The sequence below is a fragment of the Mastigoproctus giganteus genome, chromosome 6 (genome assembly GCF_048544385.1).
Source record: "Mastigoproctus giganteus isolate SK-2022 chromosome 6, ASM4854438v1, whole genome shotgun sequence".
Lineage (NCBI taxonomy): Eukaryota > Metazoa > Arthropoda > Arachnida > Uropygi > Thelyphonidae > Mastigoproctus > Mastigoproctus giganteus.
The window spans coordinates 221,183,419-221,255,507 of NC_143580.1; the positions used below are offsets into that span (position 1 = coordinate 221,183,419).

General features: G+C 37.8%; 1 protein-coding gene across 1 annotated transcript; it reads left to right on the forward strand.

Moving 5' to 3' along the window:
• The first annotated feature begins 6,005 nt into the window (after window positions 1-6,005).
• On the forward strand, window positions 6,006-36,763 carry LOC150085007 (homeobox protein six1-like). Its single transcript, XM_090376733.1, has 2 exons — window positions 6,006-6,951; window positions 36,150-36,763. The coding sequence occupies exons 1-2, from the start codon at window positions 6,287-6,289 to the stop codon at window positions 36,586-36,588; spliced, it is 1,104 nt and encodes a 367-aa protein (XP_090232859.1). The 5' UTR covers window positions 6,006-6,286; the 3' UTR covers window positions 36,589-36,763.
• Window positions 36,764-72,089: the final 35,326 nt, after the last annotated feature.

Below are 72,089 nucleotides of genomic sequence, written 5' to 3' on the forward strand. Positions count from 1 at the left end.
AGAAACTTATGGCTGCCAAGGCTGAAAGAGACGCGGAGGAGGAGGAGGAGGATTGCACGTGCTCCGTTATTGAGTAGCGGTTGCCACGACAACCACCGAAATAGACGTTAATTCCGAGTGGTCATCGTTTTCGGCGACAATGGGCGCTGAATGTACTTGCCCTCCCCTAAATACGCCCGAACTCCCACGAAATTGGCACCCACTTGAGGGGATGCCACCATCTTCTCAGTTTGATTTCCTCCTATGTTACAGCGTCCATTGGAAAGCGTGACCTTTCGCGATCTTAGCTTACAGAGTTGACCTTGATTTTGAAGATTTTGCCAGGGGGATCGGATGACCAAACAAGGGGTGTGTCTCTGTGGCATCGAGAAAAATAGCCACCCTCATTACAATCGCATCGTTCAATGCCGGGAACACGGGGGGAGGGAGTGTTAGAGGGGAAAGAAAAGCTCGAATCTTCCGGCGGCCATAACTTTCTCTCTTAATTGGTTGATAAACAAGATAAGTTGCCGAAGGTGGCGCAAGCAACCACTTCCCATGTGACCTATGGACCATCTGTCATCTGGTCTTCAGCAGCCCGACTCTGCAACTTCGAGATTAGTAAACACAACACGAAAAATGGGACGATCTTCTTAATTCGATGTCAACGCATTAATTCATTACGGCGCATTCGCCAATCACTCAATTCTGAGCGCCGATTGTTGTGAGGACGCCACCTGGCGACGTAATAAGTTGAGAGGACTCCACTTTTGAGCAACTGCCCGCACCGAGGAGGAGGAGGAGGAGGAGACTAATATCGCGGTAATTAGCGTTAAAATCGATTGCTCGTCCAGGTGGTAGGGCGACATAATTCGGTGGAAGCAGTGTCAGACTCCTTCGGCAGCGGTGCACACGAGGGGGGGTTGTTTTAGGAGATGTGCCAAGTGGGGTAAACAAGTAGATGGCTGAAGAGTGCTGCTCATTACTCAGAGTACTTGCTTTGACACAGTGAAGGTCACACGTTGAGATTGAAGACACACTGGGTTATTTGAAGATGTCACAGTATCATTTGAATTCCTCTCTCGTCCCCTTTTCTCTCTCTCTCTCTCTCTCTCTCTCTCTCTCTCTTGCTCTCCTCTGTTTCCTTCCTTTTGTTACTCTTTCTCTTCCTCTTCATTCCTTCTTTTTCCATTCTCTCTCTCAAATCAATCTATCTCGTTTTCTGTTTATTATTATTATCTTTCTTTTCTCCTCTGTTTGTCTGCCTCTCTTTCTTTCTCTTCTGTCTCTTTATATTTTCTCTTTATTCCACCCGTCTCTCGTCTCCACATATCTGTCTCTACCTATAATCTCTCGCTTTCTGTGTTCCCCCCCTCTCTCTCTCATCTTGCTCTTTTCTCGCTTCTTCTCACTCTCTCTGTTATACACTCTTTCTACCCTGTTTTCTCCCTCTATGTTATTCTCTTTTTCCTCCTCTTCTTCTTTCTCTCCTTTTCCACCCTCTCTCTCTCTCTCTCTCTTCCCCCCAGATCAATCTGTCTCTATCCATCTCTCGTTTTCTGTTCCTCCACCTATCTATTTGTTTCTCGCTTTCTGAATCCCTCTCTCTATATATCTATCAATTTCTATGTCTATCTCTCTCTCTCTCTCTCTCTCTCTTTTTCTCTCTTTCTCTCTCTCTCCACTTTTCCCCATCGATCTGGCTCCACCTATCCATATCTCTGTCCTCCTTTCTCTTTCATTTTTCCCCCTTCTGTTACTTTATAAATAAATAAATAAATAAATTTTCTGTTTATACTCCGGGACGACCAAACTGTCAGAGGAGTTCACAAGATAGACAGAATACAAGAAACAGCACCGTATTCAGTGGTCACGGGCTTGAACCCCGGTCACTCAAGGCACGTGTACTTATGCACCCGCGCGCCTAACCACTAGGCTACGGCGGCCTTATTTCTCTTTATCCCTCTTCACATCTATCTATCTACGTTTCCCCATCTGTGTCTCTTTTCTTTCATCTTCTCTCTCACTCTCGTGTTTCTCCCTCTCTCTTTCACTTTCTCTCCTCTTCTCTTTCCTTCTCTCCGTCACTCTTTCTCTTTCTTCCTATTCTGTTTTCCCCGCTTTACTTTCTCCTCTATACCGTTCTCTTTCCTTCCTCTTCTTTCTCTCCTTTTTCGCTCCCTCTTTCTCTCCCTTCCTGAATCTAATTCCTGTCCCTCATCTCCACTTTTTCTTTTCTCTGTTTCACCCCCCTCCCTCCCTCCCTCCCTCTCTCTCTCTCTCTCTTCCTCCCTCCCTCTCTCTCTCCATATCCTCATCGAACTCTCTCTGCCCATCTATGCTTTCTCTTTCATTTTCTTTCCCTTCTGTTTCTTTATATTTTCCTTTATCCCCTTTTCTATAACTATTCTCTTCCTCTACCTATCTATCTCTCTCTTTTTGTCTACCTATCCATCTATCTCACGCTTTCTGTGTCTTTACCTATCCCTATCTCTTTCATTTTCTTTCTCTCTTCTGTCTCCTCATATTTTCCCTTTCTCTCTCTCTCATTTGTTATACTTTCATTTTCCACGAGCCTTCCTCTCTTCCCCTTTAACTCTTCCCTCTTTCTCCCCCACAAGATATCCAACATCAACACCAAAGTTAAATCATTTTTAACCATCGCTGAGAGTATTCCACAGGTACATCCCCTTTTTCCCTCCCTCCCTTCCCCCTCCCCCTCACCCTCCCGGTGGGTCCCATTCCCTCGAAACCCAAAGAAGGAGGCAGCAACGCGGGGGCGATGGGTTAAGCGAAAGACTTATCTCAACAGCAAATTTCGTCCAGCCCGATTAGAAAAACTTGTGGGGAGATAGAATAACAGGTCGTTATTGTTATAGGAAAGAGGAAATACGATCCGAGTGTGGTCCGTGCTTCCTTTCACGGCGTCTGACGATTTCGCAACCTCGTACTGCCCTCCGCACTCGCACACGCAGAAGAAATCTCATTTTCACATGCTGCGTACGTTACCAACCCACCAACAGTGGCTATTTTGATCCGAGCATTTCGATTTAACAAATATAAAATTTATGGAGACTGATGACCCTTTAGGAAACTGGCTACTTGCAGCAGACGATAAATGAGAAATATTGGTGGAAGCCATCCTAGAAGCCACTTAGCATCTTCTCAATAAAGAATTGTTGTTCTTTAAGATAAACCAAAGTGGATGACAAAAGAACTGATGAGAGAGCTGAGAAAAAAGGTGCATGAGCTGGCGAATTGGTAGGGAGCCTTCAGTCTTGTATGTACATTCGTGTGCAGAAGTTTGGCAGCTACTTGTTTTGCACAAATTGTAAAACTGGAAGTGGAAAAGCGAAAAAGACACAGGGAGTTGATGGAATCTATTCACTTAGAGACAAATTGCTACAACGGATGAAGAGCTGCTTAAGTGGAGAGTGATTAAGAATAGTTAAGACAGAAATGGAGAATGTTTAAGCATAGTTAAGATAGAGAATGATTAAGTGGAGTCGGACAATAGTTATTAATGGCCACCGCTCTCCATGGATTAATGTCTTTAGTGGAGTCCCTCATGGTTCAGTGTTGGGACCCTTATTATTTTCAATTATTAAAATAGTGCGAAGTCATATCAATTTTAATATCTGACAAGGTGGTTAAGTACTAACCAGAATGTCCTACTCCAACAAGCCTCGGAAATCGCTAAGTTGGTGCTTCATCGCCTTAATTGCCTTTGCGTGCATTCTAAGCAAGACAGTTTGGCTTGCCATAGCAGTGTTCCAACGCGATGATACAGTAGCAAACGCATTTAGAGCCATCTGCACAGCATAATTGCTGTGTAACTTTCATCCCATTCCCTGGGGGTTCCCAGGAGAGAACCCGCGTGGTCGCTGTCTTGAAACTCAGACGACCAGTCAGAGAAGCAATCTCTGCTGCCTAGTACGGGCAACGTGAGGTACCACCAAGGGCCCAGCGGTTAAGCAGCCAGAAGAACAACAAGCAGAACATGACCCAAATCTGGCATTTACAGAGTGCTGTTTTCCTCACAAGAGTACTAAAGGCGCAGTTGTGGGGACCACCTCTGGCGCCTCATTCCACTGTTTCAACCCCGCGCGACTGCTAAGTACGATGATGTTATTCTGAAAATAAATGGATGAACTGTGTTCTTCTCGATAAACAACTGAGGAATGAAAAGTTTCCCTTTTTTCTGTGACTGTTTATTATGCATTTATTATTTGGCATGCCTCAATACATTTTGTCTTTCCATATTTCTCACCTATCTAATTTTTTTTTTCTATTTGTCTTTAACTTTCTTCGTGCCCATTAATGTGTCTACTTTCTTCAATCATTCTGTTTTTCAGCTGTCCCTCTATCTCTCGTTCCATCTTCGAGAATTGTGTGCTAGTAGGACGATATGTTCAACTCCTCAGAGCTCTCAAGTTTCTGCATTTTTGTTTTTCTTATATCTTCATAGTCTGTAAAACCTCCGAGAGTTTGTAGTGCCAAGAAAAAGAGGGCAGTTTTGTAGGATGAGAGAAGAGGGGCGTTGACAGTTTACAGCCGAACGCTTGGGTTCCTCATCCTTAATGTAAACATGCGATGATCTGCTGTCGAGGTTACTCGCAAAGAACTAAAAACATCTTTCATGGCCTGGCTGAGCAAAAACATCTGCTTTCTCTAGTCAGAGGTCACAGAAGCGGAAGTGATTTTTGGATGAACCGGAAGTTGATTAGCTGTGAACAATACCGGTGGAAAAGGTTACTGAAATCAATTATTTTACGTAATACTTTAAAGTAACTTCGACCTAAGGCCCTCATCTACCAGCAGTTCCTGTTCATTGACCATTGAGTGAGAATCTTTTTTTGCAATCGGAACTCAATTGGTTTTATCTGTAAATGTCCTTGATCTTAGGACTTCTTTTTACCAGAAGATGGTGATCTTAAGAGATAATTATATATTTTCTTTCTTTCTATCATAACCAAGTTGCCATATTTAAAAGTGGAAGGGTTATTTTAGATGATCGAGGAAACAGACACGGATATGTCCAGTTAATGTCTTGAATTCATATATGAATCCCATTGAGATGGATGCATTTTAATTTTCCATCATGCCCTCTTTGATTTCTGGCTGTGCAGGGGCAAAACCATATCAAATGCGAAATCGTAAAAAGCAAATACAGCTAGTAGCGCAATGCCCCTACGTCTGGCCCCTTGGGTCTTAACCCACACCTTAACCTAAGTACAAATATTTTGGACACAGAGGTCCAACTCAAAACACCCGTTTATTGAATCTACCAACCCACCTGATTAATTAGGTTTATACTTACATGGGTGGTTACGTCATGTTCTGTACGGGATAGTCCCCTGGAGGTGGTACTCGGCCTAAGGGGATGTGATGATCCTCCCCATGGTAGTCGCTAATTTACCTCACTTTATGCACTCCATGAATGGATTGTGGTCTCTGCTACAGCGACACAGTGTGAAGTCCACATGCACGTGTTCCAAACGGAAGACGGATGAAGGAAGAGGAGGAGGAGGAAGAGGTGGAGGGCATCGTTGTGATTCTCCGAGGCGGTACACAAACGCCGAACGCTTTGCGCACACTCGGGGAGTTCCATCCTCCCGGCAAGAAATCCAGAGATTTGTTGACGCAGTCTTTGAGGTTGATTTGGTTGTCGTTTCGTCGGGGTGTCTTCTGTCAAGACCCTTAGGGGGGAGGAGGTGTACTACTACCCATCCCCCCTTTTGAATTAGCCGTCAAGTGTAATTCAATTTGCCTCGTTGGCCACCTTTCCGCTCGCTTCCCGTTCAGGTGAAAGTTGGGGCCAGGCAGTCGCGCGTGTTCGGCGAAGTGGGTGGAGCCAGCGCACGTGACTGACGGCTTCGCCATGGCAACGTTATTCGCCACAAGCAGCGTTGTTGATTTTAGCGGCGCGCCTGACAGCGGCAGCCAATCGGGTTCGCCACATTCGCCATTTGTAGCGCCTAGAAAAAGATAACATCAAATGAATCAGAGCACTCACTGTCCTGTACGTTGCCAGCAGGGTCGGCCCGCCAAGAGCGGAACGCTCACCAACGCGGGAGTTCAGTAGGGAAGTAGAAGACGAGCAAAGTGGCCGTCTAGTACGTACGGTCCTCGTGACCATCCCCCCCTCCGGTTTTTTGTTTGTGTGTGATCGGTAAAAACGGGACTCCTCAAGCTGGCCTCTCCTTTCCTCCTGCGTCCAGTTTGCACACTGGAACGAGACTGGTGCATCTCGGACCGCCTGAGCAGCCTGTCCCACCTGTCGCGAGACGGCGACAAGACTGACCTGATGATCATCGGGCATATGAATGACAGCACCGGCACTTCGCAGCTACCGTCGGTCAACAGCATCGTCCCGCCCGCCAGTTGTCCCAGCGTCAGTCCCACATCTCCCAGTCCGATGTTGCCCTCCTTTGGTTTTACCCAAGAACAGGTCGCGTGTGTCTGCGAAGTCCTCCAACAGTCGGGCAACATCGAGCGCCTGGGACGATTCCTGTGGTCCCTCCCGGCGTGCGAGCATCTCCAGAAGAATGAGAGCGTCCTCAAGGCCAAGGCCCTGGTCGCCTTCCACCGGGGCAACTTCAAGGAACTGTATCGAATCCTGGAAAGCCACAACTTCACCCCGGCGTCGCACCCGAAGCTGCAGGCCCTGTGGCTCAAAGCTCACTACATCGAAGCGGAACGGCTCCGTGGCCGGCCGCTAGGGGCAGTCGGCAAGTACCGCATACGAAGAAAGTTCCCACTTCCGCGCACCATCTGGGACGGCGAAGAGACGAGTTACTGCTTCAAGGAGAAGTCGAGGAACATTTTGCGCGAGTGGTACGCTCACAACCCGTACCCGTCCCCTCGCGAAAAGAGGGAGCTGGCAGAAGCCACCGGACTCACCACCACGCAGGTCAGCAACTGGTTTAAAAACAGACGACAGAGGGACCGAGCAGCCGAAGCAAAGGACAGGTGAGTGCAGAAGTCCATTTTGTAATTTGCTGTTTGTTTGTAGACTTTAGGCTTAGCTCAATTACACTTGTTAGGCCTACAGAACGCTTTTCATCCCGGTTTTGTTTTTCAATATCGCTGTGGGACACAACCCTCCCCCCCCCCTATGAAGGAATCTTACGGTACAACTCTTTGGCGTCCCCGGGAAGACAATCTGATCGCCCTCACCGTCCCTCCCACTTAGAAAGTCTTCTCTGTATCATTAACCTACATCAGCGGATAAGGGGCTCACCGACCCTTGCCGCCGACCTCCCGTCAATCTCTCTGGGCTCCGTGAATGGCATCCGCTCCCCTCTGTCATCGGCACGTCACTCCCGTAACTGACTTAGCAGCCCGACTAGTACGGCGGTAATTATCCGCGCTGAAACAGTTAAACTGTGCAACATCCAGGAAGAGTATGGACCAAAAAGATACCTCGGATCAGTGGAGAAGGCAAAGAGATGCTGGCTGGAATGTGCAGATGCATGTAGGAGAGACAAAAATTAATTTCTCTCTCTCTCTCTCTCTCTCTCTCTCACTTTCTCTCTCTCTGTCACTCTGTCTATTTGTAATAAGGAATCGAAATTTTGGAGCATCCGTTGATTATGAATTGCAACATTGATGGAAACATTTTTTAACTAAGCAACTGACTATTATGAATACTCAGTGTAAAGAGAGAAAGAGAGTGGGAGAGAAAGAAAGATCGAAAGATAGAGAAATATATATATAGACTGACGCAGAAAGAGATAGTAAAGCGCGTGGAGAGAGAGATGAGCGAGTGGAAGACTTAGGAGGAGCGAAAGACAGAGAGAAAAATAGAAAAATATAGACACAGGGGGGGAGATATAAAGAGAGCGAGAGTGAGAGCGGAAGAGATAGACGAATAGAGAAAGAGAGATAAAGAAAGTGCAGAGAGAAGAGCGAACAGAAGGCTTACGAAGAGAAAAACATAGAGAGAAAGAAAGAAAGAAAAATACATAGACAGGAAGAGAAATACAACGAGAATGGAGAGAGAAAAGGAAGAGAAAGAGAATGAAGAGACGGTGGTAGAGCGAAAGATAGAGAGAACAAAAAGAAAGAAAGAAAATTATATATACAGGGACAGAGATGAAGAGAGAGAGGGAATAGAAGACGTAGAGAAAGCGAAAGATAGAGAAAATGGAAGAAAGAAAAAGGAAATGTAGAGAGAGAGAGAGTGAGAGAAATGATGAGAAAAAGAAAGAAAGAGGGAGAGAAAAAATTCACACAGACGCAGGGAGAAAAAAGAAGAGAAATATAACAAGAATAGAGAAAGAAAGAAAGAGGGAGAGAAAGAGAGAGTGCAGAGAAGTTGGTCAAGTGAAAGAAAGAAATATATATATAGAAAGACGCACAAAAAGAGAGAGAGAGAGAGATAAGAGCGAATTGAAGATCTGGGAAGAGCGAAAGATAGGGAGAAAAAATATAGACACGTGGAGAAAGATGAAGAGAGTGAAAAGAGAGGGCGTGAGAGAGAATTGAAGATGGAGAGAAAGTGAAAGATAGAAAGAATGAAAGAAAGAAAAATACAGACAGACACAGGGAGAGAGATAAAGATAAAGAGAAAGAAAGAGGGCGAGAAAGAGAGAGAGCGAAGGAGATAGAGAGAAAAAATAAAACTATAGACAGACGCAGAGAGAAAGAGAGAGAGAGAGAGGGGGGGTAAAGAGAGTGCAGAGAGAGAAAGAGAGAACAGAGAATAGAAGACTCGAAGAGAAAACTATAGAGAGAAAGAAAGAAAAATACAGACACAGGAAGAGAAATATAAGGATAATGGAAATAAATAAATAAATAATATATAGATAGACACAGAAACAAACATAAACAGAAGAGAGAGAGAGAGAGAGAGAGAGAGATAACGGGAGTATAGAGACAGAGAAATCAGATCAATATTAAGAGAAAGAGAGAAGGAGAAAGACAAAAATTGAGAGAGGTTGAAAAGGATGAGAGTTAAAGAGAACTTAAAAGAGTTCGGAGAACAGGCGGAAAGAGAGAAAGATACATACAGAAGTATATACAGAGAAAAACACATACTGAAAGAGAGAAAGATACAGAGAGAGAAAGAGAGAAGAATCACAGCCGGAAGGAGAGAAAGACAGGTTTTCAGAGAGACAGACTGACAGAAAGACAGAGAGACGTCTACAGACAGAAAAACACAAAGAAACTGAGAAATTGTGAGAGACAGAGAGAGAGAGGGGGGTAGAAAAGACACAGCTAGACAAATGAAATAAGAGAAGGATAAAGACACAAATAGGCATACAGACAGAGAAAGAATGACACGCAAAGAAAGAAAGAAAGAGACAAACAGAATGCTCAAGGTGAAAGAGAAAACCGAAACATCGAGACAGGTTAAAAAACAATAGAGAGAACGAGAGAGAGGGAGAAAGAGAAAAAGAGAAGAACGATAAAGACAGCGTGTGAGAGAGAAAAGAGAGACAGAAATAGAAAGAAAGACATAGAACGAATGTGAAAGAGAAAGATAGAAGAATGTGAAAGAGAAAGACATCGAAGAACGGAGAGGAACAGATACTGAGAAAGATTGAGAGAGAAAGAGGAGCAAGGAAAGGATGATACCTAAAGATGCACGCACAGACACAGTGGTAGGAGGGGAAGCTTCCCCCTCCCTTTCATTCCTCCCTCATTATTTGAAATACGTGATAGTAAGTTCACGAATTTTAATACCGCTGTCACAATAATCCTGATAGATGGCGCTTTAATTGGGCATTGTTGTTCTCGCAAATGAATTGGAATCTTCGCAATCTGACAAATGAGATCACGTGTGCGCCATGTTTGGAGCTTTTTGTAACGCGTAAACATCGTCGCAAGAATTATAATTATTTCGTTCGTTAACAAACCGCTCGCTGTCATAAACAATCCCTCACCAACTGTTTACCACCACTTGTAAACACAACCGGAAACTGCTGCAATTTCCAAGTTAAGGAGAATAAGGCGTTTCTTATTTTATTCATTTTTTCTTCTTCCCGAAGGCACTTTTTTCACCTCGCATAGATGGCGCCCTAATTAGCTTTCTTAATTAATGCTAAATGAGATGGAGCGTTGTCTGAAGAGGGAACATTAAAAATCCAATTAAGATCCGGATTTTGCTTTTTCTGTGTGGGAAGAAAGTCCCCCCCTCTACTACACCACCCCATTAGGGGGGTTGTTCCCCCCTCTCGTACTCGAACAGCGCAGCGAGAGAAATGGAGAGCAATCCTTGTGGTAGCATTCTCCGATTTCACCCTTACGGTATACGAACGAAGTATATGAAAGACACTTCGTACGAATACGATCTGCTGCCCCCCCACCCCTTCCCCTCCACGCCCCTCCGCAGCATCCTTGAAGATTTCCGTTCTCTTTATTTAATCCCACAGAAACTTCTGTTTCCACCGATGCCTTCTTGCAGACGAGTGCGGCAATTAAAAGTATTCTTAGCAACCACCCCATGTGTGTGTGTGCGTGCGTGTGTGTGTGTGTGTGTGTGTGTGTGTGTGTGTGTGTGTGTGTGTGTGTGTGTGTGTGTGTGTGTGTGTGTGTGTGTGCGTGAGCAATCACTTAAGTTTCCGGTAAAAGCGTGTTCGGTAGGAGCCCGACTTGTAAGACGGCCAAGGGGGTGCTGTAATTATTTGCGCCATAAAAGCTGCTTCGGAGACATCTGTATCGTTGTTAATGGGCTAAAGAGAGTGGTGGGTGGGGGGTGCGTGGGTGGGGTGGGTGTGAGGGTGTTTATTCTGGGATCCACAAACGGATCTGCCAAAGTGTGTCTGTAGGGAAAGGGGTAAACTTAGAATTTCCTTATTCTGAATGCACTTTCCCTTCGGACATCAAACCAAATTTCTGGAAACCCATCTCTCTCTCTTTCTCTTTCTCTTTCTCTCTCCGATCTCTCTGTCTCTGTTTCTCTCTCTCTTTCACCCACTTATCGTTTTCCATCTGTTCCCCTCTCTCTCTCTCTTTTTCTCTCTCTATCTCTACGATCTTTATTCTTGTATCTCACTTTCTCTTTCGTCTTCAGTCTCTCTCATCTCTATCTGTTTTTGTCTCTATCACTTTCGATGTACCTCTCTCCATGCCTCTCCTTTTCTCCATCTCTCTTTCTCTTTCTATACGATCTTTATTCACATTTTCGCTTACTCTTTCTCCTTCTATTTTTCATCCCTCTCTTTCTCTCTCTCTCTCTCTATCTATTCTTTTTCCTCTCTATCTCCCTATCCCTATATCTTTTTCTCTCTTCTTTTCTCTCTCATCTGTCCCTCTTTTCTCTATCTCTCTTTCTCTTGCTTTATGATCTTTATTCATGTATCTTGCTTTCTCTTTCTTCTATTTCTCTCTCTCTCTCTCTCTCTCTCTCTCTCTCTCTCTCTCTTTCTCTCTCTCTCTCTCTCTCTCTCTCTCTTTCTCTCTCTCTCTCTCTCGTTCTCTCTAGTTTTCTCTTTTTCTCTCGTCTCATCTATGTCTCTCTTTATCTTTATCTCTCTTACTCTACGATCTTCATTCAAGTGTTTCGCTTTCTCCTTCTATTTCTCTCTTTCCCTTTCTGTTTTTTTTTTCGTTTCTATCTCACTCATTTTTCTCTTACTGTACGATCTTTATTCATGTCTTGCTTTCTCTTTATACGTGTTCTTCTCATCTCTCTTTCTCTCTCTCTCTCTCTATTACCTTCTATATCTCCCTCTCTCTATCTCTGTCTTTTTTTTCTGTCGCTCTTTTTCTCCCTCTCTTTTCTCTTTTTCTCACTATCTCTTTCTCTCACTTTTTATCTGTCACTCTTTATCTTGCTCTACGATTTCTATTCAAGTTTCGCTTTCTCTCTCTCTTCTCTTCTATCTCTCACTCTCCCTTTCATCTCTCTATCTTTCTATTTTTCTTTTTCTTTCTCTCATCTCGATTGCTATTTTTCTATCTCTCCTTTTATCTCTATCGCTCTTTATTCTCTCTATCTTCTTTTTTTCTCTTTCTCTTTCTCTACTATTTGTCTTGCTTTCTCTTTCTTCTTCTATGACTCTTTTTTTCTCTCTACCTCTGTCTCTCTCTCTTTTAATCTCTTTCTCCATATCTCTGTTTTCTCTCGCTTTCTCTCTCTCTCTCTCACTCTCTCTCTCTCTCTCTCTCTCTCTCTCTCTCTCTCTCTCTCTCATTTTCTTTCTCCATCCACCATTCTCTCCCGTTTATCTGTCTGTCTCTTTTTCTCTTTTCTACTTACTTTTATCCATGTTACGCTATCTCTCTCTGTCACACACAGACAGTACTGACGAACTACGAACACACACGAGATCAATGCACTTATTGTTTTTGATCTACAAAGAGTTTAATCCTTCAGAGGAAAATTCATCAGGATGGACATCAAACCACGGCTGCTTAAAGTTCTTCGTCACCTTTAAAATAAGTTCCACGATGACGAGACTCGAGGTTTCTAACCAAATAAGAGTAATTTGGGGTCTGAACAGGACTATACCCACACTGGTTTAATTCTTCATCTCCACACTGATGAACTTTAACGTGCGAAACAGTGCGCGTGCATTGTCATAGAGCAGCAAAACCCGGTAATCCAACTACTACAAAAGATTGACACGATGCTCCCCGTTACTATGGATTTAGGTGCAAGGCAATCAATTGACAACAATCCTTTTGAACTCTGCCAACCATTTATAACAGTAACATATCTGGGTGCTCCTCCCCCTAACACTCTACTCGTTCTTTCACGGATTTCTTTAGAATTTCTACCCTCTTTGGTCAAAACTTTGATCACCGAGCGTTGGATATCTATTGGATGAAGACAAGGGGTGGTCAAAGACTACCTCAGAAGTCTTTGACCTGACCACCCCTTATCTTCAAGTGCGTGATTTGTGGTCAATTTTCATGATTTGCACCAAGAACTCTCTTGAGAAAATTGTACCCTTCCACCTGAGACCGGCTACCTACAGTCTAGAAGGAAAGGGCATTATTAAAGCTCCTTTATTAGAGCAAGTTAACTGGGCAGTGACTGGATGTTAATTGGTTTGGAAGAGAGTGGTAGAATTGCAGATGCCAATTTAGAACAGTGTCCATGGAAATGATTTTCGAAAAGGCATGTAGCAGAAACTGAAAGTGCCTGTGATAGAGAGTGGACAAAGTTTGTAATCTGCTTCCATAAGAATCTTCATTTTTCGTATGGTTGATCACACTTGAGTTTTGATCTTCGATAAACAGCCCTCATCAAAACGGATGTGTTGAAATGTGTTCAAATTTCCAACCGTGTTCAGACTCACTGATAATGTTTCCAAATGCCCGGAAGTAGCGTGTCCACAAATAAAGATCCCAATCTTTGAGGTATCCCCTCTCCAAGATGTTTTATTTATGAGGTCGAAAAGAATTATTATCTCTCTAACTAAAGTCATTAGAGCCACTTCTTTCCCGGGCCCTAAGATCCCCCTCTTTCTGCACTCGTCCCTTCCCACTTTCGTTGTAGCTTCAAACACGTCTTCTGCACGACGCATACAAACTGTCTTCGCCAAACGACAGGATGTAAATTTGCTAGAACAAATGTAGGAACAGATGCGCCACCTACAGCCACGACATTTAAAGTTGTCAGTACAGGAGAAAGAGAATGAAAAATGCTCTTTCTGTCAGCAATTTGCTTTTTGTTTCTGTCGAGAATTTAATGGGAAAGGAATCTTGAGAGAAGGAAAGGTGCAGTTCAATTATAAGACACTTTTTTTGTCGAAAATATAATCCACTCTTTGTCTTTTGGCTGAAAACAAAATAAATAAAACGACAAAATGTCATATTTTGTTAAAAAAATAAAACATTTCCATGCAAAACAAATTTTCAAGTTTAAATTCTAATAATTTAAAGAATATACTCAAAATAATATATTACAAGAGGACTTGTATTCTTATAACAAGGATCCAGTCATTGCCATATTTAGTAGTCAGGTGATTTCGACTTCAGCATCATGCCTTCACTTCAAACACCATGAATAGATAGTTTAATCCACAGTAGAATTAACTCAACCCTTGTCCACTATGTACATTTGTACACAGTGGGCAAGGGCAAAACACCATGAAAATTGGTTTTAATTTCTAAATAGTTTAATCCACAGTAGAATTAACTCAACCCTTGTCCACTATGGACACAGTGGGCAAGGGCAAATCTATGATCATCAACTTGATCAACACCTTTCTGCGAATTCAGCATTCACTCCACAGCAGGACATTGTTCCTTGGTATAAAAGCAGCTTATGATAAGTTGGGATTAACTGTTCTGAAATACATTCTCAGAAGATACTTTAAAGTGGATATGATGGTAAATATTGGCATCATTGGATCATTAGACCTGGTCACCCTCTTATTCATCCACGATTACAATCCCAACCCTGGTGAAAAAGGCGCGAGAAACATTTACAGGCGTTTATAAACGTAGTCTCAAGCGAGCAAGGATTTTTCTCCCGGCTGGTAAAACAATCAAACTGACCTGAGAATACAATCGATTTATGATCATAATACTTATAGAAAAGGGCAAATCACTAAATACAAATGCTCAAAAATTACTTAACTTCAATTGATCTTAAGTTCAACTCAATCAAACCATCCCAATTGCTAGTAACTGTACAAAAAGAAAACAATAGCATCCTATTGAAGAAAGTTTCCTTTAACATGGACCTGGCCATCACGTGAGATAAGGGGTCTAAGCCCATAAAAAATACAGATTAAAACTATAAAACTGCAAATATCCACCATCTCGTAAAACTCATCACAGGGATGATAGTTACCCCATTTAAAATATCACTTGGTGTCCAAATTTAGCGAACTGAGAGCAACGTTGTAGGAGATTTCCACTCCAGACTACCATCAATGATTTAGTATGTCTCAAGAACATGTTCCCATTCAACACAATTTCTCCATAATGCTCTCTCTCTCTCCACAGATCTCTACAAATTTTTGCTATGATAACAGCTACAAGAAAACACTCCTCAAGAATGAATGAATGTGGAAATCTCGCAAAGATGGATGCATTTTAGCTTGTATTAAACCCTCGTGGGTAGCACACTTGGTATAATCACAGTCCTCCCCATCCTGAGTAGAAAATATCTCAGTTCGAATATCGTCAATAAAGCGAGGAATTTTTATAGGTCTTTTTCAAATCGTGGCCGAGTTAGTCGGTCTCAGGTGATGGTAGCCTGATTTCTTCTTCTGGAAATTTTGGATTTTCGTTCAGCAAACCAACCACAAAACACAGCATATTTACAAACATTCGGGGGAATATGGCCTCAGCTACTGATGCACCTAAAATGGCTCAGATAAATTATAAATGGCTCAGAACTTTCCTTCCAAATTAGAACTTCATTTTAATACCTGTTGCAATCTTAATCTATCAGCATGGTGTGTTTTAACTTGTCTAACATCACTGAAGTACAATGTCCTCATATTTGGATGCTAAGAAAGAGTGAGTAGCAGACACAGTTCATACCATAAATTTAGGCCTAATGCGAGGCCTAACTTTAATTTTCTAAATCCGGTTAAGCGAACATACAGATTATCGAGATTTCATAATTTCTGCATTTGAACCCAAAGGCTTTTGTTTGTTATGCCTCAGTGTCTCAGAGATCTCTTAACAGACAGAGATTGGTCTACAGTGTGAAAGAAAACTTTCTGACGTCTGGCAAAAATTGAGCTTGACAAAAATGGACAAAGCGCATGTCCACAAAATCAATAGTTGACGATAAATACAGATGACGTGAGTTTAGCTGTGTGGGGTCATTTTTCTTTTACCAAACCTCGGGTGTTCGTTTTTCGCTGTCCACTGTGAGTGTTCTGAAATAGAAGGAGAACTGGGAACGAAACTTTAGAAGTGCTTTTCTGCTTAAGGATTTCTCTTTTTATTCCTTAGAGAGCCGCTTATATATATAAAAAAAGAAAGCTTAGCCTTGTTTATGGTCTTACTTACAACGAGTAATCAATGGACACCTAGAAAATATTCTTTACTACGAATAGAACGATAAAAGAAAACGTTTCAGACAATGAGTGACGAAATAGACGAATAACAAAAATTTTCCAATGATTAATAAGGAAATTTATCTACAAATACATTAAAATTCGCTGCAAACAATGTGTGGAAATCGTTCCTCGTGAAATTTTACATAAAAAAATCGTTCCAAACGATTAATGAGGAAATTTTACATTAAAAATTCGTTCCAAACGATTAATGAGGAAATTTTACATTAAAAATTCGTTCCAAACGACAAATGAGGAAATTTTACATAAAAAATCATACGAAACGATTAATGAGGAAATATTACATAAAAAAATCATACCAAACGATTAATGAGGAAATTTACATAAAATTGTTCAAAACGATTAATGAGAAAATCTACACTAAAATTCTCTATGAACACTGAGGAAAGAAATCTACAACATAAATAAATAAATAATCGTTCCAAACGATTAATGAGGAAATTTTACATAAAAAAAATCATACCAAACGACTAATGATGAAATTTACATAAAAAATCGCACCAAACTATTGATGCAGAAATTTACATACACAATTGTTCAGAATGATTATTGAGAAAATCTACGTTAAAATTCTTTCTAGACAATGAGGAAGGAAATCTACAACACAAATAAATAAATAATTGCTCCAAACGATTAAGAAGGAAATTCGATCCAAAAGAACAATGAGGAAATATTTTAAAATTCATTCCAAACAATGAGAGAGGAAAAAATAATAATAATGATAATAACTGCAGCAACAATTAAGGTGGACATTTACATAAAAATTCTCTCTAAACAATCAGTGAAATGAATGAGGAAATCGTTCCAAACGATTAATGAGGAAATTTTCATAAAATCGTCCTAAACTATTAATGGAAATTTACATAATTGTTCAAAACCAGAACCTTCCTGAACAATGAGGAAGGCAATCTTTAACACGAGTAAATAAACAATAATTTCTCCAAGTGATTAAAAAGGAAATTCGTTCCAAACGAATGAAGACACATACATTAAAATTTATTCCAAACAATGAGAGAGGAAATAATAATAATAACTGCTACAAACAATTAAGGTGGAAACTTACATTAAAAATCTCTCTCTCTCTCTCTCTCTCTCTCTCTCTCTAAACAATAAATGAAATTTATGAGGAAATCGTTCCAAACGATTAATGAGAAAATTTACATAAAAAATCGCACAAACTTAACGGAAATTTATATAATTACTCAAAACGATTAATGAGAAAATCTATATTAAAATTCTTTTTGAACAATGAGGAAAGAAATCTACAACATAAATAATAATTGTTCCAAACGATTGAAGGAATTAGTTCCAAACGAATAATGAGGAAACATACATTAAAAATCATTCCAAACAATGAAAGAAGAAATCTACAAAAAAAAAAAAAAATAATAACTGCTACAAAAAATTAAGGAGAAAAATTTACATTAAAATTCTCTCTAAACAAAGAATGAAATGAATGAGGAAATCGTTCCAAACGATTAATGAGGAAATTTGCATAAAAATGCATTTCAAGCTCTCCCAAACTAAGGAGAAAATTTGCATAAATCGTTCAAAACGATTCATGAGAAAATCTACATTAAAATTCATTCCGAACAATGAGGGAAGTTTGCAACACAAATAAAAAATTAATTTCTCCAAACGATTAAGAAGGAATTCATTCCAAAGGAACAATGCAGAAACGAATTATGCATCTCCAACAATGAAAGACGATATCTACAAATTAAAAATAATTTCTACAATCAATTAAGGACGAAATTTACATTAAAATTCTTTTTAAACGATGAATAAAGAAATCGTTCCACACGATTAATGAGGAAATTTAAATAAAAATTTTTCCAAACGATTAATGAAATTTACGTAAAAAATAGTTACAAACGATTAATGAGGAAAGCTACATAAAAAAAAATCGTTGCAAACGATTAATGAGGAAATTTATATAAAAAATCGTTGCAAACGATTAATGAGGAAATTGACATGACATCAAAATCGTTCCAAATTATTAATGAGGAAATTTACATAAAAAATCGTTGCAAACGATTAATGGGAAAATTTTATTTAAAATATTATTCCAAACGATTAATGAGAATTTTACATAAAAAATCGTTCCAAACAATGGAAAAATCTACAATTAAATAAAACAAATTAAAATTAAAAGCAAAGAGCAGGGAAATCTGTGAAATTCCTTAAAATATAGGGACATGCAAACATATTTGAAACACGAGACAAATACCTAAAAAAAAAATAAAAATAAACAATCTAAAATTACTAGAGAACCACCCAGTGTTTACAACATCTCAAACATTCCAGGATATTGAATATTTCACTGAACAGCGCCATCTTTTCCATCACTTCTCCTTTTCATTTTGCGATGCGTGGGAAGAGACAGGCTCGTGCCCACGGAGACTTAACTAAACAGGAACATGATCGATGACGTTGACCAACTTGTTTATTAGTGAGGTGTGCTCGTCATATTTTCACTTTCGTACGTCACATTCCCTTTGCTGGCCTCACCAGACGAGATGTGACTTTGTTCAATTGGCCGAAATTTTGATACGTTTTGGATTAAAGAGCCCACTTTCTCTCATTCTCTTTATCTCTCTTTCCATCTTATTTTTATCACACCATAAAGCGGGCTCACAGCCACCCTCCCACTTCAAACAGATACGCCACCATCATCGACTATTCCTCACCCGCTGCATCCTCAAACATTAAACGCCAACCGAATATTTTATCCACCTATTATAGAACATTAGACGATCACCAGAGGTCGTTAGAAACGCTTTAAGAAAAGTTAAAAGACATTATTTGCATCGAGAATGTGTGCTTATAAGGCTAATGTATAGCGTTCGGATAATCAGGAGGTGGAATATCGAAGAGTGGCACGAATGGATAACGTACACCAATGCGTAATGATTCGGATGTACAAAAGAGCATTTGATGTAAAAGCATCCAGATTAATATGATTCTAAAAGGAGATTTTGAACATATTAGCAATTTTCAGAATTTTTGATTTATTCTTCGCAGACAGAATACATAAATCACATCTGAAGGCACCTAAAGACTTCTGGTTATCATTCATAAACATGCTTGACTTGGTAATTGATAGTTTGCTTGTTAAAAAAGAACGTTCCCAGTCTGAAATCATTAATGATTTCGATTCGCTTTGGTGTTTCTAAATGTGGGGTAAATATGGAATCTCGGGAGCATCCTATGATCTGGATTGCCTGTTATACTATCCAAAATTATTTCTTTAATAGAGACTGGCCATTCCAGATGAGATTTTCCAACCTCATCTCAAAAGAAGTTCTTTTGAAATGAGGTTGCAAACTTCATCTACAATAGCCACCGATCTTTTGAAATACGAGTCCAGGTGAGCAATATTTTTAACCATGGGTCGCACACAATGAAGCCAACATTTAGAGTTGTTGTTGGGCGAATTTTAATTTTATGCATTTCTTCCTTTAAAATTGCAATTTTTGGAAGCACATCCAAGAGATTTTAAGAATTTTTAAAAAAATTCTTAAAAATTCTCTTCGATTAAATATTTTCTGAGCATTTCATTTTATCATTAGCCTCAATATGAGTCCAAGCTGACCAAGTTCAATATGAGTCCAAGCTGACCAAGTTCAATATGAGACCAAGCTCAATATGAGTCCAATTTTAGGTGAAAGGATAACGAAATACCTTTGGTGGCGCTTTTTAAAATGCTCGAATCCTGCCTAAAATTTCTTCTCCAACAATTGTGACTTCGGAATAAGTTATAAAAAATTGCTTATGATGCTCATTCGTTGCAAAAGAGGAAATCTTTGCAATATCTTTTGTTTTTAAAGTGCCGATTGAGTAAATCCTCTTAACCTTTTCAGTGAATCTATTCCTTCCTGAAATACCCCTTCTTATACAAATCCGGGTTTGAATCACGTGAGAACCTGTTATGCTTTTTATTCACAGTGGCCGAGGTAACCGGTGTCAGAAGAGAATTCCATAATTCCTTTAGAAATTTATATTTCTTTTGGTTTTTGACCAACAAGTTGATCAATTCACAAACGATATTAAAGACACAATACATAGACAACATGAGGCATCTAAGGCAAGCCAAAAGATGGGAAAACTGCCTCTGACGAGGACCTGGATGGAGAAACAGGAACTAAAGAAAACAGTCAGATTTCGAGGTCTGCCTCGTTATGGCAATTATGGCTCTCTTTCTTTACAAACTCTTTTTCTGTCATCCTTTTCCGTTTTCTCCCTACTCCTACTTTTTTTCTCAGAGGTCTATTTTTCTGTCTTTTTCTATCTGTCTCCGAACCATCTTCGCTTCTATGTCTTACCTGTATCCAAAGAGGTCACGTGAGGCGGTAATTATGTGCTAATAGATGGAGTTGGCTGATACTAATTACGCATACAGCTGATAATTATGTGTAAAAGAGAGAAAGAAAGAGGCAAAACTGCTCACAACCCGCTAATGAAATAACAAAGGTCTTTTAAGAATCTCTAAGAACTGCGCTTTTATTTCTTTCCTGTTTTTCTTATTTTTTTTTTGCGTGTGTGCGCCTTCACTAATTCTTTTCCTATTTTCCTTTTACCATAACTTCTTTTCTACTGATTGCAAATTATTTGCTTGGCAAGTAGAATTACAGCTTTTATTAACTCAAGTGTCACGATTAACAACAAACTTTGATAAGGCGAGCACGCGTAATAAGCTTGTTACTAATTCCAGTGATAATTAGGGGTCAGATGTAGTTGAAATGGATGTCCCTAAAATGCTTTAACGCCCCAAGGATGCTTTCTTGGAGATTTACGCCATCCATTTGCGTCTACGTTAACAGAATTAGCTATTTCGCTGTACTGTGACTTAGAAATCATCACTTATGAGAACTTATTAGGGTACTTACTCAGGCGATTCACTACCACCTTCTAGCTCCCAATTGGTTATTTCATCTCTTTAACGCCATTTCTACATTCAGCAATCTTTTCATGAGGAAATGTCCTCGTGGGTAGTACAGTTTGTAGAATCGTCCTCTCCACATCAGGTGAAGAAGACAGTTCAAATCCCGTCGATGAGGAAGTTTTGTGGGCCTTTTCCTCAATGTGGTTGAATTAGTTGGTCTCAGGCGGATGCAGCATGGTCTTTCCTCCCTGAAACTCAAGTTCTTCGTCCAGCTATCCGATCGAAGAATACACACAATTATAGACACAGTATACTGAAGTTCTGTCCATCTGGAATGAACTTTTAAGGCATTCTCCAACTGTGGCCAAGTTAACCAGTCCCGGAGTGCCTGTTTTACTTACTGTGAATTATGGTTTTTTATCCAAAGAAGAAATGCGAAAACTGACCATACAATACGCACAGAACATATTGACACCTCACAGCCTTAGGTACTGTCCATCCGTTCAGAATGAACAGCAAGAGTGCGTAAAAACATGGAGAAAAAAAAAGATTAAAATGAACCAAAAGCGTAGAATGAAAAGGATAGAGTACAAATGCAAAAAGACATGCAGAAGTTGCAGAAAGTAGTTTGGCGTAACGCTCTAGTGCTGTATTTTAGCGGAACAAGGCAGGGGGAGCCTGGGGCAACGCTTATGCTGGTGCTACGAAGAGGAAACAATCCCTCTGCCAGGCACTTATCAAAACGTACATCGTGTGATGAGGTGCCATAGCCTTGTCAGCCAATTTGCTCATTACAAATCATAAAAAAAAAAACACTCATTTGCTGCCATTTCACGTTTTTCGAGTCATTGTTGCAACAACAGGGGCAGTCTTGAATGCTGAGGGGGCTTTCAGCGCGATGATGTCTATTACCGTTAATTACGTATGACAGTTTCCTGTTGTGGAGGTCTCCCGAATCGCCAAGCAAATTCTTGGAACATTACTGGCAAATATTTGTAAATAGTGAAGGTAGACATGACCGGGATTGGCCTGAAAAATAGAATTAGTCAACACCAAGAAGACCCGGAAACAAATACACAGGTAGTTCGAGGATTAGAGGATTTTGAACACAAAATCTTCTCCCTCTCCTGAAAACTATCCTGGAATTATTATTATCTCGTAAAATAAAATTATAATCGCCAAAAGATATTTCATTTTATCATGAAATTAACATTTTATAAATTGAAATATACAACTTCTGAAGAAATTTTATTTTTTAAGCATTTTTTAAGATATCGTCTGCGTCGTACGAGCTTCCAGTCGCGCAACAAATACTGTTTTCGTAAACTGTACCGTTCTTTAATGGGATTGCATTGGGCAAATCAATATGTGCTAATACTTATTAGAACTCCCAGGTGGCAGTCCTTGTAAGAGTTCTTTGGCAATTAGAATGCCACAAAAACCCATTAAGATTAATGGAAATTTTAATCGTTGTTCTAATAATTAAATATCTTACATTTACGCACCTTCGATGCGCCTGCACGAAATGAAAGGTATTGCAAAGGGCCCTCTGTTCATTAATAACAATAATAATATGTCGTCTGTAATGATGTGTGCGTTGCAAGACACCTTTTCGTTCCCATTGATTCCATTCTTTCTACCACAGTCCGCCATCTTCTATTAGCTATCCTATCCTTTTTATGCCTAGGATGACGTAACACTATACGTCACTGCTTCTGTCATCAGGTAGAGAAATTAATTTTTGGGTTACTAAGGGCTGCTAATCAATGTCTGCATCTTTGTTTAATTATCTGTGTTTTCTTCCCTCTATCTAATCATTTTTTGTATTCATTTCTCTCTCTGTCTCTTTCTATCTATCTACCTATTTGTGTCAATTTTTCCTTTCTTATCTGTCAGTCCTCTTTGTAATGCTATCCACTTTCCACCTCTGAAGGTCCACAGACAATGGACATTGGAATCGAACCCGAGCTCTCACGTTGTGTGAAAACGGCTCGGGTTCGGTTCAATTCACATGTCCTCTTTTGGAAAGCAAATTCAGATTTATCCTGTAGAAATAAAACACTAGCGCGAATACTCATTTCTTTTCTTAAACTTAAGATCATGGGTTGTATCTGCGCAAAGTACCACCCAAGTATCATATCGAATCATTGCACAACCCATTGGTAGCTAAGCGCTGTTATATCGGTTGCAATAAAAGAGCTAAGTTGAAAACGCAATTCCATTAACGAAGTCTCAAGTAATATTTAAATGTTATTCGAGATTTCGCTTCTTATTAAGAAACTTTACAACCATCTTACGTTATCCTTGTGTGGGTTCATTCGTTGCTAGGCAACTATTTGCCATCATCCCACTCAATGAGCTGAGATTTCAATGTAAAATCTTAACTACATAAGTGACGTGAAACAAGAGCTTTTTTTTTGTTTGTTTGAGTTGATAAAAGGAAGGAGACCTGATTTATAAAAAGAATGTGCAATTGTATGATTACCATCTACGAATATACACTACCGCCAAAAATTTGGAATCACAGCGCAGGACATTTTAGGAATTTTATAATAGTGTTTTGGCTAACATCATTCCAAGCGATCTGCAAGGTCTCCCATTAATTTTGTGAAGATGGGCAGACTTCAGGGACTTGACAGTCCAGATTGATCCCAAAAGAGGTCTATTGAGAGTCCCTGCATAGCTTGTGCTTCGGGTCTTTGTCCTGTTGTAATTTAAAAATTCTTACACAAAGTCGAAGTCCAGCGGATGCTCAAGAAGTTATTTATAACGTTCTTTTCTTAATGCCTTCAATTCTGACGATGTCCCGCACTCCAGAAGCAACCCCAGATCATAATGGAACCGCCACCGTGCTGACTGTAGGCACTAAACAATGTTCAACCATTTTTACTTCAGTGGATCGTCTCACATAAACTCTACGCTTGGATCCAAAATTTCAAATTTGGATTCAACCGTCCACAGTACGTACTTTCTCTCTAAAATTGACCAATGTTGATGGCTCATAGCTCAATCCAACCGTTTTCCTGCATGACCATGAAGTCCTAGTTTAAGACAAGGTTTTACAGTGGATGTGGGGAGTTTCTCTGTTCCTATTGAACTCAGCTCGGATTTCATACAGTAAGTCATCGGTTGCGTTTAGAAATCACTGTTATGGTCTTATCTTATGCTTCAGTTGTTATGCGTGCTGATCCTGATAGTGATTTGTCCAAGGCACATCTCTTAGTCCTCAATTTACATTATTGCAAATCACTCTAGAATCATCTACAATCTTCTATATTATTGAAATAACACTTCCACTTTCTAGAATATTCTAAAATCATCCCCAACGTTTTGCCAGATTCATGGACTCTTCTACAATGTTCTACACTACTAGAAAGTCTCCTACACCTTTTTGGAATCTTCTCAATATTCTAGAAATTTCTTAAATCTTTTTTAAAAATATTATATCATTTTTTTGAATTTTATACATAATAGAAAATATTTTAAATTGCTAAACAAGTTGGTCCAAATGAAAAAGGTGATTCCAAACTTTTTAGGCAGGAGTGTACATGGTTATCCTCAACCACTAATCTTCCAAAGATTCAATACTATTTTGACATTTCAATACAGGCACAGATCGGCCAAGAGAAATACCCCCCCCCCCAGCAAACAATCCCCCTGGTATAATTGCCCTCACGTGATCTCAATTCTTCTTTGCTAGGCACTAAACAGGAGGGCATCTTGAAGTGGACCTCTCCGATGTACGAGTATTGCTGTTTTTTTCTTTCTATTAATCAGAAGCGACTCGTTTTAATTCTCTCTGAAGTGTTCCGCTCACCTCACTTGATCTTTCTGTGAAAAGGTACGCGTTCCATCAGCACATGCGAGATATTTCTCGCCAGATCACGCACAAGTAACGAAGTTGGGTGTGTAGGAAAAGCACGATCTCACCTGGGAGTGTATTGCCAAATACCTCCTATGTACCCTGTATATTAATTCACTTAGGAAGTGAATCACACGGCCAGATGACAGCTACGATTTAGTCCTGTCATCGACACCTCATAACGGACCTTTGAAACTTCCAAAGTTCAACGCTGAAATAAGAAAAGGTGGAAATGCGTTTGGTTTAAACCTTGGCCGCTTTAAACAGTAAGAAAATAGCAAAAAAAAACGAAGAAACTAATTTTAAAATTCCTAAATGTAATGTAGAAAACACTAACCATCAATTTAAGAGATACACAAACTTTTGAAGAGGCAGTGTACGTAGTGATCACACGGAAATTAATTGTTCGAACTCTGCCTATCAAAGTATGTATATTCATACACTCTTAAAGATGCAGACCAAATATTTTGTACCTTAATTAACTTTTAAAGTTGAAGGTCTGGTGCTGCCACCTAGAATCTTCCAAGAACCTGTTTTAAATCAATAATAGTGAAATATGATCATATATCTTCTTGCAAATCAATAGAGAAACATGGCTACTTTTGTATTTCTTTTTTAAGTGTGTAATCTTGGAGAAAATAATTTCCCTGATTGTTTTACAAGCGCTATCTGGATCAGTTTGGGTATTATAGCGTTTGAATGATTGAAAAGACCTTGCTTTTGAAGTGTCCACCCACATTACGAATTTGTGGCCTTGCAGGAGCTGCGAACAAAAATAAAATCGACTGTCAATAGAAGCAGGTCTTCAGAAAACGCTTGGCCTGTTTGCCCTACTTTTGCAGTCCAGGGTTGGTCTACTAGACCGAGTATAGAATGTACACAAACTCGAAATCCTAAGGGTTTATCTGTAATTTCAAATCAAGATGGAATCTGCCAACCAGAAAGAGACCTATACCCTCCCTTTTATCCGTTCCAAAATCTACGTTTCGATTTTACTGCATTACGTAAACTTAAAGGCTAATATTTTACGTAAAGGCTAATATTTTCAATATTAGCCTTTATATAGTTGCTTTTTTTCTGCATTGGCATTTTTAAATTAAAAATTTTTCTATGCTAGACTTTCTATATATACATATTTTATCTTTTAATATTTAGGTATTTGCGATTAGCCTTTATATTTAGGTATTTGATATTATCCCTTACATTAGATTTTATCTTTTAGCCTTTTTATATCTAGGCTTCTGCTGGTAGCCATCTTACATTTAGAATTTTCTAATTTTCTACATTAATCTTTTTATAGTTGGTTGTTTCTGTAATTAGCCTTTTTGTTTTCTATTTTAACCTTTTTATATTTGTTTTCTCTGCTAGCCTTTTTATGTTGCGATATTTTGTAGATAGATCAAATAAATTTAGTAAAAAGATCTAATCCAAAAATAGAAGATCTAATAAATTTAGTTAGAAGTCTAATCCAAAGATAGAAGATCTAATAAATTTAGTTAAAAGTCTAATCCAAAGATAGAAGATCTAATAAATTTTGATAAAAGATCTAATCAAAAGATCAAAATAACTATTTTGGATTAGATCTTTTATATTTAAGTTTTCTATATTAGTTTTATATTTAGGTTTTCTCTATTAACCTTTTTATATTTCGCTTTTTTCTGATTTAGCCTTTTTATATTTTAGTAAAAAGATCTAATCCAAAATAGAAGATCTGATAAATTTAGCTAAAAGATCTAATCCAAAGACAGAAGATCTAATAAATTTATAATATATTAGATTATAAATTTATTATAAATAATAAATTTATAATCTAATAAATAAATAGCAAAAAGACCTAATCCAAAAATACAAGATCTAATAAATTTAGTTAAAATTCTAATCGAAAGATAGAAGGTCTAATAAATTTAGCAAAAATATCTATCCAAAAATAGAAGATCTAATAAATTTAGTTAAAAGTCTAATCCAAAGATAGAATATCTAATAGATTTTGATAAAAGATCTAATCAAAATAGTTATTTTTGGATTAGATCTTTTATATTTAAGTTTTCTATATTAGTTTTATATTTAAGTTTTCTCTATTAACCTTTTTATATTTCGTTTTTTTTTCTGATTTAGCCTTTTATATTTAGCTTTTTCTGATTTCGCCTTTTTTTTGTTTCATTTTTTACATTTAGCTTTTTCTGATTTAGCCTTTTTATATTTTAGTTAAACGATCTAATCCAAAGATAGAAGATCTAATAAATTTAGCAAAAAGACCTAATCCAAAAATAGAAGATCTAATAAATTTAGTTAAAAGTCTAATCCAAAGACAGAAGATCTAATAAATTTAGTTAAAAGTCTAATCCAAAGATAGAAGATCTAATAAATTTAGCAAAAATATCTAATCCAAAAATAGAAGATCTAATAAATTTAGTTAAAAGTCTAATCCAAAGATAGAAGATCTAATAAATTTAGCAAAAATATCTAATCCAAAAATAGAAGGATCTAATAAATTTAGTTAAAAGTCTAATCCAAAGATAGAAGATCTAATAAATTTAGTTAAAAGTCTAATCCAATGATAAATCTAATAAATTTTGATAAAAGATCTAATCCAAAATAGTTATTTTGGATTAGATCTTTTATATTTAGGTTTTCTCTATTATCTTTTTTTATATTTAGATTTTCTCTATTATCTTTTTTTATATTTAGGTTGTTTTCTCTATTAGCCTTTTTTATATTTAGGTTTTCTCGGTTAGTCTTTCATATCTAGATGTATCTGTTAGCTTTTTTTTGTTTAGATTTTTCGGAATTTTATTTTTGCAAGTAAATTTCCTTTACCAGATTTTTTTACTAAAGTTTTTCAATAACAGGTTTTCCATATCAGAAAAATCTGAGCAGTCTGTCCAATATTTGCATATTGTTTGTAGTAATATGAGATTATTAAGCAAAGTCGAACGCGGGCAAGATTAATAATGGTGTCTGCAGTTGATGGACGTGTACACAAGTGTGAATGAAAACAGTTTCTACAGTCATTGTGCATCCAGATGAATGATAAGGCCACATGACACCACCGGCCATTCTCTCATTTGCATCGTTGATTGCCATTGCTTGTGTGGTGTGTACAGAATTCAGATTAATGCGAGACAAAAAAGAAACAGATGGATGTTGCTCAATAAATTTAGCCAAACAATAGCAGGAACTTTCAACGTGACAGATCTTTATTTATGTCAGTTAACTAGTTGGGAGCCTTTCGTGGCAGTTCCCCTGAGCCCTCACCTGACCTTAAACAACAACGTGTTGGGAAAGTTACAGAAGGAACGATAGAAAACAGTCTTATAACCTCCTATTAATCGAAGGAAATTTGTAATAGAAAAGTATCTTCAAGACAGTACCAAATAAAATACAAATTCTCTATTCTAGATTTTTTAACATTTTTTTATTAGGACGACTCTATTATATATCAGGTTTTTCTAACAGTTTTTCTGTTTTTCCATCATTTTTTTCCTATGAATTTTTTTCTGTTTTTTTTTTAATTTATCCGCTTTATTATATATTTAGTTTTATTTTATTAAATACTATATTAAATTTTTCACTTTTTTTATCTATATTATATTTTTCAATTCTTTTTATCTATATTATATTTTTCAATTCTTTTTATCTATATTAAAATTTAAAATTTTTTTTCTATCTCTTATCTATATTTTGTTCTTATATTAGTTTTTCTACCAGTTTTTCTATTTTTTTTTCTATACTAGATTTTTCTGAATTTTCATTTAAGTTTTATTATATATTTTAGGCGTTATTTTATACATAGTATATTAAATTTTTCTAATAATTTTTCTATCAATTTTTTCTACTTATCTATATCAGGTTTTTCTATTAATTTTTCTGTATTATGTTTTCCTATTAGTTTTTCTGTATTAGGTTTCCTATTAGTTTTTGTAACATTTTTTCTGGTTTCTTTCATTTTTTCTGTTTTTAAATTTTTTTCTGTATTAGATTTCTCTGCTTTTTTCTATTTTTAAATTTTATTATATACTTTAGGCTTTATTTTATTACATGTAATATTAAATTTTTCTAATAATTTTTACGTGTTTATCTGTATTTAAATTTTCTATTAGTTTTTTTTTTTTACATTTAAGATTTTCTATGCTGGGGGATGATAATAATACAAATTACCATTTTGAATTTACCAAGGCCAGTATCCCGAGCAGAAAGATTATTTGGGGCTCCTTTTCATATCCAAAAATCTGCGTTGGGTTTTGTAAAAAAAATCGCTCCTTTGCTGTTCAGCTTCTGGCGCCCCTATGAGGATAGCGCCTCGGGTTGCTGCCCACATAATTAAATGTGTGGGCAGCCCACCATTCTCACAGGTAGGCTGCCCACACATTTAATTAGGACAGCTGATGCGTTCGTATCTCCTGTGTAAGTTCGGAACATCCAGAGGAGGACTCGTTTGCAGTGATGTGACCTTAGTCCCTGATGATCCCTAAAACCCTGCTAAAAGAACGTCAACCCTTAATTGCTAGGGTTCATGTACTAATTGTATCTTTACTGTTCAGTAAAGATTTCTTCTTCTTATAATTTAACAATAGTTGTTCGAAGTGCCGTGTATCGTCTTGTTTAGGGAGGAATATATTCAACCAATCGCAAAATCTTTCTAGAAGTGTCCTTAAGCTGGTTGGTGGTCGCCAAAGAATAATATATGATCCGATTAATCGTTGTCTGTTATAGCAAACACCACTAAGACCAAGTGATGGTTTGGTATTAGAAAAATGTGAAATGGGATGATCTGAATGATTTCCACTGCACTTTTTCTTGGATTACTGTTCTAAATCTCCTGATATTAGCTGAGCCCAGAGTGCCAGTGAAATCATTTTGGTAGAGAAGAAAACCTTTATTCCTCGTTCCCTAAAATGTCGTCCTTTACAAGTCTAACCTTCTGGTCCTTTATGCGGACCAACCAGCCTAACCATTTTGCTCCTTATCCGTGTTCTGTGGTCGATTTGCTGTTTGCTGGAGGAAATGTCCGAATTTCCGAGAAGTAAAACCATGCTACCCTCGCCTGGAACCAATTAACTCAGCCACGTTGTGAAAAAGCCCATAAAAATTTGTCGTGTCATTGATGGGATTCGAACTGCGGTCTTTCCACACGGCGTGGGGAGGACAACAATTGTGCAACCGACGAGGGCCTGACTTACTAGCATCTTACTTTTCTTCTAACTCTTCATCGAAAATCTTGGTAAATCAGTTCCCATCGTTCCTAGTATGATCCATTGAATGCTTCCTGTGGTCTTCGGACAGAAGGATATTAGAAGAATTCTGAGCGATCTTGGTAACAAGAAAACTTTATGTCCTTATGGCATTTCTTCACTTGTTTTCAAACCCTCACTCCTAAGATTGTCTTTCCTTACACTTCTTTTTTATTCCATTAGTGTGTTTCTTTCTGCTTGGAAAGTTGCTCACATCTAGCCAGTTCCTAAAAAGGATGACAGATCCCTCCCTCCCTATTATGGCGCCTTACTCTTTTCAAAGTAATGGAGAAACACACCAAACTCCAGCTGCGAAACTATCTCGAAACCTTCATCCCGATCAATAATCTCCAAAATGGATTGCATCTAGTGACACATTGGTTTATGTTACTGGTCTTTGGAAAAATCCGATGAAAAGTTCTATGAAACTCAGTAGTTGTTCCCAGTAGCCATTTTGACAACTGCAAGTGACAGTCAATGACTGTATGTTTTCTAACTTCTCAACCGCTATTGCTGTTTCAAGGTTTCTGTTTTTTCATCCATTCGTCCTCTCTGTGTGTTAATTATCCTCTCCTATTGACCAGAAATTCTATTCATAGAGCCGAGTGGTCAATGCAGTAGTACAATAGTGAAGTTTAGTTCCCCTAGATGTTTCAGTTGACCGTGTTTCGAATCCATGTAACCACATAAAACGTCCATGGTAATATTCTTATCATAATTACTATTTGTAAACTCCTCTGACTTATGTGATCGTATGGAATCCACAAGGCCGACTTATAGCTCTCTTGGCATAAGCCTATTGCAAATATCGGTTTCAGACCCACATATTAAAGATCTGCCCTACACTGAAATACTGTTTCCACATTTGGAGAAGAGTGTTCCAATGTGGTGCCCCCAAAACTCTCTGAAACTTCTGGATTCCATCTCCTACAATGATCCATGTCCTACAATGTCTCCTCCCTCACTGTCTCATAGACGTTCTGTTTCTGCTGTACGCCTTTTCTATAGATACTTCCATGAGCACAGTTCTTCAGAATTGCGTCTTTGAATCCCAAACCCTCTTCAAAACCAATGCGAATCTATGTGACCACTCAGTATCCATTAAGAAGACCTAGGTGACCAAAGTCAATGCGATATTATCGATCCCCCAAAAAGGTTTTGCAACATTTTAGTGGTTGTACGTGTCATATTTCAGGTTATCTCACCATGTTGGAGCCAGGACTGTTATTTGGTTTGTTGTTATAGGGTTTTAAACGCATCAGCAACTTAGGTCATATTGCCTAAGTTGCTGATGCGTATATAATGTTTGTAATTTCGTGTGTTCTGTGGTCGACTTGCCGTTTGCTGGAATAAAAACCCGTGTTTCTGGGAGAAAAAAACCACGCTTCCCTCACCTGCGACTGACTAACTCAGCCACGTTGAAAAAGGTACTAAAAATTCCTCGCGTAATTGACGAGATTCGAACTCTGGTCTTTCCAGCTGGTGTGGAAAGGACTGTGATTATACTAACTCTCTGTGATGTCTCATTTTTCTCCAGCAATGCAAATTGATTTGCGATACCTTGGTGAACATCAGAGATGACTGTTCAAAAAATAAGGGCCCAACAATCCTTCTTCGAAATATTCCACCAAACACGGATAGTTTGGACTTGTAAGGGGGATTCGCAAAAATTGTGCGGTTTTCAGAGATTCATATTTTGACTGTTGAACCACACTGGAACCAAGGTGGAACTAAGCCCAGGCTGTCTGTTATTGTTACCTTTGTTATTACACTCGCTGGCCAAAAAATTAGAAATCTTTTGCAATTGGCGTCAACGTAAAGTATTAAACTTAAGGTTATGCAAATGTAAGTTGACATATGGTATGATCGCAAGTTCCGTGATATCAGATTGAATATTGTTTTGCTTTCCTGGGGCTTCTTTGTTGATTTGGTCTTGGGGAAGGCAGGTGATCTTTCTGATTTTCAGAAAGGCGTTGCTGTTGGAGTGCATTTAGCAGAAGACACAGTTGAGAAAGCAAAGGAAGTTATTGGTGTACCGAAAGCAACCATCTCAGGGATATACAATGAGTGGAACATGAGAGAATGGAGCTCTTGAAGGAAGCATGGTTCGAGGAACATGGTAGATATTTCCAATATCTACCATGGCTGCCTAACTGTTGATTTGAATCCCATTGGGAATGTCGGAGATATGTTAGAAAGGGCAGACTATCTTTATAGATCTCTACGACCACAATATAACAGTTTGACAAATATCTTGAGCAAAGAAGGGTCAAATCTGCAGCTAGATTCCGTCAGACACCTAGTGGAAATCATGCCATGACGTGTAAGGAGTGTTATTCAGGCAAGAGACATCACAGTTGGTAGGATCGTCGTCCTCCCTAAACCGGGTGGAAAAGACCTGAGTTGAAGTCTCATCAATGATGTGGGGAATTTTTATGGGACTTTTTCACAACGTGGCCAAGTTATTCGGTCTCAGGCGAGTTTAGCATGATTTTTCTCGTAAAAATTTAATTTTTTTTCCATCGAACAGAAAATCGACCACAGAACCAAACAATTTGCAGATAGTATACACCAAGCAACATGTCTTTAGTCGCTAATAATGCTCCTAAAACTCTACTACAACTGTGATGGTAGTAACCAGATCAAGGAAATATCATATTAAACATCACATCAGCAAAAAGGTTCTTTTAAACAAGCAGGTCCCTGATTTTTGGCAATACAGTGCACATTGGATTCTTATACATACTGTATTGCCACTGTGGTGTATATAGCACTTTCATACCCCAGGCACGCCAATTCCTTCAATCTGTATTCCGTTTGCCACTGATGTTCGTTCCTGTCTACATGAACACCTGCGCCTTCTCTACGCCTATTTTCAACAGGGATGTACTAACACGTCCCTTCTGGAGTCGTTAATGTCTGCTTCCCTTCTCATCGTAATGAACACAAACGCTACCACCCACTGAGTTGCTTCCCTTCCCGTGTAGATCGCCAGATATCGTGTGACATAATCGTGTGATTCCTCATCTTATAAGACAGTGGATGGTCATATGAATAAACATTATCAGTTGGTGCAGCTGATAATTCTTATTCTCTATTGTTTTGATGAATCAGAAATCGTGACACAAATCAGGTATTAATCGTCCATCAGTAATGTAATGTATATGTGCTAACTACCTTTTGTTGTCGTTGTTGTTGTTGTTGTTGTTGTTGTTGTTGTTGTTGTAGGGTTTTAGGAGCATCAGCGACTAAGACCATATTGGTTCTTATATACTGTAAATTACGTGTCTCTGTGGTTGATTTTCTGTTTGCTGGACGAAAACCCCAGTTTCAGGGATGAAAAACCGTGTTTCCTGAGACCGACTAACTCGGCCACTTGATAAAATTTTGAAGTTAGAGTGTTATAACTGATCAACTTCAGTCCCGATTAATGGCATTAGCGGGCTGTCCCATAAAATGGATCACTGGAAGATCCCACTCTTTCCTTCCTACCCACCCTACTAGAAATTTGCGATCGGAATTTTAAAAATCTGAAGCAAAAAATGCATGAAACTGAAAACCAGAATTTTAATCGATATATGTTAATAATTTCATTAAATTCGAATGAAAATAACTACTATCGATATATTATTAACAGATTGGTGCTTAAAGTAAAATCACACTTCCAAGGAATTGATTGTTTTTTTAATAATTAAAAAACAGCATTCGGACCACTTTGGTCATGGCAACTCCACTTTCCAACAGTATTCTCAAGGAATGAAGGGATTTGGATGATTGATGTCTTTATACCCACAGCTTATCGCATTATGAGCTCGTTCCGAAATGAGTCCAATGAGAGTTCCAAATAAACAGTACCATGCCAAAATATTAGGGATGCGATCTAACTGAAATACTTTGTCAATGTATGGAAATTCGCTTTATTTTAAGCAAATTTTCAAAGGCTTTGTGACGTCTATTGTTTGAAATACTTTACCTTTGAAGGGTCAGATGGAATCCAGGTGCTCGTGCAGGGATGCACCCGGTCAAGTATCTATAATCATCGAGTGGTAAAACCCACAACAAAAACTTCAATCAACCATATCCATCATGTAGGCTTCAGCATAGTTACAACAATCCGACTGAAATATAATATATTCATAATGTGGACTTCATCCACAGTTTTTCATACCCACAAGATAATCTTCCTATATCAAAAATGGTAAAGGTCTTTGACAAATCAAATAAGGCGTCTACCCAAACTAAAACTCGAAACCCAGAATCTAAAGATTCTACAAGTTGTACTTATTTACCTTAATAGGCCGAGTGGTCAGGAGCAGGAGTGCATTAGCACACGCTCTTTGAGCAAACCGGGGTTCAAGCCCCCTGACTGCTAAATAAGCTCGATCTTCCAACCCGCACTAGACCAGCGTGGCAGATTATGGTTCATTTCCCTCAACATGAATCGTTGAGGAGGCTTCCATCCTGCAGTGGGTTGATAATGGCTGCATTTTACCTTTTTACCTATTCGCCATAGTATCCCTCTTTCTTAAATACATATTCCATGTAATTGCTGAACAGATATGGTAAACAACCTTTGGTGAATAATCAGATAATGATACTCTCACTTGCCAAAAAATTAGAGAACCTTTATTGAGTATACAGTAGGACTCGAATTAGAGCCCGTACACGTAATGGTACGTTTGCATTAGGTGTCTGAGGAAGTCTAGCTCTAGATTTAACCATTCTTCCCTCAAGATATTTCTCAGCTGCTGGTTGCTAGAAAACTGCAACGCCAAAACTGCCTTTTCCAACATATGTCAAATATTCTTAATTGGATTCAGTTACAAAGAATTAAACGTACAGAGTATACGCTGGAAATTTTAAGAATGTTCCTCAAACCATTCAGATACAAAACTTTTGCATGGTGGATAGTTGCGTTGTCGTCCTGAAAGAATCTATCCAGGTAAAACTGAAGCTCTGCAGAGTGAAGTTGGTCCGATACAACAAAAAGATATTCACTGGAAGTAGCCTTCAAAGGTTTGATCGAACCAGTCTGCCAACGGAACATATTCCATACTATGATAGCTTTAGTGGTTGACACGAAACAGTCTTAATCGGGTTCACGCTACACTTTTAGCCTACCATTGGTGCAAAAAGAGTGCAAATCGAGACTAATCAGACATGATCGTTTTCCATCGTTCCACAGTCCACCCTTGAAGTTAATGAAACCGCTCCGAGCCGAATCTTTCGAATTTTACAGGATATGTCTTTCGTATCGACTACCAATTCCCAGATTCTTGAGCTTCCTCCGCATACTTCTATTGGAAATGGGTCTTTCTTTGTCTAAAATGAATCTTTCAATCATTTGCTGCACACTGGATCTTCTATTCTGATGCACAATTCGCTCTAAATTCTTGCGATCTCATTCTTGGAGTATTCCTTTGTTTTACCAATTGCAGCTCTTGCTAAACATGTTCCAGCAATAACACCTTTCTGAAAATCAGAAATATCACCTGTCATCCCCATTGTCCGACCGACTTAGAAGCCCAAAGAAAGGGTTCAGTACTCATCTGATAGCAAGGAACTTGAGATGATACCACGGGACAACAATTTTTTGGTTAGTGAGTGTATGTAGTATATTCCAAGTCGAACTCAGGACGTGCAGAATGTGTGGAAAGTACAAGAAACCATACGTGCATGTCAGATCTATCTTGATTTGCCAGCAGAGAGAGGTCTCAATTCCACGAGAATTGATCTGTGGTTAACAATGTGGTTAACAAAGGTAACATCCACCATGAGGTTAAAATTGTCTGTATGGGACACAGATGATCTCTCCTAAGGATTTCTTAGAAATGTATCGATGTGGGATGCGGTTGTTGCCATCGAAAATCCGCAATCCGCAAAGGCTCTGATGAAAATATTCTGTCTTTCAATAAAAGCAGGAAGATAAAAATGCTCCCTTGTTCTCCAGGTGGTGGGAAAGCTGGCCGATCGTGTTCAATCCATTAAAGTTCGAATAAGGTCGATAAATGGTCTGCTTTCCATGTATCGCATTATGATTGCGGTTGGATTATTAATCAGATGGGTGGGAGGGTGGGTCAGTTTAAGGGATGCTTTTTTTGTCTATTACTACTCGGGGAGGATTCTATTAAGGGCTAGGGGATGTTTTTTGTGTATTTAATGACCTCTCTAAATTCCATTTTCTTTGTTTCCAGGGACACCATCGACAAACCAAAATCCTCCAGCAATTCCAGCCTCTCCAAAAGCGACTCTAGCGGCACCGAGCGAACGGAGCGGAAGACATCGGTCGACCAGTCGATCCCACCCACCTCCCTGTCGGGGTCACACCACGATTCCGACCACCCAGGACACGGCGCAACCAGTAGTGACAGTTCAAACGGCATCTTCGGCAGCACGGACTTGAAGCCGCCGATCGTCAACGGTCCCGCCATGAGCAGCGGTGCGTCGGTGGGTGCAGCGGCCAGTAACACGTCGTCTGCCGCGGCCGCAGCTGCCGTAGCTGCCGCCGCAGCTGTTTCCGCTGGGTTTCGGCTGAACCACGTTCCCGATGTATCGAGCGTTCCCGGTTCCCTGGTCCCGCACCACCTCGCCGATCTCGGCCTCGGCTTGACCTCCGACTACCAGACCTTATGACAGTCACGGAGGGGGACAGTCGCCGCTGTGGACGGAATGTGCGTGGCCAGTGTCCGCCGTCACTTCCTGCAGCAGACTGACCCTTGGACTGGCCACCCCCTTGGGTGCAGCGAGACGTCTTTTGTACCCACTTGCTATTTATGAACGCTTCTGTGGAGTTTCGTCGAGGCGACCGAGCCGAGCTGCCGATTGTTACGAAAGAACGTCGATCCCAACCGATTCCACTCCCCCTTCCCGTCCAGGGGGAGGTTTGTGATGTCGCGGACATCAATCGCATTCCGGACTCTCTGACTGATTCGTTAATGCTCACGACACGCTAATGGGGGAAGAGCTGAACACGAACGAACCCCCCGAAAAAACCCCCACTCTTTGACCCCTTGCTGACGATCCGACTGACGAAGACTTCGCTCTGATATTTTCAAGACGCTAACTGTGAATCGCAAACTGGACTCGATGCTGTGTACATTGAAGTGAAACTCGATTCTATTAGATCTCGATGTGGACTGAACCCGGGATATTTATTTATTTATGTAGTTGAGGTAGAGAATATTTTGAAAAATAAACCACCAACTGTGTGCAAGCTCTGACTATCGATTGAAATAACAGTTCCGAACTGCTCGTGACTCCACTGACATTAAGGGTTAAATTATCGCTTCAACTCCAAGTTTAAGGGAGAAATGTTTCAAATCCCCTCCCCCCCACCACTAAAGGTCGAACTACTTGTGCTGTGATCAACAGAATTTCAAAAATTTAATGACTTTTGGGTCAATCCCTATTTCAGTATGTGATCATCATCAAGTACTCTGTTACCATAGTAACAATTCCCATTTCCCCCTCCTTTTTGATTCTTTTTGATCATTTTCAAATCTACAACCAAAAAAATAATAATCGACGTTCTTTTGTGACTCATCTCTGCCTTAATGAACGCGAGCAAGTGCATTGTGGGATTGTATATGAGCTATGTATGTATTTAATGTAAGTATTGTACTGTTTATGAATTGTATTTCAACTAGTGGTTTTGAACTTGAATTTTCAAAGAGAAAAAAAATAAGAAAAAAAAAGAAATTTATGTACATAAAATTAATTTCTATCATGTCAATTGTAATTCTCTTGGATGTGTAAAGTAGACTTTTGGGGGGGCATGACAGTGGGAGGGAAGGGGGGCAGATGTTCGATGATAGAAATCAATAGGTTTACTTCCATGCTAACATGGTATTCCTAAATAGCCTAGATTTGTATAAACAATCAAAATACTAGGTGAGAAATAAGAAATAAATCTTATCTATATATTATATATATATATTATATATATAATACCTGCAAAAAAAAAGGTTGTCTTTAGTCAGATTACGATTGTATAAATAAGCTTTCCTCTAGTCTCTAGTAAAACTTGAAATATTCATGAAAACATTTTATTGTAAATGTAAAAAAAAAAAAAAAAATCATAAAAAATGCAATCCCAAGTGTAAAAATCCGAATAAATTAAGAATTACTCATTTTTCACTCTTAGACGTTTTTTGCTCACATAAAGACTGTGTAGAGACAACGGATCTATTAAAATTTTTTCCACTAAGATTTGCTCAATGTGTTTGTCTGTATATTCACAGATTTACAAAGATCAGGAGTACCCGGGTTAAAATGAGCAACTCTGCATAAAGACGTTAACGTATCACTTACAATTTATATTTGATAATTTCTTATGGAAAGTGTCAACAATCAATCCCTGTTTAAAATTCGCATTTTATTTTATTAAATCTTAAAACATGAGGTGAAATCCTAAAGCAGAAGATCCAATCCTGATATTCAATTCGTAAAGCAAAAAAGGCGAATCCTGATATTCAAATCCTAAAACATCCTGATATTCAAATCCTAAAATATCCTGATATTCAAATCTGAAAGCAGAGGGGGTGCATCCTGCTATTCAAATCTTAAAACAGAGGTGCATCCTGATATTCAATTTCTAAAGCAAAAAGCTAATCCTGATATTCAAATCCTAAAACAGAAAGGCAAATCTTGATATTCAAGACCTAAACATAAGGTAATTCCTGATATTCAAGACCTAAACATAATAGTAATTCCTGATATTGAAGTCCTAAATATCCGGGCAAATCCTGATATTGAAGTCCTAAATAGCCGGGCAAATCCTGATATTCAAGGATAAATTGGCAGTATGATAATCATAACAGGATGTGGCACTGTATATATTTCCAAATGGGTCATAAATATATCTACCACCCCTGAAGTTTCGAAAAATGATTTGATTAGTTTCATTTTATAGTTTCCGTGGAATGTCAATATTTCTTGCAGTACAACTTAAAACCGAAGAGCAAATCCAAAAATTAAAATCCAGAAACAAGAGTTGAAAACTGAAAAATCCCAATCCTAAAATAGGTGATTAAATTCTGAATTTCCAATCCTAAAAGGTAATTAAACCTTTAATTTAACTCCTCAAACAAGATTAAAATCTGTATTGAAGTTAAATCCTAAATTTAAAATTCTAACACAGAAGAGTCAAATCCTAAAATTAGCTTTAAAATCTCAAAATCAGAAGCGTCAAATCTCATAAGTTAATGAACAGCTCTTTATGGAAGTTTCCAACAACCAATCCCTCTTTAAAGTTCGCATTTTATTTTATCAGGTCATTAAACAGAATGTAAAATCCTAGCACTCAAATCTTAAAAGAGATGGTCAAATCCTGAAATTCCAATCATACCACAAAAATTCTGACTTAACTTTAAAATATTACTTGGGATTTTACTTGGGTACACAGCCAACAAGAGTGATATCTCATGTCAACTTGCTATTTATGGAAGGATCCAATGATCAAATCTCGCTCTAAAGTTTGCATTTTATTTTACCAAATCCTAAAACTGACAAACAAATCCTGATATTCAAATCCTAAAATAGAAAGGCAAAGCCTCATATTCAAATATACTAAGAGAGAGAGAGAGAGAAGGCAAAGCCTGATATTCATGCCTTAAAACAAGAAAAATACTTTTATTCAAATCATTGAAAAAGACAAATCTTGATACTCAAATCATCGAAATGTACAAATGCTGATATTCAAATCATAGAAATGTGAAAAATCATTCTGATATTCAAATCGTAGAAATGTGAAAAATCATCCCGATATTCAAATCATGGAAGTTAAAAAACCGATATTCAAATCATGGAAAGAAAAACATCCTGATACTCAATCCTAATCATGAGTGAATCCTGATGTTCAAGTCCTAAACAACAGGCAAATCCTGATATTTAACCATAAAATAAGACAAATTCATTCTGATATTCAAATTCTACAACAGAAAGATAAATCCTGATATGCAAATCATAAAACAGAAGGGCAAATCTTGAAATTCAAATCGTAATAATTCTAAAGTATCCATTTTACTGGGAATTTGCATGTTTTGTATTTTGTTTTATGCACGACGTCAATATAGACGACATTCCACATTTGACAACTTCCCGCTTATGGAAAGTGCAAAAAAATCAGTCCCTGTTTAAAGTTCTCGTGTTATTTTTATCAAATCCTGAAAATCAAATGCCAAAATTAATTATAAGCATTTAATTCCACAAGGACCTTAAATGTTTCATAATTTATTTTGTCTATTACACCAGTGTAGAGCAAGATTGCATATTTGATAAACGCCCGCTTATGGAAAGTGCGAACAATCAATCCCTGTTTAAAGTTCACATTTTGTTTTATCGTATTATTATCGCCGAAATGCTCCTGCGAGTAGGAGCTTCATACAACTGACCCCATTACCACGATAAATGCAAATAAGGAAGTGAATAAAATCTGTATCACAATAAAGGGGGAGACTCGATGTAATGTATTTATATTTACACGCATATTGTGTGCATGCGCCAAAGATCCTGCAGATCCTCTTATCACAACAATCGAATTCTGGATGATTAGTTTCCTCTGGTCATCCCTATCTCCTATACAGTGAACATTAACATAGAATCTAACAAATGGCCCGGCGCGTCTCACATGGCTGTGCGGTCACGTCATCCGGCAAGCGTGTATCTGATCAAATAAATCACTCAGCAACGCTGTTTCATTAACTGTTGTCAGACACATAATAAACAGTCCGCAAATGAGTGCAAGGGGTGTAGGATAAAGAATTTCTTTAAGGAGATGGAAATTGCCAAGTCTTGTTAAGTTTCTTTTAAGCGTGGTTGCCTCTTAAAGATACGATACCGCTGTCTGTAAGGTATTGCGTTCTTTTATAAATAATCACGCTCGGGACATATTTGAAGCACCCATCTTGACGGATCCCGGTGCCAATAATCACTTTTGAGGAGTTGTTTGTTGCCATGGAAACCACTGAGGGATGCTGAAGATGCTCACGGATTTCTGCTCTCATTGTAAATACAATCAAATAAAAAATAATATGAATTAATTCTATTGTTGTAGTTGATTATAATTTGTTAAATCCCCCCCAATATGTCCAACAACTATTCATAATTAATTTCGGAGTTATTTTAACCAAAGGGAACGATGGCCAACTGCGGCCTGTGGGCCAAATGCGGCTCAGGAAGTTAATCTATTAGTCTGGCGTGCGGCCTGTGGGCCAAATGCGGCTCGGGAAGTTAATCTATTAGTCTGGCGTGCGGTCTGTGGGCCAAATGCGGCTCGGGAAGTTAATCTATTAGTCTGGTGTCCATATTTTGCTTTTGTCACTTACAGAAGGAAAATATAATTATCTTAATTTTAAACTTTTTAAAATTGACATAATTATTGGTTATAATAATAATTAGTTTATTCTTTTGTTTCTGATTAAAATTTTATTAATTTTTAAATATTTAATTAACGTATTTTTTTGAAGTTAGAATTTTTAACTCGGCCAAAATTATTTGAAACTAAATTTTATTAATTGAAATTTGAAATTTTAAATAGCTTAAGGTTCGCGTAAATTGGTTTAATATCACAGTCTAATGTTCATGCAGTCTTAGACTTCAATTTGAAGGATTTCAATTTGAAGATTAAATCTTCAAATTGAAATCCTTAAACAGAAGGTGAATCCTAAAAATTAAATCTTAATCATAAGGCAAAATTCTAAAAATCAAAATCTTAAAAACAGATTCAATCCGGCAATTAAAATCCTTAAACAGAAAGTGGATCCTAAAAATAAAATTCTAAAACCGAAGATAAAATCCTAAAATGAATATCAAATCTGGGAATTGAAATCCTAAAGAGCAAATAAATTTCTAAAAATGAAATCCTAAACACACAGAGAAATTCTAAAAATCAAATCTTAAAACAGAAGATCAAATCCTAAAATAGAAATCCTTAAGCAGAAGGTTAATCATAAAAATCAAATCATAAAACAATAGATCAAATCCTGAAATTTAAATCCTTAAACAGAAGGTGGATCCTAAAAATAAAATTCTAAACAGACAATTAGGTACCGGAATTCAGACTTTAGGATTCGAAAAATTCCAAAATATAATCAAATCCTGATATTAAAATCCTTATGATTAGAAAAATATAAAATATATGGCCAAATCCGGATATTCAAATTCCTTGAGTCGAAAAATTCTAAATGATAAGTTAAATTTAAATTCAAATCTTCAAATTATAAAATAAAAGAGTCGAATCCTAAAATTATAGATGTAGGGCACCTTCTGGTTCTTGACCAACACCAGAGAAAAATTCAATCCCTCAACTGATCTTCTGTAGAAAACAACTCATTGGCTTATCAGCATTACAGATGAGCCTTGCGAGGAAAGAACCTTCGTGTATCAATACAGCATGGACTACATAAAATCAAGATCTGCAAGGTTACTGGATCTGGACTACCAATACTAAGGTCACATAAATCTATATGAAACATAGATGGCGCTTTTAAGAATCTGCACCTACCTTAACGAAAAAAAGAGTTGCAAAGCAGTTTCCTGGACTGCAAGACTCCTTTATGGAAGAAAATAAAATTTACTTTTTGAGCAGTGACATCTTGAACCAATCTGTGGCAGGTCTGAGACCGAAATTACTCCATCTAATTACGAAGTTTTACACACGACGCATGCCTATAGTTTCATTAAAGTTGCCATTTAGGCTGGCCAAGAAGGGAATTCGACTCCACCGAAAAGCCCCCCTTCATGCAGATAAGGGGTTAATTAGGAGGGCACCAAACCTATAAATTACAACTAATTGACTTGGACAACCCCTTAACGAATATCACTCACGCGGTTTACGACTGCCTTACAGCACTTTCGGGGACAGGGACGGTAGCGATTAAAACGCCGGTGTCACTCAAGTTTCCCGTGGTCGCGAGGCAAGCGACAAGTCACAACTCTAGCAATTATGGTAACGAAACCTAATTCTCGGGCATAAACAGAGTGGAGCTTCCGCCATGAAATCCAATACCCTCAGAAAGGTTGATAGGTATCTGTTCTGGCGTCATCCGTCCTTTTAGGTACCCAAGTAGTAGTCGTTACGAGATGGTGGAAGTTGGAAGGAAAGAGAGAAAGAAAGAGAGAGAGCAGATTAATGAAGTTTTAACTCTTGCGAACCTCCCTAAATGTATTATTGAGAGCAAATTCCCAGGTCGTTTCTGGAGCACCTTATCAATAGACTCGTCGTTTGGATGTGTTCAGACTTGTATGAAAGAAAGAGTTTATCTTCAGAAAGGATGCGTAGCAGATATTGGCCAGCTGTGTGATAGAGAGTGGATAGTTTGCGAGAAAGGAGTCGCTGATTAATTGAAAATCAACAGAAATTAGAAATGTTTGTATGACAAATGGAAGAGTGTTAGCTTTATATCATTTGTCCTATTTTTAACTTTATTCAATCCTTATTTCATTTTGGTTTTTTCCATCTTTCTTTATTCTCTTCTTTATATTCTGTTCTCTGATTTCCAACTCCCTACAATGATCCAGCGATAGAATTTATAAGACACAATCGAAAATACTTTGGTAAAGAGGCACATCCCTTGATCAACTTCCAGTATCAAATTGAGTTAAGCAACTTCTTTTTAAGTTGATTTTATCAATTAAAAGCAGATCTTATTATAAGAATAGCCATTGTCATATACTATCCTCCAAAAAGTATTGGGACACCCCTGTTTTCATAGTGGCTGAGTTAGTCCGTCTTAGGTGAGCGTAGCATGGGGTTTTCCTCCCGGAAACTCGGGATTTTTGTCCAGAAAGCAGGAAATCGATCTCAGAACACACAATTTACAGCCAAAATACACGGAGCAATGTGGTCAGTCACTGATGCTCCTAAAACCCTACAACAACAACACTGACTTCGAGAGGGACGCTATTGTCCAATCTTCCACTATAGTTTGTCGATTCGTGCAATTACTGACAGCCTACGCCATCCAAACCCTACCATCGGTGATGTTACCATGAAATAGAAGCGTGAAAGTACCACGCCATTCAATAGTGCATATGAAGACCGCAGTAGTTCGCTCTACGTGACCAGAGGTTACTGGGAAGGATAGTGCAGCAGTCTCGTCAGACATTTCTGTAATCATGGACCAGGAATTAGATTCTTGAGGGACTGAGGTCTGTACGAATCCACTACGTACACAGCTTCATAGCCCCGATTTTCATGGAAGAGCGGCAGCCCGTAAGCCAGACATCACCAACCACAATCAGCGGTCTTGCTGGTCCATAGGACAATGGAAATCGGGTTGATCGAATTACGGATGTCAATATGCCCTTTAAAATGCAATGGACTGGTCTGGATGTGGCAGATACCCGAAGAATGTCTGCAGCCAGAATGCACTGTATCATCTATGAAGTTCAGAGAAGGTGATGATGTGGAAGTTGTTTTTCATGGTATAGCCTAGGACCTTTGGCGATGCTTACTTTAACATTTTGGAAATTTCCATGCTTCCTACGATGTGGCAGCTCTTTGGGCGCTCTATCGAAATGAGTGGCAGTGATGTCAATGTGAAACTGAAGTGTGTCCGGATACTTTTTTGGAGGCAAGGGTAGAAATGAAAGAGACCATGCAAGGTTTTGTTGAACTGCATGGAAAGACGAATTGTTCTTATCACATTTGTAAGCTGAAATATCTATGATTGCAGTAATAAAAATGGTGTTTAGGTGTAGTTTGGCAAATGACATATGCGTTTCTCAATTTATCGTTTGATAATAGCGCCCTCTATCATTTATAGCTGTAATATCAACGAATATATTCTATGTATTATGCTACGCCCTCGTTTGCAGCACAGTTCGTATAATCACCGTCCTTCCCTCCACCGAGTGGAAAGGACCTGAGTTCGAATCCCATCAAAGACATGAATAATTTTATGGGCCTTTTTCACAACTTGGCTGAGTTAGTCAGTCTCAGGCGAGGGTAGCCTGGTTTTTCAACCGGACAATCGAGGTTTTCGTCCAGCAAAGAACAAATCGACCACAGAACAACGCAATTTGTGGACATAATATATACAGTGTAATATGGCTTAAGTTATTTATGCGCCTAAAACTCAACAATAACAGCAACCAACCATAGCCTTAGTTACCTCAATGCTTTGAGGTAAATAATTGGGAAAAAAAACTCGGTTTTTTTTGGCCAGAAAACAGGCAACCTTCAGTGGACCTTTCCGATCCAGTGGAGGAATTAGAGCGTAAATGGTATAAAAGTGACCCTTTCCCATGACATCCCTCCATGTCTCAAAGATTGTGAACCTGAGGTCTAAGATATTATCGAAACATTTCAATGGCAGTTCAACACTTCGGTTACACCAAATGAACACCTCTGTGATGAAATGGAACGCAGAATTAGCACAGGGCCTACATGACACTTGAAATATCTCTCAAATATTTCAAAGGATTGAAACAACACCAACCAGGAATTTTCAGGAATCCTTCCACGGCATATTGAAGCAATCATTACGATCAACATTGACTCAGATGTCAATATGGCCTGGGTTCGAATCCATAATGGACTTTTTCGCATTATGGCCGAGCTAGTCAGTCTCGGGATTAAATTATGGTGCTTCCATCCACAAAATAGGTAAAGGAATCATTTTATGCTCACAATCAATTGTATATTCTAAAAACTCAACTCTTACTATTATACATGTACAATATGTAGCATAATATTATGGAACAGCATCGTTAAATATATGCCACCCATACTGAGAAAAGAAGGAGCTTTCAATTCTACAATTTTATTTCAATAATATTTCAAATAACCAATGGGAATTTATTCCTTTTAAGATCATCTTGAGCTCTAAATATCAACTTCAAAGATTATTAATTCCAGTGTCTATCGAGGTTTGTACACGTCCTGGTTCAAAAGATGTTTTTCTCCTGCTTGCATTAAGTCTGAAATTCGATGTAATCAGAGAACTGCTGTACCCACGATCGCTGTGCCGAGGTGCCCTCCTCTATGTAAACACCCCTCCCAAACCACCACCGTTGTCATTCATCGTAGGGCCGACTCCTTGCCTCTTCCCTCCAGACCTGACATCGAGATTGCTGGTAGACTATAATCAGCCGTGTCACACGAGGCAATCAGGTTGTCATGCGCAAAAAAAGAAGGCGTCAAACAGAGGTCAAACTGACAAGACGAGATGCTAGAGTACCAAGTCGGGACATCGGTAAAGCGTAAACCGCTCCTTCTGCTCATGTTAGAGGAGGCTGTAAATTTTGACACCTGCGACATCGTGGCCAGCCACATGAAATGGTAACTGGGTGAGAGATTACAACCATCTGATTTGCCAAAGTTTACTTTTGTGTTCGTAATAACAACTTTTCACAGAATTTCAGAGACAGCAGCCATCAGAAATCTCTGCAGGAGACCGGATACGCTCCTCAGTAGTTGCCGAAGGAGCACAAGTGAGGATAGCAAATATGTTCTCCAAGATTGGCCAACCCGGTCCAAACTTCTAGAAATGGTTTTCATTAAAATAACACCATATTAATTGGCACCTGCAGCGTAGGAGGGGAGGAGAGGGGGAGTCACGCCACTGGCTTGGACTGGACTTTACCACCTGCTGAGTTATATGAGGAAAGCGCAGTAAATCACCCCCTCCATCTTTTCCCCCTACTGCTCCCGTATAAAATGTCACTGTCTGGATATGCCTTCAACGCGTGGATCCAATGCTTGTTGTTAACGGCTCCATTTCCAACAGGTTTTCGTAATGATATAAATCCTTTACTAAACAATACGCCATCTTGTCTTCAGCCCCACAACTTTCTCCCCTCTCTATCTTTCTGTGTCTCTTTCTCCAAGTCCATTACAAGAGCCTGATAAAAACTATCCAATTATTGGAGACAGAGGTAACTGTATCCCATTCTAAGACATATCCCGCACAGATGGTTGGTTGATATGTTAGGGTCGGGGTGGGTGTTAGGGGGTGAGAAGCGTGCAATGTGCGACGTTACAGCAAACCCTATTAAGAGACCCACTCTAGGAAGATTAATGATGAAGATGTGTCTTGTATGTAAACCTAGAACAGCATTACTCCACACAACAAACGATCTTGTAAGGGATAGTTTTTTTTTTCTAATTTTTGAATATTGTAGAAAAGAAAATAATTTTCCACTACACTAGGTAGAAAAATTATCAGGAACATTGAAAGTTCAAAAAGTATCTAAATTTAACGGGTAAAGAAAGTGGATTTTTGGTCATATGGGAAAAAATGGTTGTAATATTAGGCATCTATGGTTCTTTAGTTTTTTCTCTCTTTTTTTGCCCAATAAGAATCGAGATCGTATAACTAATATTTCACCGCCTAATATAACATCAGTTTAAATTCCAGATCAACTAAATTTATCTTAGAAAGCAAATTTCCAGGAATTGCCTTGTTCCTGCACTTGAAATAATCAGCACTGCTCCTTAAGTAAAAATATTAGTGTTTCTATTAATATCAGAACGGCTAGATGATGCGATAAAGTCAGACTTTTGCTGCAACTGCAATTGCCATCCTATCGAACGAGTCTCCAAACTTTCAACCTCAATGATCCTGAGGGGTAATTTATTCTATTATCAATCTTTCAATGGCTAAAAGCATATTTCCTAAAATTCAGTCTATTGGTACTCTTAAATTTATAATATGTCCCCTTGTCTTTTCCTCTTCAGGTGAATCAGATTGAAGATGTAGTCTATAAAGACTGGAAACCAGGCTTTGTAGTTTCAGTCTCTGTAAACCACATTGCCAGTCTTATCTCACGGGGTCTTCAGACTCTTTCAAGACGTACAAGCAGAATGAGCCCTGGTAAGGCGCGTGCGAAATTTCAAAAGAGACATCACTGAATGAATCACTTTGGGACCTTGCAAAGTCAACCATAGCCGTTGTAGAGAAAGTCCACAGGAAGTGCCCTTAGGTGCATACACGGTTTCGGTCGGATTTTCATCCAGAAAACAGGTAATATACACCTACACCTTAGTTGCCTTCGTCGATAACACAATTGGTATACTCTCCGTCCTTCCCCAAACTTGTGGAAAAGACCTGAGCTCGAATCCCATGAATGAAGTGAGAAAATTTTATGGGTCTTTTTTCAGGAGAGGGTAGCAGGGTTTTCTGGATGCTCTGGTTTTTCTTCCAGGAAAGAGCAAATCGACCAGAGAACAGCAATTTACAGACATAATACATACAGCACAATATGGTCTAAGTTGTTGTTGCGCCTAAAATCCAACGACAACCTCAGTTACCTCGATGTTCCGAGGTAGCTGAGGCTGTGGTTGTGTTCTAGGGGCATCGATCATAAAGGTGTGTCTTGGGATAAATGTATTGACTGCTCCACCTTTTATCTTCTACACCCTACGGGCCAGTGACAGAAAAAAATAGAATTTGGTCCCACCTATTACCCCAATCCATAAAAATGTGAAAATCTACATTGAGAATTTCTCCTTTGTTGAAAACAAGCCACTGGCTTTACAATTCCTAAAACAACACGAGAATCCTTAACACTTCGAGAGGCCCTTAAAATTTGAAGACAATTTTATTGTAATATCAATTACAATGTACCCTATCATTACAAAGTTTCCTCAAGATGCATCCTTGAACAAAGTTCACTCCTTAGTATCTCCTTCCGGCGTGAAGTTTTATTCTTTTGAAGGTAAAGTAGGAAAGGCGATCCTACAATTTGGTGATGGGAGTAATATCCTGAAATGAAAAACAAAAGTTCTTTTAGAATTTTCTTTTCTTTTAGGCATTCTGTGTAGAAACGAAATTTTCTTCTATTAGAAATTCTTTAAAAAATTTTGTTTTTAAATTATTTATAATTTCTTCCAAATTATATAAATGTTCTGTTGGTTGCGTTGCTCCTTTAAAAACTGAAGAACTTGAAGCGAAAATATTTGTTCTGAAAGCAGAATTTCTATAAATTTTACCTCCAAAAATAAATTTCCAATTTTTTTTCCTAAAAAATTCTGTAATATTCATCGTTGCTTTCCTAGAGAGTCAGTGGATATAATCTGCATCCCACTACGCAGAAAGATGGAGAAATATCCACTTGACTGCAACTTCAACCAAAAGGGGAGAATCATTCAGAAACATATAATCCAAAAAGTCAGCATGGAGATTTCGTCTCGTACTACTTTCATCCAGGATAGGATCTATCTCTCAGATACACTAACATGATCTTTGTTTGTTTGTTTATTTTGTGGGATGAAAAACTCAAGGTTTCCCTTGGAGGAATATCATGCAACCCCCGTGCAAAGCAATTTGCCAACCCACTATGTTTTTTGACACTTGACCAAGTTGGTTTGCACGTGCTCCTGGAGAAACTTGAGTTTTTCATCCCGCAAACCAAACGAATATCATGTTATCGTATATGAGAGATAGATCTCATACAGAAGGGATTCGAACCCAGGTTTTTTTGGTGTGAAAGACCAGCGATTATTTGTTTAATGAATTTTTAATATGGTTGCACAGGTTTAAATATTATGGCATGGATCCATTTAGCCCTAAAATTTATAAATGGCTCAATACAATTTTTTTTAAACGGTTAAAGCAGTATAGTTCAAAATATTTTTAATAAAAACTAATATATTAAAATAAAATTAAATTAATATTTTATTTTATATAACTAATGCATGAATCGGTTTACATGTACTCTTTTTCGGTAATTAAAGTAAATTTTTAAAATTAACTTCTACAAATATATTTCGAAAAACATTTCTTTGTATAGGCAGGATTTCAAGGGATTCTACTCCAATAGATGATGGAATTTAGACAAAAATGTAACTGTTTTTTGTTGAATTATTTCTATAAATTATTACAAAGACCATTTCTACAAATTTAATTTTTTTGTTTGGGCTTCCGATTTTTGGTTTAGGTTTCCTGTTAGGTTTCCGATTTTTTGGTTTAGGTTTCCTGTTAGGTTTCCGATTAGGTTAATAAAAATTAGGTTAATAAAGTTAGTAAAATAGATTTTAGGAGAAAATGTTCATTCTTAGAAAAGATGCAATTTGTACCAAAGATGCGTTTCTTTCTTAAACCTAGAATTTATAGAAATTTTAATGCTAAAAAAAGGTAGCATTTTCGTTAACAAAAAATACAAATATTCGACCTATTTTTTAAGCTTAATATTTTAAAACTTTGCTTCTATAGGGTTTAGGCTTCAGATTTTTAGATTTTTGTTTCCAATAATCCGATTAAGATTCCCTATCCTTTATTTTTGTCCGAGGAAAGATAAAAAAAAAATTTTATGAATATTTCCTCTTCAAAAAAAACCAGAATTTGTAGAAGTGTTTATAAAATCAAGGAACAAAATACACCTCTTCTTCAAATTTCTACAGAATTAATTTCTGTACAATTGGAAACCTCAAAAATAAAATGTTAATAAAATAGATTTTCAGAGAAAATGTTCATTCTTAGGATAGGTTTCCGATTTTTCGGTTTATGCTTCCGATTTTTAGGTTTATGTTTCCGATTAGATTTAGGGTTCTGATTTTTTGGTTTACGTTTATGTTACTGATTTTTTTAGTTTAGGTTTATGTTTCTGATTTTTTTTAGTTTACGTTTATGTTTCTGATTTTTTGGTTTACGTTTATGTTTCTGATTTTTTGGTTTACGTTTATGTTTCCGATTTTGGTTCAGATTTTTTGGTTTAGGTTTATGTTTCCGATTTGGTTCAGATTTTTTGGTTAGTGTTTATGTTTCCGATTTGGCTCCGATTTTTAGATTTTTGTTTCCGATACTCCGATTAAGATTTCCGATCCTTTATTGTCCGCGGAAAGATAAAAAAAGTTTATGAATATTTCTCCTTCGAAAGAAAACAGAATTTGTAGAAGTGTTTATAAAATCAAGGAACAAAATACACCTCTTCTTCAAATTTCTACAGAATTAATTTAGTAAAATAGATTTTCAGAGAAAATGTTCATTCTTAGAAAAGGCTATTAATTTTTAGGTTTATATTTAGGTTTCCGATTAGATTTGGGGTTTTGATTTCCTGATTTAGGGTTCCCGATTTTTAGCTTTTGATTTCCGATTTTGTTCAGGTTTTCAATTTTTACAATTTTAGTTTCCGATAATCCGATTTAGATTTCCGTTTTTCTATTTTGATATGAAGAATAAAAAGGTTTATGAATATTTCCTCTTCAAAATAACAGAATTTGTAGAAGTGTTTATAAAATCAAGGAACAAATTACTTCTCGTTGCATAATAATTTCTTCAAATTTCTACAGAAATAATTTCTGTAAATTGGAAACTCCAAAAATAAAATGTTAGTAAAATTGATTATAAATAAAATTAACAGTAAAATTGGCTTCCGATTTCTAAGTTTAGGTTTCCGAATAGATTTAGGGTTTTGATTTTTTGGTTTAGGTTTAAGTTTCTGATTTTTTGGTTTAGGTTTCCAATTAGGTTTAGACTTCCGATTTTCAGACTTTTGGTTTCCGATAATCCGATTTATATTTCCGTTCTTCTATTGTCCTAGGAAGAATAAAAAAAAGTTCATGAATTCACGATAAAAAAGGATAAAAAAGTTCATGTAGTTCATAAATTGGAAACCCCAAAAATAAAATAAGTTAGTAAAATAGATTTTAGGAGAAAATGTTCATTCTTAGAAAAGATGCAATTTGTACCAAAGATGCGTTTCTTTCTTAATCCTAGAATTTATAGAAATTTTAATGCTAAAAAAAAAGGTAGCATTTTGGTTAACAAAAAATAGAAATATTCGACCAATTTTTTAAGCTTAATATTTTCAAACTTTGCTTCTAAACGCAAAATTAGAATAGACAGAATAGGGACTACCCATGAGTGGAAAGATCCCCTGGCCTTGCACCCCAATTGAAATCTTTCTTTGTTCTATTCTTTCTTCTAGAAAAGTTTTCCCCCCTTAAAAATTAAGTGAACTGTTAGTCAAGCTCCAATAGCGACAGTTCCTTTGGCTGCCACCGTTCAAATGGACGTCTCGCCCCAAAAATAAACACTTGACAATCGCGATTGATTATGATAAGTCGGCAGCGACTTAGCACAATCCGATTACAATTCTCATGTCACAGACGACGCCTCCGTACGCTTTTTGACATTAAAGCAGACATCCTCGCGTTCAGCTGACCTTTATCTACGGATGAAACGGCGTAATACCCCATCATTCAAGGCACTGTTCCGCCGCACGCGGACAGAAGGAAAACCGAAAACTAATTTGATTCACGAGACTGTCTTGGGTCCCGTCTTAAAAGCGCGTTACTTGACTGCAACCAATTTTTTTCTTTCTCGCTTTCTTGACGGTGGATGGATTTTTCCAGCGAAGCGGCCAGATTGTGAAAACCCTTCCGTGCAATTAACTTAACTTCCGAGGCAGTTGGCGAAACAAAAATTACAGGTAAACCGCCCTCCCGCCTTCCAGCCGCTAGTATTTAACTTGTAATAACTTTTAACATTGCAAACAAAGATGACACTTCTGGAATTAAAGCAGGTCGTGGTGAGTATCTACTCGATAAACCTACACTTTTCCCCTTACACAAAGTAATGAAGTTATTTTAATAGGCCTTCATTTATTTGGTTTTAAATTGAGTTCGCATAGCCTTAACACATGCGTAGACAGCTGTGAAATAGGGATACATAGATAGGGACATTAATTGGATTCGTTAACGCTAGTTGACGAATGCAATTATTGTCCCTATCTATGCATCTTTTCCTAAAGTGTTTCTTTAGGGGAAAAAACAATGTACCTACAATCTTTTCTTTAGGGAAAAAACAATGTATCTACAATCTTTTCTTTAGGGAAACATTGTAGATTGGAAATGTCCCTATTTACAATCTTTTCCTTGGGAAAAGATTGTTTACTGTGGAAGAACTTGGTACAAAGTAACCAAGATGGGTTTGTATAAAAATATATATACTTGGTTTATACATTTGCTGGGTTTATACCGAGGAAATGATGAAAGATGTACCAAAACCTTGGTAGATCTTCAATAGCTCTCAAAGGGCTATAACACTGAGAAAAAAACATAAAAGTATAAAAAGTCTGAACTTACAACAGCATCTGTCATTTAACACAGATGGATGTAAGTTGAGGAAGAAGTTCCCAACATTATTTCAGTGAGTTTGTTTAGTTTACCCTAGCCATTCTCATCAAGAAAAGATTGTTTATCGTGGATGAACTTGGTACAAACCAGATATTTGTATACAAATATATATGGTTTATACATTTGTTGGGTTTGTTACAGACTCGCTAAGGTGGGTTTATACCAAGGGATTGATGGAAGGAGTACCAAGCCCTTGGTAGATCTTCAATCGCTCTCAAAGAAATACCTTAGTCTATGATAAAATAAAAGAATAATAAGTCTGAACTCCCAAAGACATCTGTCGTTTAAATCGATGGATGTAAGTTGGGAACAAGTTCCCCACATTATTTCAGTGGGTGTCAATTTACCCTAGCTGTAACAGGACTGTAAGGAAAAAGGAAAAAAGAAGAATTTAATCTTAAGACGGATCTACAAAAAAAAGTCTTTTAGACAATTTCTTTGTCACCACAAAGCGTCGAAGAAATGTCTTTGAGACATTTCTTCAGGAAAAAATTATTTACCATGGAAGAATTTGGTACAAACCAACCAAGATGGGTTTTTATACAAATATATACTGGTTTATACATTTGTTAGGTTTATTAATTTCAAGGGAGTGATGGAAGATGTACCAAACCCTTGGTACATCTTCAATGACTCTCAAAGAAACACCTTAGGATATGATACACCGAGGAAAAATAAAAGAATAATAATGAACCCCCAACTGCACCTGTTATTTAAACAGATGGATGTAAGTTGGGGGAACAAATTCTCCACATTATTTCAATGGGCGTTTAGTTTACCCTAGCCTATTCAGTAAAAGATTGTTTGTCGTGGAAGATCTTTGTACAAACCAACCAAGATGGGTTTGTACGCAAATATATATACTGGTTTATACATTTGTTAGGTTTCTTACAAACCCGCCAAGATGGGTTTATACCAAGGGAGTGATGGAAGATGTACTAAACCCTTGGTAAATCTTCAATCGCTCTCACAGAAACACCTTAGGCCATGATACACCGAGGAAAAATAAAAGGATAAGTCTGAACTCCCAACGGCATCTGTCATTTAAACAGATGGATGTAAGTTGGGGAACAAGTTCCCCGCATTATTTCAGTGGGTGTTTAGTTTACCCTAGCCTCCGGGAAGATCCAATTCAATTATCTACCTATTCGTTCCATACAATAAAAAACACCACTTCTATATATCTCGTCCTTTCATACAAGTTATCTGCAGAAAATAGTGTAATAAATCCTATGAGGTTACAGCCAAATGGTTGTTCCCTTTTCTTCTTTTTTTGCGCTTATACTTTCTCTTTTTTTCTCTTTTTTTTTGGAGGGGGAGGAGTTTATTTATTTTTGGTATTAAGCTAATCTAGCTGAGCGAAAGATAATGTTTTGTTTCTGAAAAGTAAGGCCATAACATTTTTTTTAACTTCTCTCTGAACATGTGCGAATGAGAGACAGAAAGAAAGAGAGAGAGAGAGAGAGAGAAGGGATGTATGGAGACATGATTTACAGCAATGATGTTTCTTGATTGGAAAATGCAGAGGAGGTAGGCGTCGTGAATTTCACACCGTACATGGCGGTTACCAAAAAAAGTACACCATATCTATCCACATCTCTCCCTCCTCTCTCTCTCTCTCTCTCTCTCTCTCTCTCTCTCTCTCTCTCTCTCTCTCTCTCTCTCTCTCCATATAAATATATACACATACAGAGAGTGAGAAAGTGGGAGGTGGCAACAGCGTTGAATTCATTCACTATTCACTTAAAATTGAGGCAATTTTCCCTGAAATATAATTAGCTTCATGATTAATGTGGACTACAGTTGGGGTTGTGCATCCACAAATCGTCGCGAGCATTATGGGCCAATAAAAACTTCGGCGCGAAACGCATCGTTTGCGTTTATAAGTGCATTACATGATTTGAGTGGGGGTAAACGGCGGCATGGGGGGATGAACGTTGTGCACGCTTATCGAATGTAAATTATCCCCGGCTATGAATACATCGCAGGAGAAATTTATGCAGCTGCACCTTCTCTCTCTCTCTAGTTAGGGGTGCATCCTACCAATAATAGGAAGGCAGTGTCTTCGGCAGCATCTCGCACGTGCGTGCGTTCGTGTGTGTGTATTCTTTCTCGTTCTCTCTCTCTGTCTCTCCATTCTCGTCGACTGTGTGTGTGTGTGTGTACACAAATCTTGGCATAGCAATAATCCATTTTCTCCGATTCTTGTAGAAGGCACCAACATTACTCATCCAATCCGGTTTTATTTCTCCAAGTAGGCTTCTAATGATTTTCTGTAAGGACATCCATCACGTTGCCATGACAGCTGCAGTGGGAATACTAAATGATCCCGCCAAAGTGATGTGTTTAGATTTTCTTCAGTGTCACATATCATTTGCTTAACTCAATGAGGTATGAATGCCAACCGATTTCGCTATCTCCCTTCGGTGAACTTTATCCCAATAAGAAAAAAGGGAAAAAGAAGAAGAGTTTAAGCTTAAGACAGATCTACCAAAAAAAAAAGTCTTTGAGACAAACATACTTAAATATTATTTACATCGATTTTATCATTTACTTGATAAGATGGCAGACTGTGCAGTTGTCAAACGTATTAGAGAGATTGATAGAAAAAAATTGAAGATGGCGAGAGGTTAAAAAAAAAATGGTTGGCTTTGTTCTTTGGAAAAGACATTGCAAATCAAAAGTTTGGAAAGATAGTTTAGTTGATCGGGATGTTAACTTATCAAAATGTAATTAATTATATCGGGCCATTTATGGCCAACCATCTAATGGGAGAATTTCGAGCAAACGTAACGGAAAACATGGGAACTTTGTTTCTTCTCCCTTTCCGTTTGCTCTATTTTATCCCACCATCCGGCCAAAACAACAAGGCAAGAAGACATCAGGCGTTGTACAACTGAAGAGAAGATAGTACGAAGGGAGAACATATAGAATTGAGGCCGACATTGCTTCTTTGTAAGGGTGCTCTGAACCGTGTTGTGCGGTAGTGTCGGCGTGGGTATATTCTAACGGATCCGCCTGCAGGGTGGAGAGTGCAGAGAGAGAGAGAGAGAGAGAGAGAGAGAGAGAGAGAGAGAAATGCTGGATCTTATCAGTTTTGGCCATCAAAGAGTGGGTTTGAAGTACGCTTCGGTGGTTGTGACAAGTCTGAAGACAACAGGGCTGTAGTTGGTAAGTCTAGAACAGCACAGAAGTAAAGGGAAAGGGAGGGGGGAGACCTAGGTCTCATAATCGGCGCTTCTCTGCAGGGATTTACGACAAATTGTGGGATTTGTAAGCTCATTTTATCTCAGTATTGTAAACTGTTGACATCGGTCGGTTGTCAGTGGATTTCTACTCCCCTCATTTCAGACGCAGATTACCTCTCTTGGGGGTGGGGGAAAATGAAGAAAAACATGTTCATCTGATCGATCCCCTTTTCGTTATTTGTTGTATAAGTTTACCATCGTTCCTGAACTTTTACGATAAACGTTAAAAGAACACGAAATTGCTGTCCCCTACAGATTTTTATTTTGTCAATTTAATATACCCCCGGGTAGCCATGTGGGCGTGAGGGGGGGGGCAAAGTTTTGCGACACGGTCCGTTGTACACATCTTTCATAATCTTTAGTATTAATTTAATTTTATAGTAATAAGTATCTTGGTATGTGTAAATGTATTTTGGTCACTACTCGGGGGTAAACGGGGAAAGGGGGATGTCTACCCCTAGGCACATTTTATTTATGTAATTACAAAACAATTGAGTAAAATAAACAGAACGCCATCTTTTTTTCAATATACCGAGATAGTGAAAGGTGAAAACCCCACCAGGGTCAAAAATGCTGTGAGCCTCCTTGGCATTGCTCATCAACCAACCACTAACGATCCAGTGATCAGAAACAACCTGCCTTTTATTTTTTCCTTTATTCTTTCTTACTTTTTTACTTTTGTTAATTAACATTTCATGTTTTATTTTTGCTATAAATGTACCAATTTGCAACAACTATGGAAAGCAATTGAGTCGAGATGTACCAATATCCTTGCAGAAACCACCTCCCACCATCTACCCAAAATAGTCACCAAAATATCGTAATTTTCTGAAGGTGATTTTTTTAACAAAACCAAAATTTTATTCTAAATGACCATATGTAACAATAGATAAAAAATAACCCTTTGTGCATGGCAACAAAACGCCACCTACCCCTACAGCCGCCATTTACCCCCACTTAGTGACCAAAATATTGTAACGTTCTGAGTTTGATTTCTTCTGATTTCTTCAACAAAAGCCAAAATTTTATTCTAAATGACCATATGTAACATACATAAAAATAATCCTTTGCGCATGGGCTACAAAACGGCACCTACATTAAAATATAGATATTCTATATTAGAAAATAAAAAATAATAATTCCTATCTTGTCTTCATTGATTTCGATGACGCATAAATGTTCTCCTGTACAATTTAACCTACAGATTTCTGCACATTCGTTTTTAACCTATCGAAATAAAAGGGCCGGCACGTTGTTAACACTTGACCTGGTATCGACTGTGCATAATTGGTAAATCGTGATTTCACCATCTTGTTCCCCCATCGGGGTATCTTGGGAAACTATTTACAAGTCGGTGACATTACTACAGCCGACTGAGGTAAACAAGATATATTTGCAGGACTCTCGAGGTAAAACTGGCAACGCGAGAGAGCCCGATCGTCTGCTTTTCTCCCCGGTCGTTTGTCACTGTCAGTATCGATGTTAAGGGTCTGACTTGCCTCGTTAGACCACAAAATTTGGCCAACTGTAAATCAGCCCCTGAGGAGGTTTCCTCTTTTTAAAACTGTCTTTATTTTAAGCATAAATGTTATAAATATCTTCTCGAATAATAAATAGAATAGGTCGCCATTTTTATACATTTATAAACAAATGATTGACCCCTGGGCCATAGCCTCAGCGCATGCGTGAAAATTTTTACACTAAAGTGTTTGAAAACAAGATGATAAAGGTACAAGTCGAGAGCGGTTCTTTTCTCTTATTAGACGCTATTCACCTTTGTTGATATTAGATGACTAAAACAAAATGGCTGCCCTACTTAAGACAGAAAATACAGAAGGGCAAGTTGTACCCAATTTCTGCCTTCTCGAGGGACTAACTCCAAAGAAATTCATCAATAATTGAGAACTGTGTATGGTCCAAGATAAGCCTGGTTTTAGAGCAATTAGTATAAACAAGTTTCTTACTTTACAAACAGCCCTAATGTATAGCACATATTTTCCCTGTTTTTTTTCTTCAGCTCTTAACAGTTTCTTATAAACAATAGACTTTCTTAACGAGAGATTATAACCCCACCCTCCCCCATCCGGATTTTGCTGTGATTCCCCAAGCGAAGTTTTATTAAAATACAAATTAATAACGGACCCGAGAAAGTCAACCATCAATAGGTTTCTGTTATCAGACACTATTTGATTTTTCTCAATTGACCCCCTGACGATGAATTTCAGCTAGTTTTCGAAACGTTAAGGAATTGACAAATATTAGTGCAATAACATATTTGTGGCTATTTAGGAGGGAGCTATTTCCCTGATGATAAACTTGAGATGGTTATCAAAACGTCCAGTTCTGAAATTAACAAATATTAATGCAATAATTTGAGCGTGAGCTATTTCCCTGATGATGAACTTGAGATGGTTTTCGAAACGTGGAGCTCTGAAATTAATAATATTAATGCAATAATATATTTGTGGCTGTTTGGGAATGAGCTATTTCTCTGTCGATGAATTTCAGCTAGTTTTCGAAACGTTGAGTTAAGGAATTGACAAATATTAGTGCAATAACATTTTTGTGGCTGTTTAGGAGGGAGATATTTCCCTGATGATAAACTTGAGATGGTTTTCAAAACGTCCAGTTCTGAAATTAACAAATATTAATGCAATAATTTGAGCGCGTGCTATTTCCCTGATGATAAACTTGAGATGGTTTTCAAAACGTCCAGTTCTGAAATTAACAAATATTAATGCAATAATTTGAGCGTGTGCTATTTCCCTGATGATAAACTTGAGATGGTTTTCAAAACGTCCAGTTCTGAAATTAACAAATATTAATGCAATAATTTGAGCGCGTGCTATTTCCCTGATGATAAACTTGAGATGGTTTTCAAAACGTCCAGTTCTGAAATTAACAAATATTAATGCAATAATTTGAGCGTGTGCTATTTCCCTGATGATAAACTTGAGATGGTTTTCGAAACGTGGAGCTCTGAAATTAACAATATTAATGCAATAATATATTTGTAGCTGTTTGGGAATGAGCTATTTCTCTGATGATGAACTTCAGATGGTTTTCGAAACGTATAATTATGCTATGAACAAATATATATTAATATAATAATATATTTGTGACCGTTTGAGGTTGAGTTCTGAAATGAATGAATATTAATGCAATAAAATATCTGTGGCTGTTTGGGAGTGAACTATTTCCCTTGATGGTGAACTTGAGTTGTTTATCGAAACGTTGTGTTCTGAAATTAACAGCTAATGCGTTTAAGCACTGTGGCTGTTGGGAGTGAAGTATTTGTGTATCAGTGTATCGCTAAGGAAAGAAAGAAAAAAAAAATATTAAAAAATAAAAAAAAAAAACTCAGATGTCTCTTTGAAGTAGCGAAACTTGGCCAGACAGACTTCCAGATTTTTCCCGGTGAGCTGCGTTCACTTCACGGTTTGCTACTAAAATTACATTAACTTCCTTTTCGCCCGTAGATCGTGGATGTCGTCTGCATCGTTTTAAACCTGATTCAGCGACCTGCTTCTCCGCGTCACTGCTGCAGACAAACCATGAGCGACAGCATAGCGTCGCCAATGGTCCTGGAGCATCACGTCTCGCGCGGAAGAACGCCAGCGACAAACGGTTTCGAGTTTCGTAGTCCGGCGATCTGCTCCGCCTGTGGCTCTTCGTCAAGGGGAGGAAGTTGAGTTAAAAAAAAGGGGGGAGGGGATGTGGAGAATGGTGGGAAGGCAGGACACGGTGTGACGATGCAGGTCGTGTTAATCACCCACCTATGAAGAGGACCAGTTTAAGTTCAGCAATTTGTAGGTGGAAGTCAACCACTCTTGCTAAATCCACCCTTTAATAAATTGGAATATTCTAACTTTTTTATTTTGCTTTTTTTAAAATAAAATTAGTTCCTCTATTATAGCATAAATCCGTCATTTGAAGCTTCAAGTTTGTTTCGTCCTGGTGGGAGCCCGTCAGTGAAGTACTGATAATGCCTGGTTGTACCATATTGATCGTTTGGCCTGCTAAATGAAATCCTAGGTAGCACAGTTTCAGGTATACAAAAACTAAAAAAGACCCTCCTCTCTCTCTCTCTCTCTGTATTTCCTAACCCCCCAAAAAAGATGAACGAGGTCGTCTAGTCAAGGGCGGAGGAGTGTCAAAGGTGAAATAGAGGCCCGTCTATTGACCCGAAGAAACACGGGTTCGCAGGCAATACACTCCCGGACTAGTAACGAAGTAATGGGAGTTTCACAAATGAAAAGATGAACCCAGATGCGAGAGGTCACACGGACATGTTCTGCCAATAATACAAAGCTACTTCGCAGAGTACCTTAGATTAATATGTTATTTATCTGTCTGTCTATCTGTCTATCTCTCTGTCTGTGTTTAGAACCAATCACGTACTAATTACTTTGTTTCATAACCTAAATTGCCAGTTTTGATTATTAACCATCAATTGAAAGAGATCCATCGGTTTATCGCTAATTGAGCAAGACCACAATCATTTCAAACCCATCCCTCGAGGGTTTTTGTGGACTTTAATCTACGAAGCATCAAATATTTATGAATCTTGAATACTACACAAGGATAACTAATACTCGATCCACAGAATCCTGAACTCAATCTTAGCTGGATAACAGGATGGTTAAAATCTTCAAGTACTTGGTTAGTTGGATAACAGGATGGTTAAATTCTCCAGAATGTACTTGGTTAGAAGAAGTCCCTCAAGAATTTATGTTGGCACTATTTCTGATTTTATTAAATGATATATTGACTAAAGGATTCAAGACCGTACCATCAAAATTTGAAGATGATATTGCAGAAAAATTCAAAATTGAACTTCTTATACGAGTTTCTTTTTGGATTATAATTTTCTCTTTCTTGGGGAAACAACAACCCCAAATTAACTAACAGGGAAGAGGAAGAAAGGGGCTTCATGAAGTTCTCAGTCCAGTAGAGAGGCAATAAAGCTCGTGGTGTCCAGTCGATGATTTATCGAACTTGTGGAGATGTATTACCACAACTACTATGTACACTAATACACAAAATTATGGGTAACTACAGAAATAAGTGTATCAGGACTGGAGTGTGTCCACATATCTAAGGACCATAAAAACATCCTAATTACCGTTTTGATAAGGTCGACTGGTGTTAACTCCTTAAGGGTTCGCCTGCACGAGATCTCACGAGCGATTCCTCCACGCATTAACCGATCGCTGGCAGTGGTGCTGGCGATGATAAATGACCTCTCGCGAGCAGTAAGACTTTGCAAAGGAAACGAACTGGTAAAGCTTCAAGGGCGGACACTGTTTCTGCAGTAACAACCCTTCGTTACCGACCAGTCGTGATCTGTCACGCGGTGGGTGGTCGTGACCTGCCGCCTCGCCCCTCACGACGTGTCTAACACACTCCCAGACACAATACATTCAGGTGTAAGCCGAGCAAGGGGAAGTGCTAAGTTAATGGTTCAAATCATAGCTGCAGATCTGCTAATGTAGGGTGTCTGAAAACGTTCTGCTAATTGTGTTGCGGACCTCGTGCGAATACTTGACACACTTGATAAGGATTAATGTAGCTCAGAGTTCCGCAGTGAGGTTAGACTTTCATTTGACCCAAATGGGATACTCAAATATTGGTCTACCGATCACAGAGCATTGAAATGTTGGCAAAGCATTCGTTGCTACCGGGAAAGGGAATCAACTGGCCTGTCATATTTTTCTCTGTCCCCTATTCTTCATCCACTTCCTGAAAACATTAAGTTTTTCCAGATATAGTCACAATTTTTTTTTGACAGCGTATACATTCTTATTAGGTTTTAAAAGTTTGTGCTCTGAAGAAGGGGCGAGATACTTCGGGGATAAAATAAAAACATTAAAAGGATTAAGGGTTGAAGAATTTCATTTAAATCATCCCTAACTACCTTTAGAAATGAGCTTATAAGGTGGGGACTGCAAAGCTTAGCAAGTAGACATCATGGAGGGGAGCTGATAGAGGTGTCAAAGGTCCTGAAATGAATCAAAACGATGAACGAAGGAGGTATATTTTCACTTGTAGAAGAGAGAAGAACCAGAAGGTACACAAATGCAAACTTTTGAGGCTGAATCCCATGGTTCACTTTTGGAAAGCGTGCTGTACATCAGTGGCTCTCAAAGTGGGCCATATTTCATGAGGTGTCAGAAGAGGGCCACGACATTCTATCCAATGGAACCAACTGATGATGTTACCAAGAGCATCCATTCTAGGCTTAAGCCTAAATGAATGCCAGATGAAGTTGAGACTTGTGGACCGGAGATGTTCGAATGTATCCCCAATTCATGAAGGACCAAAAAGTGAGATGAGTAATAACAGACCTGTTAGCTTTAACGTCTGTTCGAGAGAAAACAATGGAGTCACTGGTTAAAGAAATAATACAGGACCATCTACACAGGATGGTTCTGCATTATATCTTTCAGTCACAGCATGGATTTGTTAAGGGGCGATCTTGCCTGAACAAGCTGATTGGATACTATGACACAGTAATAAAGGAACTGGATGCAAATAATAATTTTCATAGCATATACTTGAATTTCAAGAAGGCTATTGATACTGTTGCACATAAAAGACTGCTGTACAAACTGGAGCAGTGTGGCATTAAGGGCAAGTTGCTCCTATGGATAAAGGGATTGTTGAGTTGGAGAAGACAGAGTGTGGTTACTAATGGACGCTGATCCTCATGGATTAATGTTATTAAATGAGCCTTCCAGAGTTCAGTGCTATACCCATTGTTGTTTTCCACATTTATTAATAATATTGATGAAGGTATATCAGGCTGAATGTTTAAGTTTGGAAATTATACAAAGGTTGACAGGGCGTGATTAATGAGAGTAAGCAACAAGATCTTGAAAATTTATGCAGATGGGCTAAAAAATGACAGTTGAAGTTGAACATTGAAAAATGCAAGGCACTGAATATGGATAGCAGTAATTCCAGATTAACGTACTAACTGCGTGGTACTTCACTGAGGGCATGGGAAAATGACAAAGACATGTGGGTTACTGTGCAGGGATAAGGAAGTGGTTATCCCATTGTAGAAGGCAATGGTTAGGCTGCATCTTAAGTATTCCATACAAGTCTGGAGGATTCCTTTTAGGAAGGATGTAGACCTGCGGGAACTGGTGTAGAGAAGAGCACTGAGATTGGTGAAAGGAACTAAAGGGTGGTCTTATGAAGAAAGGCTTCAGTTCTTCAAATTGCACCGTCTAGACACTAGGCACCTGCTAGGTGATCTGACTGAAGTGTTTAAGGCTTTGGCATTATTCCTTTGCTATAGATGGGGATATATTGAGGATGGATGGTTGTAGAAGCGAGGTGCGAAGGTTTTAACTTCAACTGGTTGTTGATTGTCGCAACCGACTTCCATCTGCTGTTGTGCAAGTGGGTACTTTGAATAAATTCAGTGAAGAACTAGAAGTAAACCTCCTCCAATAAATTACTGGAGATGTACAGATGACGGGGATTTTTTATTTTATTTATTTATTTATATATATTTTTTGTTATGCTTCATAAGATTTCCTTCTTACATCATTTGCTATTACTAATACTAATACTATTATTAATACTAACACGCTGACAAAAGTAAACTTCATGAGATCCATCTTTCTGTTACTCCTCAAAAGAAAGACAAAAGAAAGACATTGATCCCATTCAGGGCCTTAAATACTTCTATCAGGCTCCACCAAAAGATGTTTAATTGCTAAGCTTTGCAAATGCCTTTAAGCATTCTTCGTGTGGACATTGATTACCACTCCTCACTAATTCAGCTGCCGTTTTCTGAATCTTTTCTAGAAACAGTCTTCTTTCTAGTGTGACCTCTAGAGCTGAACACAATATTCTAAATGTAATGGATGCCACCATCATCCTATACGAAATGACAAGGATACCCTTTACCCTTCTTGCGAAAGTTCTATAAATCACGACCTTCCCAACATGCTTACACTGCTTGGTAAATTTTAAATCTGTTTGTACCATAACCCATAAGTATTTTTGTTCTGAACCAGTTTAACTCCCCTCCCCCTAACTTGTAACTCCCTTCCTCAAGTGTAAAATCTTACTTTTAGAAGTATAAGACCAGTCATTTTTCAGACCATTTGTGTCACCAATCTCAATCATTGCGAAGAAAATCGCTAACCACCATTCCTACCTTTACTCATTAGCAAAATTAGAATTACCACAGCTGGTATACAAGATCTTTTCATCAAAGAATTTATTTCAAAAGTTCTTTATATTCTTTTACCATCATTATGAAAAAAATATCAAACTATGTACATTAAGAGTGCCATGGCCACCTTTGTAAAGAAACAAACAAACTTTAATAGCATTGTATTTATCACATCTTGGTTCCAACTCTTTGGATCCAATCACAGCTGTTAAAATAAATCTCAACATGTTTACTGGAAGGAAGGGGTGATCTGTATGAAGGACTTCATTACGACTAAGGTAATAATTCCTAGCAAGGTCTGTTTGATTTAATAAAATTTTATGTAAAGTTTTTTTACGTTGATCAAAGTGGACACCCACAAAACCCTGACTTGTCTCTGCAATCCAGCGCAGCCCAAAGCTAGAACCGATAGCCTCGATCTCAAGTTATAACTCAGATTATCTGGAAGCCATCGATCTTGTACCCCTTCGATTCCCTCCCTCAGTGTGCGGTGATTACGACCGTCGGCTTGGGGCAGAAGCTGAAATGTTCGATTAGCGGAGAAGCCAATGATGAATGTTTAGCGATTGTATCGGTAGTCACGTGATATTTAACTCCGCCTTAATATGACGTTGGTTTGTGGGCGAGGCTAAAATGTGTGATCGCAGAGATGGCAAAAGAAAGACATTGATGTGTTCGGGCGTGCGGGCCAAAGCTATAGAAGCACATCTTGCAGTTGAGGTACGCCATCCAGCATCTCTCGTGGGACTTAAGGCTTAATTTTTGTCTTATAGGACGAACCACAAATGCCAATGAACGTTTAATTCCGCATGAGAGGACCACAGCAGTGGTGGTAATTAGGAGCCAATTTCTCTTTTTTCTTCGATGGATAGAGAGAAATAAAAGGAAAAAGGCACCACGCCTGTCATGGATTACAACACCCTGTTTCCATCACTAAAATCCACTGAGTAAACTATTCTAAGGTGATGAGTCTCTAACCCTAGCTGGAAAATATTATTTTTTTATAAATGAACCAATATATTAGGAATTTCTCGAACATTTTCAATAGTGTTCATACTCCAAGATGGCCATATATGGCTTGTTTATACTCCAAGACAGCCACAGAGTCAGAGAAGTTTAGAAGATAGAAGGTGGATATATCTAATTTCTATCTGCTATCAGCAATCACATGAACTAGAACCATGACCAATCTGCTATAGGGGGCTTACAGAGAGAGATGTCGTAATTTGACTGCCACGGAGAGCATCCACAAAGTGACCAATTTAAAGGTGATTTTAAAAGGTAAAAGTCAATACAAAGGCAATTTTTTCATTAATCTTTATTAACGATCACATCCTCACATGTCCACCATTACCTTTTAATAAATCAAAAGGGATCACTGGGTTCTCTACCACTCTTTTCAAAATTTCCAATGGAATGTTCACAACCACCAGACGGATTGTCTCCAACAAATCTCTGTATATACGTATTTCATATATCCCCACAACCACAAATCTGATGAAGTTAGGGCGAGCAATCTTGTGAGAATTTCCCTCCCAAACTCCATGATTAACTCCATGATTAACGATCTAATGGCATTTTCCAAAACAGGATTGGGTAAAATGGGAACTGATAATTCTCTTCCATGAAGGTTTCCCTAGGTGCTGTTTGACATTATCATCAATATGGGGTGTAGCACCATCCTACATGAAAATTATGCTTTCATTAATTTTCCTTAATCTCTGGGATAATTTTGGTCTTCGATAAGCCAAGTGCCGTTAATTATGAATGCTTCAAAATGCCCTCGATTGTTAACCATTTCAAAGAAAATTGGGCAATAATAGTGTCGTAAATCCATACTAAACCGTTACCTTTAATGGGTGGCGTGATTCTTCAGAATGCACACGGTTCTCTATAGATCAAATTCGACATTTCTGCTTACCACAGATCTATTAAGGTGAAAGCGTGGATCGTCCGTCTTTATGATGTTGAATAACCATTGCGCAACCTTTTCAATCATCCACTGGACGAAATCATGAGGAATTTAAGTCTTGTGGTTTCAATTGATGCAGATGTTTAATTTTATAGGAAAACAGGTGGAGGCTTAACATCAAGGCTTTGCTTAAGGCCTTGGGAGATACCAGTCTCCCACAAGATATACGGAGAGCACGAGATAACCAATTTGATTGGGCTTGTTGTTGATGTACTTCACCAGTTCTTTGAATCATCTGTAATATGGTTCTTCTAGAAAAAGGACTCGAGGCATTTTTCTGTCTTTTATACGTCTGGATTCGGTACTCAAGCTAGAACTACAGCTGCAAGGCTTCGATCGCAGAAGAGGTATTCTTTTTATAATGAACCCAAAAGTTAATTTGTTTAATAGACCGTTTATTTGTTTAATAGAAAGTTCCGAACTGTTTATTTAAAAAATCACACGACATGCAAAAGCAAGAAAAGATTTTATAACTACCCTGTGTTTAAAGAAAATTCAAAAGGAAAAGCCCTTGCGGTAGCACAGTGGTTATAATCAAAGTCCTCTCCACACCTGGTGGAAACTGGCAGGGTTCGAATCCCGCCAATGGTGTGAGGAACTATGAGTTTTTACACAGCGTGGCCGAGGTATTCGGTCTGAGGTGAGGGCTGCATGGTTTTTCCTCCCAGAAATTCTAGTTTTTGATCTAGCAAACCCACCACAGAAGATATATATATATATATATATATATAATCTAAAATTTAACGTTTTCTTTCCTCAGATAAGTTAGTCTTTAATAGATTTTTTTAAACATTAATTGGTTTACACTCAACTTCCACTGGGTTTCTCAACGTTCCACCAGAAAGATGATCTATCCATTTCCGAGTATTCGCATATCAAATTGAAATATATTTTAGAAATCAGGGCAAGGTTAGAGACGGTTGAGGAGATGGTGCCAGTTTGAAGGCACAGGTAAGAAAAAGAGAAGATAGAGGGTTGAAAGCAGACTCCAATTTCTTTTCGCATACCACACTACAGACATCAGTAGGTTGAGCTTACTAGACAATAAGTTATCTGTCTTTGAAGCTTTCTGTTTGGCTTCTTTTCTTTTTTTGTAGACACAGGAGGGTTGATAAACATCGTCTAAGCAACACTTGCTAAAAATAGCTGAACGAATCTTCTATCTACAGACCTATGGGTAAAATAATCACAAACGTGTTTCCTCTTTACACTAAACCACGATGTGGATTCACACGGAAGATTCACCAAGCGTAATATGGGAAATAAATACAAATATATCATAAACAAGGTCCGTGTACTGTAGTTCCCTCTGTCGGTAATCATCAGAAATAGCCAAAGGTGAAGGTTATCTTAATTTCCAAGGGTCTCATTAGTATGAACTTAATATTTAATATTTGATTACATCGGAATTGATATTATGTTACTTGAAGATGAGAAAAAATGTCGGATTATTGTGTAGATCTAAATAAATGTCATATGAGAGCAGAGATCTCTCTCTTAGACACACACCAAGGGACATGAGATGTACATTAAACAGCACGTGATGTTTTAAAGTGGTATTGGGTTTCTATTGGTCAAAGGAAGAAGGGAGATGTCGTTGGCCCGGGAGGACAGTAGGCTGGAAGCTACTCCATAGAGAGAAGTCCCGGCTGACTGTGGGGTTTACAGAAACTAAGCACCTGACAACACTCAGACCCACATGTGTCAGGGGTAATACGTAACTCTATACGGGGCATGTGTCATCTCAAGCATCAAGCTAACTCATTCGATGGTGAATTTAACGTTAACTTCCTGTCAACAGACATACGCAAACAAAAATGAAAGATTTAAAAAGGATGGATTGGAACCACTTTTTTGTGCATCTTTTTTTTCCTCAGCAATCTGTCTCTCTCTCATAAATAAGACTGATCGTAAACAAATAAGGCATACAGGCTCGCTGTTTCCTTCACCAAATATGCTATTTTGGAAGATGCGGGTTCAAATCCAGTATGAAAAAAAGATTATTCTAAAATTGTTAATATTTGACATTAACACACACACACACTGGAACTAAAATTACCTTCGCAATAAACAAATAAAAATTCTAGGCCTCCATGGTTAGCCAAGTTTAAAACTACTGCAATGATTTATTTCTTTGGAACTGGAAGAACAAACCTTATTGACGAAAGAAGACCAGGATATTTCCACTACTTTGAAAGTAAACTTGGAATGTTCTGTGCTCAATTTTAAGTTTTCTGGACGAAAAACCAGACTTTTTGGGAAAGAAAACCATGGTACCCTGACCTGAGACCAACAACTCAGCCGTTTTGTGAAAAAAGGCCTATAATAATTCCTCCGAGTCATCGACGAGACACGAACTCAAGTGTTTTCCACCCGGTGTGGGGGAGGACGGGATCCCACCAACTGTAATACCCACGAGGGCTTATTAGATAGACCTTCCCTTTTCGCGAATTGGAGGAATCATCCAGTAACAGCATCCAGTGTTCTTATCTTCTGATCTAAAACGAGCGTGCAAACATAAAGGGATGCTGCAAGTATAAGAATGGTCAAGATGAATGATTTAAGTGACTGAACGTGTCATGGTTATTGCAAACCCTGTATAACTGAATAAAAAAACAGATTTCAGTATATCTTCAAAATAGTTTATTTGAAAACAGAATTTATCCCCATTTCTTTTAAGGATACAGTAATTAAAGGACAACCACATCAAACAAAATCCAAGCACACTTTACAGAGTATAATCTAAGTGTTCCATAAAGTTTATTTTGTTTCTGTGGACAATTCTTTAAACAGCACTGTCGATGTTTAGAGATCACTTAAATATTAATGATATAATCTAAGGATCACTTAAACAGACAAAATGTAAGGATAACTTCAACATACACTTGTTATAATTTAAGAATCTCTTAAATATAGACTTCTTAATTTAAGATCACCTAAAATTGACATGATACAATTTATGATCACTTAAAGAACAAACATTATATGATTTATGATCACTTAAAGACAGACATTATATAATTTAAAGGTGACTTACACATAGACAGTATAATTTAAAATCCCTTAAAGATAAACATTACATAATTTAAGGATCACTTAAACACATGATATTATTTAAAGATCACTTACACATAGACATTACATAATTGAAAAGTCATTTACACATAAATATTACATAATTTAAAGATCACCTGAAAATAGACGCGATATAATTTCACGATTACTTCAACATAGACATGATATAATTTAAGATCTCTTAAAGATAGACATTATATAATTTAAGGATCACTGAAAGAAAATCAAACACGATTTATAGAGTATATTCCAAGTGGTACACAGAGTTTATTGGCTTCTGTTGACAATTCTGAAAACAATGTCAATCTGTAAAGATCACTTAAAGATTTACAATATAATTTAAGGATCTCTTAAAACATTGACGATATAATTTAAGGATTACTTAAACATAGACTTCTCTTAATTTAAAGTCACTTAAAAATAGACAAAATAGGCATGATATATTTTAAGACCACGTAGATGGATACTATACAATTTGAAGATCACTTAAAGATGGACGTCATATAATTTGAGGATCACTTAAAAATAGACGTTATAATTTAAGATTACTTAAAGATGGAACATTAAATAATTTAAGGATCGATTAAAATTAGACGATATGATTTTAATATAATTTAAACATAGACACGATATGATTTAAGGTCACTTAAAAATAGACATGATATAATCTAACGATCACTTCAACATAGACATGATATAATTTAAGACTCTTAAAGACATGCATTATGTAATTTAAGGATCACTGAAAGAAAAACCAAACGCACTTTACTGAGGATATTCTAAGTGGTCCATAAAGTTTAATGGCTTCTGTTGACAATTCCGAAAACACTGTTTAAAGGTCACTTAAGCATTGACAATATAACTAAAGGATCTCTTAAACTTTGACGGTATGATTTTACGATCACTTAAATACTGACGATATGGTTTAAGGGTACAAAAATAGACATTATATAATTTAAGGATTATTTAAACATAGGCTTGTCTTACTTAAAATTGGCGTGATATAATTGATCCCTTAAAAATAGACAAAATAGACATGATCACTTAAAGATGGACTATATATAATTTGAAGATCACTTAAAGATGGACTATATATAATTTGAAGATCACTTAAAGATGGACTATATATAATTTGAAGATCACTTATGGATAAACGTTATATAATTTGAGGATCACTTAAAAATATATATAATTTAACATAAACACGATGATTTAGATAACTTAAATTGACATGGCTTAATTTAAGAGTACTTAAAGATGGAACCTTATATAATTTAAGGATCACTTAGAAATAGATAATATAATTTAAATATAATTTAAACATAAACATGATATGATTAAAGATCACCTAAAAACAGACTATATAATTTAAACTTACTTAAATACGGAAATTGTATAATTTAAAGATCATTTAAATATAAAGGATATAATTTATATAACATTTAAACATAGACATTTTACGATATGATTTAAGATCACTTAAGTTGACATGGTTTAATTTAAGCGTACTTAAAGATGGACATTATATAATTTAAGGATCGCTTCAACATAGGCTTGTCTTACTTAAAATTGACATGATATCAGCATTAGCATTAGTAGAGGCATATGATGCAAGAAAGCAAGCTTATGCAGCATCAGCCAAAAAACTGCTCCCATTTCACCCCTCCATTCGTTCCAAATACCTGTCCAGCTCAGCCTTAAATTTATTTAGGCTATCAACTTCCACAAAAATAGATGAAAGTCTGTTCCACCAATCAACTACCTGCTGGCTAAAGGCAAACTTCCGCACATCTATCCAACAATTGTCTTGCCTCAATTTGAATTTATGCCCTCTCAGGGGATTATTCTGAGCAAGAGGAAGAATCCATTAGCATTGAGCATGCTCAAGCCATTCAAACCTTCATACACTTCAATCAGATCACCTCGCAGGTGCCTAGTCTCCAGACACTGTAAACTGCGAAACTTAAGCCTTTCTTTGTAAGAGCAACCATTCACTAATCTTGTTGCCCTTCTCTGTACTCGTTCCAACAGCTCTACAACCTTCTTAAAATGAAGCCACCACACATGTATACAGTACTCAAGGTGTGGCCTGACCATTGCCTTATACAAGGGAATAATCACCTCCTTATCCCTGCTAGAAAAATTCCTGTATATCATTGACAAGACACCATGAGCTACTTTTGCAGACCGTCTGCACTGCTCAGAAAACTTCATATCTGCCTGTACAATTACCCCCTGGTCCTTTTCATTCTCTACCACTGTCAGTGTAGTACCACACAGTTGATACGTTACTCTGGGGTTACTGCTTCCCATATGTAGTACTTTACATTTGTCAATGTTAAACTTCATTTGCCACTTCTCAGCACATCTGCTCAACTTTTCTAGATCCTGTTGCAGCAGCATACTGTCATTAGTGTCCTTAACAACCCTGCCAACCTTCGTATCGTCTGCAAACTTGGACATTAAGCCTGATATATACATCATCATTATCATTTTTAATACAGAAAACAACAATGGACCGAACACTGAACCCTGAGGGGCTCCACTAATAACATTAGTCCAGGA

Coding starts and splice junctions, on each gene's coding strand:
- LOC150085007 (XM_090376733.1), top strand. CDS start 6,287: ATGATCATCGGGCATATGAATGACAGCACCGGCACTTCGCAGCTACCG. Junction 6,952..36,149: donor GCAGCCGAAGCAAAGGACAG/GTGAGTGCAGAA, acceptor CTTTGTTTCCAG/GGACACCATCGACAAACCAA.